Raw genomic sequence first — 72,089 nt, 5'->3', positions numbered from 1 at the left:
ATCTTTAGGGCTGGCTCAATTTAGATCCTGATAGTCAACACACATCCGAACCTTTCCATCTTTCTTGGGAACTGGCACAATGTTAGCAACCCATTGAGGGTATTTGGCCACAGCAAGAAAACCTGCATCAAATTGCTTCTTGACCTCCTCTCTAATCTTCAATGACATCTCAGGCTTCATTCTCCTTAATTTCTGCTTAACTGGGAAACACTCTGGTTTTAGTGGCAATTTATGCTCGACTATGTCAACATCTAGACCTGGCATATCTTGATAAGACCATGCAAAGACATCATTATAATCATGCAAGAGTTTAATCAACTTGTCGTGCTCTTGTTTTTTCATGAGGGTGCCTATTTTGATTTCTCTCTTATCATCCTCAGTCCCTAAATTGATTGTCTCAGTGGGTTCATCATGAGGTTGGATCTCTTTCACTTCTTGATCAACCAATCTTAGAAATTCTGAGGGTAAATCAACATCACTATCATCTTCGACAGCTTGATTAATGGGACAATCAAAATTAGTGGATGGGATATTAGCACTGTTACTTTCAGACATGTCACTTTCGAATCTGCATTGTGCGAGAGTTGAGACAAAAAGAAAATAAACGACAAGATTCAACTGATAAAGAAAAAGACACGAAAGATTACTGAGAATTCAAATCGCATTTCATTTAAATATACTTAAAAGGAAACATGTGTCCTAATTTACAAAAAGAAATCATATATCAGCGTTTTCAAAAAGTAATGATATCCTAAAGCTTTGAAACCAAACAATAGGATTAACTTCAAGGATTACTTTGAATAGCTATTAAAAATCACAGGTAACTCAATGATCTCCCAATTGCCAACTTCTGTGTTTGGCGGGCAAATACGGACTAGGTCCACAACCTCTTCTTCAGGTGTATCCACATCAGCAGCAGCAGCCACTGAGTCTTGAAACTCAAATCCAGCACTATAGAAGCTTTTTAGAAAATCACAAATGGGGACCCCTTCAGTCTTAGGCTCTCTACCTTCCAACCTGGCTAATCTTCTTTCTTTCTTTTCCTCCATGACTCTTCTCTTATCAGCTTTAGTGGGCATGTATCCCAACCCAAATCTATCCTTATTCTCATGGAGCTATAACCAGTTTGTTGCTTTTGATATGACTTGCCCTAACATGTATCCATACTGACAACCTCCATCGAACATGACTTTAGCAGTCATTATGGATGTATTAGACAATCGAGGCTTTAAGATTGGAGCTCCCTGTCCAACATAAGTAGCATTTGCAATCTCTAAAGCCTGAAAAGAGGTCTCTAGAGCTTCTTCAGCAGCTTCAATATAAGGAGTGGACGAAGGCTTACTCACCAACACATCTTCTTCACCAGAGACAATCACCAACTTATTATCAATGATAAACTTCAGTTTCTGATGCAATGTGTATGGTACAACTCCTGCAGAATGAATCCAAGGCCTCCTCAAAAGACAGCTGTAAGCTGGCGCGATGTCCATTACTTGAAACAAAATCTGAAAAGTGCAAGGACTGATTTGGATTGGGATTTCAATTTCTCCAATGACCTCTCTTCTTGTTCCATCAAAAGCTCTTACTATCATGGCACTGGGTTTCATATGCGACCCATCATAAGGTAATTTTGACAATGTTGCTTTTGGCATCACATTCAGAGAAGACCCATTGTCAATAAGCACTCTAGCAATAATGTGATCTCGACATTTCACAGAAATATGCAGTGCTTTATTGTGCCTCATTCCTTCGGCAGGTACTTCATCATCAGCGAAGGTGAGATAATTGTTTGAAACAATATTACCAACAATGCCTCCAAACTTGTCGGTAGTGATATCATGGCTGACATGAGCCTCATTCAACACTTTCAAAAGAGTCCTCCTATGTGGCTCAGAGTTCAACAGCAGCGATAAAAGAGATATCCGTGCTGGAGTTCTATTTAATTGTTCCACAACTTGATATTCACTTTGCCGAATAAATTTCAAAAACTCACAAGCTTCTTCATCTGACACCGTTTTCTTTATTTCAGGCTTTTTCTCTTCGTCAGCGTCTTCAAACTCGCCCACTTTGGCTTTCCCTTTTGAGGATCTCTCTATCTCTTTTGTTCGCTCCTTTCTCAGCTCCTCAGGTGTGTAAATACGACCGCTACGGGTCATCCCACCAACACCAGCAATGTTTGAGACGGCGACAGTATCAGAATTGACACCTTGTGTTTGGTTTTCCTTAAAATTGCCAACGTAAACCCCTGCATCATACTTCCATGGTACTGCTTTGTTGTCCTTGTAAGTGAATGGAGCTGGTACTTGTATAGTGATGGGTCTAGGTCCGTTGGTAGTTGGGGTATTCATACATTTGGTGTAATGAATGACCAAAGGTTTCGGGAAAGCTGAGGATTGCCCATCGACAGTCAAAACTTCATTTTTCTCTTTAGGGTGTCCAATTTGGACCAGATGCTTGTCCATCAAGGTTTGTAGAACATGCTTGAATTCTTCACAATCTTCAATGGAGTGGTCTGCATCAGGGTGCAAATCACATATATTTCCTTCATGTACAAAACCCTTGATCAAGTCAGTCTTGCACAGCTCAGCAAAAATAATCTTAAGAGGAGTGGTAACCTTTTCAACTTTCCTCTTTAAAACATATGTAGACTCTTCCTCAACGGCATTTACCGATGATCCTCCATGCCTGGGTAGGGGATTACTCCTAATGTTAGGATTATCCTCCTTGAAATTTAGCCATTTGGCATTAATTAAGTCTTGCACTTTGAACTTTAATGCCCTACAATTCTCTGTTGAATGACCAATGCCACCAGCATGATACGCGCACTTAGCGTTTGGGTCATACTCTCTTGGATAGGGCGGTTCTACAGGTTTCATTGGGCAGGGTACAACTAATGAACTTTGGAATGGGCGAGGTAGTAACTCAGTGTAGGACATGGGGATTGGGTCGAATTGAACTTGCTTCCTTTCCTGATTGTTTTGGGGTCTTATTTGGTTGGGATTTGGGTTTTGGTTCCAATGCTGGGGTGGTCTCATGGGTGGTGCTATGGGAAAAGTAGGCGGAGCAGGTTGGTAGGGTCGCGGCTGATAAGATTGGAGACTTGGATTCTGTGAAACAACATTGACATATGGGTAAGACATTTGAGGGATAGGAAATGTGGGTTGGAATTGAAAAGGTGCAGGGTTAGGTCTAATGAAAGGAACTTCTCTTGGGTGAAAGGCTATAGCATTAGTCTCTCCCTCCTTCTTTCTTCCTGGACCATTTGTAAATTTCTTCAAACTGGAGGGTCCGCCCGAATTGTGAAATATCTTACCACTCCTCATTCCTCCTTCCACTCTTTCTCCGATAATCACAATATCAGAGAAGTTTGACGAAACACTTCCAATCATTCTATCATAGAAAGGTGATTGAACAGTATCAATAAACATAGCCACCATTTCTTTTTCAGACAAAGGGGGCTCCACTTGAGCTGCAACTTCTCTCCATCTCTGGGCATATTCTTTAAAAGTCTCATCCTCCTTCTTTAACATATTCTGCAGTTGTAATCTATCAGGAGCCATATCAATGTTGTACTTATATTGCTTTAGGAAAGCATCAGCCAAGTCTTTCCAACTACGAATACGAGTACGCTCAAGATGCATATACCAACTCAAAGCTCCTCCAATTAAACTGTCTTGAAAAAAAATGAATTAGCAGCTTATCATCATAGGCATGTGATGTCATCTTTCTACAGTACATGATCAGATGACTCTTTGGGCATGTTGTTCCTTTGTACTTATCAAAATCAGGCACTTTGAATTTTGGAGGAACTATCACATCTGGGACTAAACAAAGATCTGCAGCTTCCCCAATGCCATAGCTGCTCCCCTCGATAGCTCTCAATCTTTCTTCCAATATTTGTAATTTTTCTCTGGATTGGAAGTGCTTCTCTGAGTAATTGGGCTGGGGTTCTTCTAAGGTCTTATGGGAATGGAATAGTGATATGACTGGGTTTCCATTAAGGCTAGGATTAGTGATTTGTGGTTGGTGGTGGATTGGTTGGTTTGGGGTAGGTATAATGTGGGGTATATGAGCTTCTTGGGGATGGGTATTTTGAGGGTAAGCATATGATGGGATGGATGTTTGGGTTGGTTGGATTTGTGGATTTGAAGGTTGTGCAGGATTGGGTTGATTTAATGGTTGGCCAGTGTTTTGTAGGTTCTCAGCTATTGGTGGCGTATAACCTTGGGGAAGGCCATATGGGGGAAATTGGACATCTTGTTGATTAAAAGCTTGTTGTGGAGGCCTTTCTACATGCAAGGTCAAAGGCACCATTGTTTCATGAGGAGGAAAATTTTGGGACGGTCCTTGTGTAGGGGTAAAACCTGGTGGATAGGTAGGAGTGGGTTGTGCTGGAGGTGCTTGAATAGGGGTCCCCTCTGTGGTTCTTCTCTCTAAAGACTTCAATGCCTCTAGGATTTGTGCCATTTGTTCTTTCAACTGATTAACATCGTTCCTCAGTTCTTCATTGTGCTCCTCTAACTCATCCATGATCCTTGCTTGAGCGCGAGTTCTATAAGGATGTTTTAGAAAACGTTTCCCCGTTATATTTGTTTAATTTTTTGAAATAGTTTGTGAGTGATGCAATAAAAAAATGATGCAGTCAAAAAGAAGTTAACACAATGAAGAACATGTTTAAAGAGAAAATTGAAAACTTGAAGAATCATCACAGTTGTTGAACATCTTTAAGTTTTTCTTTTAAACAAGAATTAATGTGGGATCATCACCAAAATATAAAATTTTCTTAATTCAAGTGTATCATCTCATTGCTACTTGATCCCACATTAATTTTCATTTTTCTTAGATATTCAAAAACTTTGTGATCCTCAACCTATGAATAAAAAGAAAATGATGAGAAATTATTTCAAATTTTGTATTTGTTTCATTAACATAGGATCCTAGTAGTCATAAGGATTAATATTGATTCTAAACAGATAAATGTCCATATAAGAATCAACATTAATCCTAAATGAATCAATAATCTACTAGGATCTTTATTAATGAAACAAATATGTGATGACTATGATAATGCGAGAACAATATGAATCACCACCCCTTTTTTTTTAGTTTTTTCTCTTGATAAATGTGAATTGATACTTATAAGGGCAATGCTTCATATGACAATGCAATTATGTAAGAAATTATGCAAATTGTCATCCTTAACCTTATTTCAAAACTGATTTTAAATTTATTACAAGTGTCACAAGGATGGCAATAAGCATGATATTCAAATAAATGATATGCAATGATAAATGAAATGATGATGATGTAAGAAAAAATTAATTAAGAGAATCATGTGAATTACTAGTCCTTATATTATTCCAAAAAAAATCTTCTCCTTTTTTATTTAAAAACTTTAAGGCACTAATAATTCACATAATTTCTAAAAGAATAAATAAGGAAAGAATACCCCCTTTTGTGTCCTATTTCAGGTCACCTAAAGGGTCTAACTTAAAGATCTACAACTTTCTTTTATGTGTAAAAACTCACAAAAGGTGGCTTGTAATCCTAAAAGGTCACTAGAGCTAAGATCCAATCCTTGATGTTGACCACAACAGTAGGGAGTCTACTAGATGCGGGACATCAAGAAAAGGTCAAACTCTAGCTAGGGTTTTCATGATAGCCAAATAGGACGTGCATCCAAAATGACACCGCTACATAACCCCTCTAATCCTAAGCATACTCAGACCCGGGTATAGGGCCCCGCTCAAAGTGTGTGATAAATGTGTAAGTGGTAGTGTGTGAGGGAGCATACAAACCTTATCAACTCAACAAAAATAAAAAGCTGCAAAAATTAAACAACACAAGAATATACAAATTATCAATAGTCATCTACCCTAGGATTAATAACAATATCAATATGAGCATACAATGAGATTACGCAATTCATACACGAAATACATGCACGAATAAAAGAAACACTACAATTGACTCAAATAAATAAATAAAAAAGGGATTAAATAAATAGAAACAAAATAAGACAAATTCGCACGATCAATTATCAAAGGCTTGACTCTCTAAAAGATTTTCCCAGTGGAGTCGCTATCTGTCGCAACCGGGCGATCGCAACGGTACGACGGATGACAAACTTGTTCCAAAATATCAGAGGAGTCGCCACCAAAGTTTATTTTTAAGAAAAACCTTGGAAAAACTTAAATATAATACGATCTTTGAAACCAAAAAATGAGTTCGGGAGTCATTTACGTGTAGGGAAGGTATTAGCACCCTACAACGTCCGTTTAAAAAACGGTTACCTAAAATTAATTGTACAAAATTATTCTAATTTTGAAAAATATTTATTTAACCCCTAAACATTAATTATTTTATTTTAGAAGAAGAAATATTATTTATTGAAATATTATTCGGGTTATTTTAAAAATTATTTTGACTTGACGGGTACGGTTCCCGCTCCTACGTATCCCCGGATGCAATGGGGAACTCAAAGCCACGTAGTTCTATCTAAAAATTATGAAATTAGTTGATTATAATTAAGTTTAGTAAAATAAAAATTTATTTTAGAATTAAAATCATTTTTCGTAAAAATTATAATGTTTAGGATACAAGATAATGCAGTTATACATGTACCCTACGAGAAAACAATACAGAAAGTGAAGGAAGATCACACAACTATACTGCAAATCATTAAGAAATATTTTATTCGTAAATGGAGTATTTGAATTTTAATTTTGATTATGATTAATACTGAAAAAAATTTAAGATAACGTAAGCTATACATAAACTTCTTATAATTTATTAGACTATCGAAGGCAATGTAAATTACACATCGATATTATAAAAATTTATAAAATGAATAAATTATAGTAATTTAATTTATCAAAATTTGAAACATGACTTAAGAAAATAAAAAAAATAATTTTATTTGAATTGATTAAAGAAGATACCCATTTAATAAAAAAACATTAAAAATTTTATTTGATAGATTTATATTATATAAAACCTAAGGTAACGTTGGTACACATAGATTTTGACAATTTATAACGCATAAAGGTAGAGTCGCTACACATTAGCATTATAAATTATTTCTTAATAAAATAATTTAGATTTAAATTAGTTGATTGATTTGTAAATTAGTATTTAGAAGAGAAATACATCTTGTATTATTATTAAAGTGATTAACTAATTAATTAATGACAATATGTGATAAGTTAATATTGCATAAAGTCTTGGTAACGTAGGTACACATAGACTTTATCAATTTATAATACATGACGATAGAGAAGCTATACGTTAGTATTATAAATTGATACAATTATATTATTATTTATTAATTAATTATAAAAAAATAAGTAATTTAGTATTCACAATATAAAATAAAATAATCATAAATATAAAATTAAATTGCATTAATATGATACAAATATACAATAAATAAAATAAAAGATAACGATCCTAAAAAAGAAGATATAAATAATGAAATATAAAAAAGAAAATAATTTAAAAAAAATTAACTCAGATATGATATTGTAAAGTAAACGGTATCAAGAGATTTTAAATAAATAAAATAAAATAAAATAGTTTAAACAAAGTTAACATAAAAAAAATAAAATAAATAATAAAAACTCATTCATTAAATAAATTAATAATTATCATAATAACAAATAATAATGATGGTGAATAAATAAATAAAACTAAAACAATAAATTATATGTTGAACTAAATAATGATAAAAATAAAATAAATAAATAAAATTCGGACAAAAAAATAATAAAAAAATAAAAAAAGGATAAAATGGTCTCAAATTTTAAATTTTCAGATTTGAGAGGGAAGGACTTTAGGGTTAAGGGTGTGCTTTTCTCCAAGAAAAACAAAAAAAGGTTATGAAAGGGTGGAGGTGAGGTTAATGGAGGTCATGGTTTTGAGTGGTAAAGGTTATTGAGAGCAAAAGGAAGAGGAATGAGATAAGGTAGAGAAAGAGTTTTTTTTTTTATGGTGAGTTTTGTGTTTGTGGATGATGATAGATGGAGGAATGGGTGGAGAGGTGGTGAGACATGAATATTTGAAATGGTGGTTTAAAATATTTTTTTATCATTTGAGATTGATTTGATATAGGAAATGTTTATTCAAAATATAAATATGTATGAAGAAGAAAAATGTGTAAAATGTATGATGAAGCTTACTTGATGTTCTTGAAAATTTTTGCTTGCCTCTTGTTCTTCCTCCTTTCCACTAACCTTTCTTTCTCTCTATTTTCTCTTTTTCTCTCCCCGTTTTAGAATGTCTCCTCTCAAAAAAATTTAGCCTCCTCTCATGTCTCCCCCTACTCCAAGGTCCTTTTTTTCTTTTATTGTTAGGGTTTTCACAAAAGGCCCAAAATTCTGAATTTTTCCTTTTTTATGTATAAAGTAACATTGGTTCAAGAATTTAATTATTTGTCATATTCTATTTTCCTTTTAACAATTAATTTTGAAATTTTCCTATTTTATTAAGACAAATTTTTGTTTTTGTTTTTTTTTTTATTTTTTTTTTTAAACCTTTTGATTCCATTCTTCTTTTTTAATATTAAAATTCAGATTTTTTATTTTTTCATTTTTATTTTTATTTTAAAAAAAATTAAATCAAAATTTTAGTATTCACACAATTAACATTTTTTTTCTACTTATAAATTAACTTTAGTATGAATATTATTTTTAAAAAAGTAATTATAAATATTTTTTTAAAATTATTCAAAGATGAAACATAAATTTTATATTCATTGCAACTGAATATAAAATAAATATATACAAATTTATTTAATGAAATTTTAAAAATAAAATGAATTTAAATATATGATGTAGACATATATTAAATAAAATTTTAAAGATTAGTCCATAAATTTTATTCTCATTTATAAGCCCCAATGGTTGCATGAATCTATAGTTAAATCACGCATATTTTTTTCCTTTTTCTTTTCTTACAAATTTTATTTTTTTTTAACAAATTTAATACACTATCTTTTTTATATATATTTTTCTCTTTCTTTTACGAAAATATAAAAGATTTCTTCTCTCTCTTCTTTCGTATGACTCCTTTTTTGCTACTAGGCTCTTCTCCTTCCTACATTTTCTCACCCGTCTTATAGTTCCAAAACTCATTGACAATTTTTAAACAGGAAGATTCCCCAAAACTTACTACTTACAATTTTTCAAGCGTGAGAACGAAATAACACACACATGGAGCTCAAACAAGCATTGCTCATGGTTGTCCTTAAAAATACTATATTTATGTAATTTTTACCCTTAAACACCATATTAAAATTAATTATCCAAAAAAAAAAAACTTATAATAACCTATTTATTTTTTATTTAATATACATACTAAAATATTTGTACATAAATAGTAAAATCCTATTTTGGTAATTTCACATTTTAAAAACAATTGTTATTTGTTATACATACTAAAATAATTTCACATTTTACAAGCAATTTTAAAAAAGTTTGACAAGCAATTTTGATTAAAAGCATTTAAATATTATTTTCTCCAAATCACTTTTTTAATATTTTCTAGCCAAATAAAAATCACATTATTTTAAACTTATTTTTACTTAAAATTAACTCTACATAGTTACGTTAATTTTAAATTAGTTTTGAAAATATTTGTCCATTTACACGCTTCATTCATTCACTTTGAGATGAGAATATTTTCGTAAGGGTAAAAATGAATATTTTGCTCTCTTTCCATACTCAAATTTTACGGCAATGAGGGAGGGTTTCTTTAACTTGTGAGACTCACTGAAGTATACGTTAACTTTCCCTCATAAATTTCCAACTAAATAATATGAAAGTGCACTAAAATAATTAAATTTCATTTTTTTTCTTTTTTTTTTCTTTCCATTTTAGCTAAAACAACGTGTAAAGAAAAAGGATAGTTCTCTCCCATAGTTATGTAAGTAAAGGAACAAAAAATGAGAAGTAAAAGAAAAAATAAATCAATAAACTAGTTAAAAAATATTAAAAATTCGAGTATCTAGTATATATGAGCAAAAGAGATATCATATTAAAAAAAAAATAGACGAAGTTAAAATTTTATAAATGAAAAGACTATAAGACCAAAGATGATTTTCAATACATATTTTTAATAAAAAAATTATTATCGAAAATTCTTTTAGGATATTGTTAATAAGACTAAAAAATATAAATAAATAAGATAAAATATAAACATATAATATAAACATTTAAAAAAAGTATATTCAAATAACATAACTCTATTGGTTTTGAAACTCGTAATTCCTCTTTATTGGGTTATAGTACATAACACCTGCATCTAATCGGTATCAACTTTGCAGAAGGGAGCAAGTCAACCTTTTTGCTTATGTGGGGAGTATTGTAGACTTGCTTCTTTAGGTGACACACACCCAAGTACTATTGTTCAGAGTCCAGACTATCCCAAATAGATAATTTATAATTTGTAATTATACAAAGAGTTCATCTCTTTTGAATACCATTTTTAAGAATGTAATTTTGTTAATTTTGCAGAATTATAAATGCATATATATATACACGAATAATAATTGATTTTTTTTTACTATTTTTTTATATAATTTTTTTCAAAATTCAAAAAATATAATTTTTTTACAAAATTATAGAAATATAGAATTTATTGGCAATTTTTTATGTAGTACAAAAATTCCGAGATAAAAAAATAAAAAAGTGATAAAATTTCAAAAGTCATCAATGGTGATTTTTAAAAAAAATATTAAAAAAATTAAAAAAAATCAAAAGTTATTAATGACAATTTTATAAAAAAAATTACATATTTAAAAAGTACATTAAAAATCACTATTGACAGTTTTTGATAAAAAATCATCAATAATAATTTTTTAAAAGAATTATATTCTCGTAATTTTGTAAAAAATTTCATATTTTTTTAATTTTAAAAAACTCATACATAAAAAGAGTTTCCAATTTTTTTAAATATTTTTTTTTTTTTGCAATCGAACTCTTTAATGAGAATATTACAGCATTAGTATATTAAAAGATGAGAATAGATCTTGATTTTTCAACTCATTTACAAGCTATATGTTACTTGATCTTACACCTTTATTCACCATATTTACCGATCGACTTTAACCTAATAAACATTTATAATATTAATATATATATATATATATATATATATAATTTTTATTGTTTTTTTTCTATTATATATATATATATATATAATTTTTCAAAACCATAATATACTCTTTATGTCATTTTATATTTTTTAAAGCAATTATTTGTATAATAAAATAATATAAATATTCTTTGAAGATGACTTTTAAGAGTAGTTATGTGTTAATTATTCTCATAAATTAAAATTTTAAAGAACTTTAACAACTTTAAATTTACAAACTCACTTAAGGGTAGAAATTGTTCATAACAGTTGCATAAATCTTTTTCTTCTTATCTTCCTGTACTAATAATGTTAACTCATTCTATAATTATAGGAACTTTTTTTACACTTCTCTCTTTTCTTTTCTTTTTTTCTATTAACAATGAAACCTTTTATTATTTTGATCTATTTTTTTCTTATTTACCAATATTTTATCCGTTTAGATATAGAATGTTTAATTAACATAACATACAAACTTTAGTTTTAATAAGATAAATAAATAATTTTAGTTTGTGATAAAATACTCAAATGAAGAAATTTAGAATTTCACACATACAAACTTAAGTTTAAATATAACAATAAATTAATTTTGATTTACAATAAAAAACTTGTAAGGAAAAAGAAATTTCAAATTTCATATTGATTATTCATATTTTGAAACCATTGCTCTCTAAATATCATTTAGAGAGCAGTTTGTAATACCTTAATTTAATTTTTAAATATAAATAAATTTCACAAAATAGGAATAATAATAATTTTTCATTCAAATAGTTTCCAATTTATAGTTCAACAAAGTATTTCAAAATAAGGATGGATTACAATTTGAATCAAATAATCTCTACAAAACTTAATTAATACATTTCAGTTTCAAATAAATATTCTAAGTCTTATAACAGTATCATCTATCCCTTCATTGAACTCGGTATTAATCATCTTAGTCACCTGAAAAATAAATACAAGGGTGATTACTCTACACTATCACACACATGTAAACAAGCATAAAGTCTCACCTCGCCCAATCCACACATTTTCTATCATATTTTAAATCATGCATCAACAAGTACCAGACATTAATTCCATCATTTCATTCTTAATCACAAACAGGTACGCTCACTGCACCATCAAATAATCATCACACAACACCCACGTGCACTCACTGTGACACTATGATCATAGATTCCTGATGCCCTCAACCTCAGGGACTTACTCAGTTCACACCATGGATGGTCGCCGGATAGCTCCTGCTCCACGGATACGACGTGTGTGGTGTTGAGCCCCCATGCAAAGGTGTTAGTCAGAGGCTGAGTCAGGAGGAGAGTGTGTGGCCTGTGGTGCATCCACGCTCCTTGTTGATGTTACCACCACCCTCTCTTCTCCAAGGTATTTTTACCGCTCCCATCTTCTACACCCAAGTGTATCGTTGAACCATTCATAGTTTTTCAACATATTCAAACACAATCAACAACACAATTGACATGCCATTTCTACACATATTCAACGATTTCATATTGTTCATCAGCAACAAATGGCATGCAATCACAAACAATTATCTAAATTTTCAATCACATCCCAATATTCACTTTTACACATGACATGTATGCCACATTCAATCAAATTACACTCAAACATCCAATTTTCATCACCATTTCATCACATGCAATAGTCAACACGTAACACACTACATTTTACACAACCTTTCTACCATAATCTCACTACAATCAAATCAATTCTATTAAGACACATATATTTCCAACCATTCGCATTATAACACATAATAAAATAACGGATTCAAATACAATGAGATAGGATAGAGTCTCCCTTACTTTGAAATGAAGACCCACAGCACAAATCTACGATGAAAGTGCTCTCAACACGAACTTTGGTCCTAAATATAGGAAAAATTCTATGAGAAACCAAGAAATCAAAGAAAGGGGATGAAACCCAAAAATTCTAACTCATAAACTGATAGGGAATAAATCCTTGATTTGAGGTCAAGGGAACATCTTAGAATTTTAGGGAGAGAAAAGACAAAACTTTTGTATTCATGCATTTTTCATTCATCATTTTGGAATATATAACAGAAATTACACACACCAATTTAAATCTTTGATATAATCAACTTCCAAATATTCTTTCTAATAGAACCTATAGAATAAGGCCACGTACTACCTTCTAGACTTTCTCCATAACTAACCCAATTTATCCCACAAAATACCCACCCATCCAAGTGTGTGGAGGGTTTGACAATCCTTTTGGGCTTTCCTTCAACTAAGGTTTGGACTTCTTTTCCCTTGGGACGTTACTTGGCTACACTAGTATCTTCGGTAGCTGGAATAATAATTGGGCCTATGTTGCTATCATTGCCTTCTGGTGGAAAAACCACCTTATCCTCAAGGTGATACAGAGAGTTGATGTCTTCCCAGGACTCCCATGTGGTGTCTTTAGGTGCTAAACCAGGCCATTGAACTAAGACTAACTTGGTAGGAGGAGCAATAGAGACATCCAACTTGGTGTCTAAGATGGCTAAAGGCTCCATCAAAGGATCATTACAATGAACCAAAGGGGGTAATTTAGCTGCAGTTGTAGGTGCAGGGCCTGGATGTAACTTTAAAATCGAACAGTAAAACATTGGATGGATCTTAGAGGAAGGTGGTAGAGCCAAATGATATGCTACAGGGCCTATGCGCTCTGTAATGCAATAAGGTCCATAAAATCGTTTGGACAACTTGTGATAGGAACCTTCACAAGCTGAACTCTGACAGTACGGACGAAGACGTACATATACCCAATCCCCCATGTTGTAATGCACATCCCTATGTTTAAGATCAGCAATATTTTTCATTTGAATCTGAACTTTCAGTAATTTCTTTCAAAGTGCAGCCACCATATCCTGTCAAGAAACTAATAAAGAGTCAACGACCTCTATAGTAGAAGTACCAGCCAAATAATATGGAATAGTTGGTGGTGGTTTGCCATAAGTAACTGCAAAAGGAGTAACCCCTGTTATAGAATGAATTGAGGTATTGTAAGATCACTCAGCTAGGGATAGGTATTTACCCCTACTCACTAGGAGCAAGGTGCACAAAAGATCGTAAATACTACTCCAAAACCCTGTCTAAGACTTTCGTCTGACCATCAGTTTCAAGGTGAAAAGAAGTGCGCATCCTAAGTTTTGTTCCATAACTTTTGAATAATTCACGCCAAAACTTATTGATAAATATGGGATCCCTATTAGATACCAAACTGCGAGGGAAACCATGGTGTTTACAAACCAAGTCCATGAATAAATGTGCAACCTTATAAGCAAAAAAATTAGAAGGCAACATACCAAAATGAACACCTTTGGAAAAATAGTCAACTACCACCAAAATAACATAGTTTCCATGGAATAATGGTAAGCCAGTGATGAAATCGAGATACAAATTCACCCAAGGTTTGATAGGGACTGATAAAGGTTGTAATAGCCCAACAGACTTCTTAGTCTCATACTTAGTTTGTAAACAAACGGAACACTGAGATACCAAACGTTGAACATCCGAGCGCATGCCTTCCCAAAAAAATTCTCTTGTAAGCGTGCCAGAGTTTTGGAAGCTCCCATATGACCACTGAGGGGAGTAACATGATACTCTTCTAATAACAATGAAATGAAGGATTGTCAGACTTGATTCAAATTTTTACTTTGAACAACAACAATTGATTGTAGATTGTAAAATTAGCATGATCCTTAGGATATGCCTTCACGGATTGAAATAGGTTCTGAAAGGCTTGACTCGCATGCAAAGCCTTCTGTAGTTGCTCCAAAAAAACAAAACGAGGCATTATTAACACAAACAATTGGTTTTGCTCATCCTCAGGATGCCTAGATAACACATCAGCCACAATATTGGAACTTCCACTCTTATATTGAATGGTATAGTCAAATCCTAACAACTTAGATAAGTAAATTTGTTGTTCAGGTGTTTGAATCACTTGAGACATCAATTCTTTTAAACTCTGGTGGTCAGTGAGAAAAATAAAAGAATGTCCAAAGAGATATTGTCTCCATTTGTTCACAGCAACAGTAATCGCATGTAACTCTCGAACATATGTAGAAGAATTAAGTAATTTAGGACAGAAAGGCTTACTGTAAAAAGCAATTGGGTGTCCCTTTTGCATTAATACCGCTCCTATTGCAATACCAGAAGCGTCAGTTTACAGAATGAAGGGTAAAGAGAAATTAGGCATGACCAATACGGAAGCTTCAGTCATGACACGTTTGAGCCTATCAAAAGCTAATTGGGCATCAAGAGACCAAAAGAAACAACCTTTGCCTAATAACACTGTCAAAGGGGAAGTTATAGTAGTGTAACCTTTGATAAACCAACGATAGAAACCAGTCAATCCCAAAAAAACCCCATAAGTCTCATACTATAGAAGGGTTTGACCAATCCACCATAGCCTGTATTTTAGTTTGATCAGGAGCAATTCCATTTTTCGATATTATGTGCCCTAAATATTCCAATTAGCGCTGAGCAAAGAGACATTTAGAACCTTACAAATGAAATTGACCATCCACTAATTTGCAGAAAATTTGCTCCAAATGCACTAAATGAGCGTCCAATGATTTACTATAAATAAGTATATCCTCAAAGAAAACGATAACAAAATGGCGAAGATATGACTATAGTAAGGAGTTCATGGTGGCCTAAAAGGTGGATGGTGCATTACAAAGCCCAGAGGGCATGACCTTATACTCAAAGTGGCCTTGATGAGTACAAAACGTTGTCTTAGGAATATCAACGTCTGCCATCCGAATTTGATGGTACCCCTGTCACATATCTAAATTTGAAAACCAAGAAGAGTCACCCAACTCATCTAACAACTTGTCAATGGTAGGAATAGGGAAACGATCTTTGATGGTAATGGAATTTAGCGCCCTAAAATCAACGCAAAAACGCTAGCTACTATTTTTTTTTTCACCAATAGAACAGGCAAGGAGAATAGACTTTGGCTGAATTGGATTTCGCACGCTTTCAACATTGCTTCCTCCATGATTAAATTATGAGTGCTCCCTCCATCAATGAGTATAGTGATGGTACGATTAGAAATTTGGCCTTTCATGTGCAAAGCCTCCTAAACCCTAAATCCAGCCAACGCATTAAAACTTATTTGGGCCTCGGAGCAATTTTGAGCTGGGTCATCAGAAGGAGCTAGCTCCGATTCTAGAAAATGTTCTTCTAAACCAATGTCATCATCGTTGGTTTCAGCTACCAACAGAAAGAAGCGTGCCTTGCATTTGTGACCTGGATGAAATTTCTCATCACAGTTATAGCACAAGCCTTTTTCGCGACGTGCGAGCATCTCCTCATGTGTCAATTTCTTGTAAGTAGTGCGTGGGGGACCCGTCAAGAGCATAACAGAGGGTTTAGTCAGTGTGGGTAATAAGGACACTGTCATTGTCAAAGAAGGAGGAGTTTGACGGGTACAAAAATAACAATGATGATTCGCAATCTTATCCATATGTAACTTAGCTAACACCGTCGCTTGGGTAACATCGTTTGGTTGCATTGCCAGGACCTCATGGCGAATTTCCAGGGTGAGACCAGAAACAAAACAACTTAATAAAAATGGAGCAGGGAGACCAACTACATGATTAGCAAGACGTTCAAACTCATGAAAATAGTTCTAAACCGTACCTTTCTACTGAAGTTTGAGAAGGGCACCACGAGGATCTTCATAGTACTAAGGAGCAAAATGCATTTCCAAAGCTTGGAGAAAACCATACCAAGAAGTAATCAAACCAGTACAATGCATCCATTGGTACCAACTGAGAGCCGGGCCCTCCATGTAAAAAGAAACAACCTTAAGTCAATCTTCCTCCAACGTGCCGTAAAAGTCAAAAAACTGAGATATTTTGAAGATCTAACCAATGGCATCCTGACCGTCAAAACGGGGGACCTCAATTTTTATTTGAGGGCAGGAGCTCGAAGCAGAACCAAAATGTAGAGGTTTGCGATCCAGGGATGGGTCATCGTGAATTGAAGATTTGGCCAGATGTGTGAGAATGACCTCCATTTTTTTATTAAGCAATTCATTGTTGGCAGAAAATTTAAGTATCGCATCTTCTAGGCAATTAAACGAACTTTTAGAAGAGTCAGCCATAAACAACTCACGATGAAAGTACCAAAATGATAGGGAATAACTCCCTGATTTGAGGTCAAGGGGATCTCCTAGAATTTTAGGGAGAGAAAAGACAACTTTTTCATGCATGTCCTTTTCATTCTTCATTTTGGAATATATAACAGAAATTACACACACCAATTCAAATCTCTGACATAATCAAGTGCCAAATATTCTTTTTAACAGAACTTATAGAATAAGGCCATGTACTACCTTTTAGACTCTGTCCATAACTAACCTAATTTATCCCACAATATACCCATCCAAGTGTGTGGAGGGCTTAACAATCCTTTTGGGCTTTCTTTCAACTAAGGTCTGGACTTCTTTTCCCTTGGGACATTCCTTGGCTACAATAGTGTCTTCGGTAGCCAGAATAACAATTGGGCCTGTGTTGCTATCACAAACTTACCTCCAAACTCTCTAAATTCTATTTCACCCTTCAATCTAGCTTCTAAATGGCTTTGGAGAAAATTTAATCGATAAAAATGGGTTTAGAATCAAGGGAAACAGAGAGAGATTTTGAAGGAAAAGGTAAAAAATGGATTTTCTAAATCCTAAACCCCTTAAATAACCTTCTGGTCGTGAGACTCTTGCTACAGCAAGCCATATCTCGCTACAACGAAAATCTCAGAGGAAACTGCACTCTGGTTTCTACAAAATCTCGCTACAGCGAGACTACAATCCAAAATGCACCCCTCTCTATTGCCTTCTTGCTATAGTGAAAGAACTCTCACTACAGCGAGAATGCAACTGTTGCACCCCTTTCGCCCAAGACACTCTTGCTACAGCGAGAATACCTTTGCAGTTCACACTTAGCCTATTTTCCTCAATCAATCCAAACCAACTACAAATGGAACATGTCCAACCTTAATCCAAAATTAATATTCACATTTGTACTCACATATTTATCCATATATACTCACACACATGTATTCACACTATCATCCAATATACATCATCATTACATAACTCAAACACACACATGTAGCAATCCACATACACTCACATAAATAAATCAATATATTATTATTACAAAATCTGGGGCATTACACGGTTAACTTCACTTCAACTACATCTACTTTGAATAATAATGACCACTCTCTGATGTTTGTTATGTTGTAGTGACCATATAATAACATGAGATTTAGTTTAAAAAAAAACATGTAATCTATTTAAGCCATTTTTATAAAATTAAACTCATTAGTTAATAAAAACTGAAACTCAAAATTCTAATATTATTATAATTAAGTTAATATGAAATTTTTTAACTTTAAATGATAAAATTTATTTTCATCTAAAAAAATATTTTTTTTATCTATTGTTCTTATTAATTATTTTATAAATTTTGTCTTATAAAAATTAAAAATAAACTAAAACTTAAATTAAATTTAGAAAAAGAAATTATTATATATTTTTATTTTGAAACTAAACCAGCACTTAGTTCTATAGAACTGGCCATTTGAATTCTCAATTTTTTGACTTCACAAATTGTGGGATGAGCCGAAATGAGAAATAGGCATAACACAAGCAAAATATGTACAACTCTTGGGTGTTAGGAAATGCCTTAAATTTTACAATTTGTTTTTAGTTTTTTATTTCTTAAATTTCAGTCATTATGATTTTAATAGAATGTAATGGAAAATTATGAGTTATTATATATATTACTTTTAAAAGTTGGAAAAACACATTTATATGTAGGTAGTAGTGTATACATATTAGAATGGAAAGAAATATTTCAATCTACTCATGATCTACTAAATCATATTATATTATTTAATTTTTTTTTCTATTATTCCTTTTTGTTTCTATCATAACAAGTAATATCAAAGCTAAGGTTCATTTAGGTGACCGACTCAATACCAGTATAAGAAAGTGTTGATGGATCCATATGAGGAGATCATTATATCAAAAGTTTTTCTAACAATGTGAATGTTAAGTTGTTTATTAATAAGAGTTAATGGTGGTATAAAGTTGCTAGGAACATTGGCAGTAATAGTTCTTGATAAGAATTAACTCAATTGGTAACAATTATTATAGTGTTCTTATGTCACCGTAACTATTTATATGTTTGACAGGTAACGATGTGAAAAATAATATGCAGGTTAAAGAATTAAAAATGAGAGTTTTTGATTTTTAAGTAGATGAAACATGGCTTACAGATAATGATGTCAAAAATGATAGCAATCTAAAGAACTAAATATCGAAGAATCTCTAGTTCTAAGACAAATATAATGCAAGTTTGATAGTTAATGACATTAATAAAAGCATGAAAATTTAATGATTAAAAATAAAGTCTTAATTTTATTATAGATGATACATGTATGATAGTTAGTAAATAGAGAAATATAAAAAATATTAACAAGATAAAATGTTTTTAGTATAAAGAGAGTTGTTCTTGATTGTTAATGATTTGAAAAATTTTAAAGTCAATGAAAGAATTTGTCAATTTCTTATAATAGAGAAAGTTAAGAATTATTATAATGAATTATGAGATATTATGAACATAGGTTTTGAAAGCTTGAAAAAACACAATTTTCAAATAGAATGCAGCAGTGTATACCTATATTACATGAAATAGAAATCTTTCAATTTACTCTGCCTAGATTACGTTGACTTAACTATGTAATTGTTTTTGTGTGTTTTTTCTTCTTTCAATTACTCCTTTTCGTTTTGGTCATATCAAGATCAATATAAGAAATATGAACAAAAAGTAAGAAAAAGAAAAAGAAAAAAAATTATATATATATAATAATTTTTATCGAAGCTACGCTGGATCTAAGGAACTTGGATGATCTGGTTGGGGCCGAGGGTGGCCTGAGACGCATGCAATGGTCGCAGAATGATAAAGCATAACATGAGGTGCGGCAGTACAATGCAGCATAGGGACAGGATTGGTGGCACAGACCAGAGTGGCTCGACGGAGTTAAGGGCCATAGTTCGTTTTTGTCTACTTTCTTGTTTCGTCCCCGAAAATGACAGCTGCTTGTGCATACTACCGAGATATGTCAGATTCATTGTCGGATGTTTTCTACAGCCTAATTCATTGCCTCTCCTTTTTTTTTTTTAATAAAATATAACTATTAATATTTTCAATTTATATTATAAAAATTACAAATTTATTTTTTAAACATATTAAGTATTATTTCTTTATGTTTTATTCATTTTAAATTTTTTATTGACAAGATATTTGTTTATTTGCTCATATTAAAGAAGAAAAATATTAATAACACTTTTTAATATACTTTTATTAAAAGAAAAATAATGTAACAACAAAACATTATCTATAATTATCAATTATACAAGTCACCTATGATTTTTTTAATGTAATTATACGAGGGCTTTTTTTAGTCTACAAAATTAATATCTTTTGAAATTAATCTTTTAAAATTTTTAATCAAAATTTAATTTTTAACATTTTGAAAATATTTAACATTATTCATTATTGTTTATTAAGTGATGAACTAATAACAAATTTCAACTCATAATTTTCCCATTATTATTATTTTTAATATTTTATTATGTGAAAGTTAATATTTATAAAAAATTATTTTAAAAAATATTTATATTATTTTAAAAAATTAATAATCAATCCAAAAAGTCTCTCAATATCTTAAATTATAAAAAATAAAAAATTATTTTTTAAACATGTTAAGTTTTTTTAAAAATTTATATTGACAAAATATTTGTTTATTTGCTCGTATTAATGAAAAAAATATTAATAACACTTTTTAATATATTTCAAATATTAATTAAAATTTGTTAAAAAAAATATAAAATAATGTAACAACGTAAAATTACCTACAATTCTCGATTACACAAATCACCTACGATTTTTTAATGTAATTATACAAGCCATGATGTTAAAGTAATGTAAATAAGGAACGAGTATCAACCAAAATTTTAATATATAAAAATAATTATTAATGTAAATTGTCGTAAATATTATTTAAATTTTATTTATATTTTTATAATTTTTAATCAATTTAAATTAATAACTAAAATTATACTAAAAAATACGTTAAAAGAGTATGTTCTTAGCGCTCTTTAATAAATAAATATATTTAATTATTTAAAAACTGAAGACATTTTTATAAAAAAATTAATTACATAAAAAACGAAAGCAATAAATATATTATTTTTGTAAAAAATTTCATTTTTAAATATTTAAACTCAACTTTTAAAATTAGAGTTAATAAAATTGTTTAATAATTTATAAGTCATTAATTTGGTTATTTAAAACTATAAGTATTTTTAAAATATTATATAAATTTATAATATAAAACTTTTTTTATTGATATTAATGAATAAATTATTTATTTCTTATAAAAATAACTTAAAATTTTTCAATAAGTAAGTCTTTTTATAAGGAAAATAATTTTTTCTTTTATTTGTACAAATATTTCTAATTATTAAATAAAAATATTAAATATATTTTTTACTTTTAAATAATAAATATATACGTTGTTTATTTTAATTGAAAATATATTAGGAAAAATTACGTTAAAGAGTATGTTTTTAATTTTTTAATAAGTAAATATATTTAGTCATTTAAGAAACTAAAAGTGATATTTTTATTTAAAATATATTTATTATATAAAAATATATAAAGTATAATAAATATATTATTTTGTCATTGAAATTTTTCTATTTTTAAATATCTTAACTCATAAAAATTGAGATTAAGAAAATTATTTAATAGTATATAAGATACCAATTTAATTTTTTAATATTATAAATATTTTTAAAATATAGTATAATTTTATAATATAAAATAATTTTTATTAGTATTAATGAATAATTATTTATTTTTTATAAAAATTATTCAAAGATTTTAAATGAGTAAAAGCTTTCTTAAAAGTTAATTTTAAATCGTCTAATCTTTATTTATACAAATATTTCTAATTATTAAATAAAAAATATTTTTTTATAATTTTAAAATAATAAATATATATATATATATACTTTTTATTTAATACTTACTTTATACAATAATAAAAAATTATTAAAAGAATATGTATGATGATCTAACAAAGTTAATTTTTGAAAAATTATTTTATTTTAACTATGATATTTAAATAAATATAAATGATATAATGATTAGAATATTATTATGAAGGTAGTATCATTATTATTGTTGCTGTAGTAATAAATTTTTAATATATTATTTTAAAATTATATATTTATTATTTTATTTAATCATTTAAAAACATTGACGTAAGTATAATTTTGGATTAATTATCTTATTTAAAAGTATAATTTATGAAATATTTTAAATACTTTAATATAAAATAGATTTTTAAATAAACTTTTAGATTCAAGTTAAAATTTTATAGAGGTCAAATTAAATCTTAAAAATAAGGTTTATATTAGATAAAAAGGGTCACTAATAGTCTTTTAAAAACACTCGCGACTAATTCAATTTGTTAGAGAATAGAGAATCATGTCTTCACTGACTCCTCTTCATTTGTATGCGATTTTGCGAAAATTTTCTTAATCATTCATTCATCTTTTTTCCTTTGGTGACAAAACATCAACATCAATATATTTTGAATAATAATAATAATAATCTACAGAGTACAGATAAATATCATTATCGTATATGATCATCTACATAGAATGTATAAATAATTGCATTAGTTATTCTATTTCTATTTTATTATTTTCCTTGCCACTTGTATTCCCTCGTTTTTTCTATGAAGCACTATAATAATACTAATTTTTTATGTGAAGGATCTGGCAGTAACAAGTATTTAAGAGGGACTTAAGATTGTTATTTCTGGCAATTTAGAAAGAAAAGAACAAACGTTTAGGACAAGCACACACGTATGTCTTCGTATATAATTTAAAACATTTCAAAACCCATTTGTTTAGTGTAATGCCATTCCATTCTAAATTATAAGCAATGGCTTCCAACTAACCCAAAGTGCAGCTTCTCCCCTCTCTCTACCTTATCGCTCTGCCTGCACCGTTGATTACATCCCCATATCTTATAATGTTTTTTAAAATTATATTAAAATAGTAAGTTTTCATTAAAAGTTACGGAATTTAATATAATTTAATGCATTGATAGTTTAAAATGTTAAAAGTTTTTATGAATATTTACCAAATAGGTTAGAGAAAATGGTTTTTCTTTTCATTATATTTATATTATATTGTGAAATTTCTTTTATTCATTATATTTTCCTATTGGTTATTGAAATGGTTCATGGTTGTCTTAGTAAGACGACAATATGATGGCTTTACAGGTTGGCAAACGACCCAGCATCCATACGCTTTTTCTTCCTTTCTTCGTGCATTATTTCTAATGCTCCTACTCCAGCTAGCAACCAAAAACTAATATCCAAGCAAATTCATATTAACATTATGTTTTCTTTTTCAAAAATATATCCATTCTGACATCCCAAATTATCAAATTACCATCATATTGCTCCGTCAATTTATTTATTGAGACTGCAAAAGTAAATTATATAAAAAATTATAAAATTTAATTTAATGCATTGGTATTATTAAATGTTATAATTTTTAATAAAAAAATTTATATATAATTTTTTATTTTGTATAGTATTACACGTATAAAAAAATTGCAATAAAAAGTATGATTAAAGATTATGTTTAAAATATATTATGAATTATGAAATGCATTAATAATAGTTTTTTACAAAAATAATTTTATTTACTTTTTAAATAATATTCTTAAAACACCCTTTAATATTTGCCGAAAACAAAACCATCACTCTTGTGGTCTTCAATTTGAGAATTGATAGAAGAGGGTTATGCTTTTTTTTTGGTGCATTGGACAAGAGAAAGGAACAGAGGAGAGAGATAGAAGAGTGTTGAGAAAATATTGTGAATGTATGAAGTTTATAGCAAAAGATGGGATAATATTAAATATTTATTTTGGTCAAGGGAATAAATACTAAAGATGCTAAATCTTTAGTGTGTGTTTTTTCCACTAATGCCAGTTTATTCAAGAAAAGGAAAATTCAGACCTGTGCTACACGTTGCTGTAACGCGGCTACGCCGCTGCCAATGTTCATGATTTATCACTATTGCCACATTGCACAATGTCTATATATTCAAGAATTAACTATATATATATATATATATATATATATATGAATTCTACCTATACTGTTGAAAGAAAATTGAAACAACGTTAATTTAATTTGATAAATAGTAGTTTTATTTATTAATTATGACTAATTTTTATATAAGAATATTAAATTTTTGTTATTGGAATGTGTATGTTGGTAACCCAAATTCTGTTAAAAAATTAAAAATACCAAAATAGAAAAAAGGAAACAAAAATAGTGGTTGGTTGCATTACAATTCATAATATTCCAAACCCAACTGTATCCTCTCTCTTTCATTGTCCTTCTCGCATTCCAATCTCTCTCCGAGATTCTCGCTTTTCCTGTTAACCTCTCCAGAATGGATTAATTATTAATTAATTAACAAAATTATTTTTCTGAATTTTCTTTGAAATTGAATTAAATAATACTATTGTTTAATTAATTAATAATTTCCAAAACCCGGTGAACGTGAAGCCTCGAACTCATTACATTATTACAGTGATTTGCATTTGTTGGTACGTGTCAGCACTTGATAAGTCCCTTCACACACCTTATTAGACTCTCTCTGACCTTCCTCGAACACATAACCATAAAACACAGCGACCAAAATGGCCGGCGAACTCGCCGGAGACCACACGCCGGAGCTTCTGTGCCTGGTTCACGACATCGCCGGAATGTGCGCCGGCTCCTCCTCCGGCACGGTCATTGCTGCCGACGCTATGTTCAGGAAGGACTGCACCGATCTGGTTCGCCGGATCTCACTTCTTACCCACTTGTTCGAGGAGATTAAGGAACTCAACAACGTTAACGAGTCCGCTTCTTCTTCTTCAGCTTCAGCTTCTGCTGCTTCATGGTCCTCTGATCTGGTTCTCGCTCTTCACTCTGCTCGACGCTTGCTTTCCGTCGCTAGAAACTTCCGTTCCAATTGCTCTTCTGTGAGTTTCTCGATCCAACGCTCCTTCTCGCGCTTTCAAGCGACGACGTCATTTTGTTGTGTTTTTTTTTTTTTTTATGTGGTTTAGATCTGAAGTTCACTCAGCTGAATTTGTCAAATTTGGGTTTCTCGTTTCCTTTTATTTCTTTTTATGATTGTGCTTGATGAAATTTCACTGCATTCCTCTTCTCTTTCGTTGAACCGAAACGGTATCGTACAATGCCTCTGTTTATTTTTTATTTATTTTTTCTCTTTTTGAATGGGTCTAGAATAGTTAGCGTTGATCAAGCCCATTATAAAGTTCCAAACTTGCCATCCAATTTTATGTTCGGTTCCGTTGTTACGTATGAGAGTTAGATATTTCAGGAAATTATATAATTATGATGGGATTCGAATCTTTGCTTAGATATGTTGTGCAGATGGGTGTGATGCGCGCAATTGAACGACCATGTATTGCAATCTTTCGGTGGAGGAAGTAAAATATGTCCCATTATTTTGTTTCATTGGCTGGAACTGTTCTTCTGTTTGGCATTTTGTGTAGTGTTTTTGTGACTGTCTTGGTAAATGTTTGCGTCATTACAATGTATTCTTCAAATAGAGATGATTTTGCGCTTCTTAAATCATTTAACTTGTAAGCTCACGACTGTTGAATTTCTGTGGGCATGTATACCTGTAAAAGGACCTCTGTGTACATCTCTGAAATTTGATGTATCTTGATTTAAGGATGGAGCTGCCAAGACCATTGTGTTCCAATTTCAGTGTGTGACGTGGAAATTGGAAAAACTGTTAAGCAACTTACCGTATGACAATTTAGACATCTCGGAGGAAGTCAAAGAACAGGTAGAATTTGGATAAATGTCGTGTTTTATTTTTCATGTTATTACTTTATCTACAATTTCCTTGAGCGAATTTACTGATATTATCTGCTTGTCTAGGTGGATTTGGTGAGAGCGCAGTTGAGACGAGCCACAGATAAATATGGGTTTATGATTTCAAAAATGCCATCTTATGAATTATCCCAGCCACTGGCTCAAGAAATTAGTCAGGTTTTTGGCAAATCTGTGAATGGATTACACAAACAACACAGTTGTCCTGAAAATTTATCAGAACTGGACAGCATTCCTAAAATTAATGGTGAGAAAAGTTGCAGCTCATATGGAGTAGGATCTCGCTTGGAAAGAGCAAGGAGCATCCCTGCTTCTTCCGAAGTTTCCTTATCGAATGCAACTGATCCTGAAAGTCAAGAGGTTTCTGAGACAAAGAGTGAAGCTAAAAGGCCTGAAGCGATTGTGATTCCTGAAGATTTTCTTTGCCCTATATCCTTGGAACTAATGAGAGATCCTGTTATTGTGGCCACCGGTCAGGTAAGTTTATCTCAGATGTTGCATCGAACAAAGGAAATATTCCTACAAAATTTTCAGCTCATATAAATTGTGCTTCTATTATAATGCAGACATACGAGAGATCTTACATACAGAGATGGATAGATTGTGGAAATACAACATGTCCAAAAACTCAGCAGAAGCTCCAACATTTGACCCTTACACCAAATTATGTTTTAAGGAGCCTTATATCTCAGTGGTGTATAGAGCATAACATTGAGCAGCCCACAGGACTAACTAACGGGAAAATAAAAAAGAGTGATGGATCTTTCAGAGATGTTACAGGTGACATAGCAGCAATTGAAGCTCTGGTCCGGAAGCTCTCCAGCCGGTCAATTGAGGAGCGCAGAGCCGCTGTTACTGAAATTCGATCACTATCCAAAAGAAGTACTGACAATAGGATACTAATTGCCGAAGCTGGAGCGATTCCAGTTCTAGTCAATCTTTTAACATCAGAAGATGTGTTGACGCAAGACAACGCAGTTACTTCAATTCTCAACCTTTCTATATATGAAAATAACAAGGGTCTTATAATGCTTGCTGGTGCCATTCCATCTATTGTTCAAGTCCTTCGAGCTGGAACCATGGAAGCTAGGGAAAATGCAGCAGCAACCCTCTTTAGCTTGTCACTTGCAGATGAGAACAAGATAATAATTGGTGCTTCAGGAGCTATACCTGCTTTAGTAGAATTGCTCCAAAATGGGAGCCCTAGAGGGAAGAAGGATGCAGCAACAGCATTGTTCAATTTATGCATTTATCAAGGAAACAAGGGCAGAGCCATTAGGGCAGGGATCATCACAGCATTGTTGAAGATGCTTACAGATTCAAGCAAATCAATGGTTGATGAAGCCCTAACAATAATGTCAGTTCTTGCCAGCCACCAAGAGGCTAAAATTGCTATCGTAAAGGCAAGCACTATACCAGTTTTAATAGATCTTTTGAGGACGGGATTGCCTCGCAACAAAGAAAATGCAGCTGCCATTTTACTTGCCTTGTGCAAGAGGGACGCCGACAATCTTGCTTGTATAAGTAGACTTGGTGCTGTCATACCTCTTTCTGAACTTGCACGGAGTGGCACAGAGAGGGCTAAACGGAAGGCTACCTCATTATTGGAGCACCTGCGCAAGCTACAGCAACTTTGAATGGTAGTTCTGCAAAGAACTTTTAAATTTATTATCTTTCCCTCTGATTATTTGACAGAGTTTTTCCATACCTTGGTTTGCAAACTGATCATATGAGGGTGAAATAAGAAAGTCATCCCCATTGTTTCAGCTTATTCTTTTCTTGGTTTGTTCTTTTTTAACCCCTGTATGAGCGTGTAAAGAAATCAATTGATATATTGTTTCCTTATGAAATTCTTACGGAAGTTTCTGTCTTCCTCTACAATTTGTTTGCCGGGATGACAAGTGTATGATGAGCTTGTAGCCCTTCTGCTATCTTCAATAACCAAAACTAAGTTGTGCCAGAATTAAGGCCAATTTTGAATCTCTAATAAATGTATTCAGCTTTGACATCAATTTTACCCAGAAAAAAATTGTTTCATTTTCCCCCCTCAAATTAAATCATTTGAAATGTAAGTTGGAAAGAAAAGAGAAGAAAGTTGATATGAAGAAAATATAATCATTCAGATAATGGGTCCATGCAATACATTTTTGTGGAATTAGGCAATCTGTTGGATCAAATCTATAAGAACACGGTTCGGTTACCAATTTCCAACATTCCTAATAGCAATTGAAAGTGCCTAAATCCTATCCGAAGTACCATATTATACTCTTAACAATCTGCAGTTGTAAAAGCTGGTTTCTATATGCCACCACATGCATAGTGTGATGTTTAGTCTATCCATGTATGACCTGCAAGCATTGACAGTTTGGTCTACGGGCAATCAGCAATCAGACCAGCTAGTAATGAGCGATTCAGATCACAATTCTAGTCATGGTATCAAGATAGGGTGGCTGAGGCTCCCTCCTGCCTCAAGAGTTAATTCTGCTACAATCTTCAGTAAGGGACAAGGCATCGTTAGCACTTTAGGGATTACCTGGGGCATCACTGTTACAGGAAAAGTTTTAGATCTATCAAATGCCATAATGACAGATCTGAAACGTTAACTGTGTTAGACTCCATTCCTACTTGCAGAATTCTTTTATGACTCGTTTTCCATTCTTGGGTTCGTGCCATGTTTACATTGCTCCTTTTGAGTGTGCCATCATTGAGTTAACTGGACCACTGAAATTAAAGAAGCAATTTGTCTTCTTTTTAAGTGTTGGGCACTTAGATTTAGGCTCAATACCAGATCTGGCCTAGAACATCTGGTGAATTCGCTTCAAATAGAAGTCATTTTTGAATGAAACTGGATCTGCTGCATGAAGGAGACACAACCCTGAAAGATATTCAGACTATATGTTCACACTATTCAAGAACAGGTTGTCTTGAACTCGGAGAACAAGCCATTAAGTTGCATTGCACAATTCTACCTGTTTCCTTGACGGATCTTCCCATAGGAAGGTGTCACCATATTTTGGCATGGAGAAGATCTATCCATTCATAGATGTTACTCATGATTAGTGCTTCTTGTTTTCACCTTGTTCAATAAAGGTTTAATGCACCAGCACATGTTTTGTTTCGCCTCTCATGATCCATCTAGTCCGGGCATGCGGTAATAACACCACACGTCTCTCAGTTTAATGGCAACAAAGTTCTTTTTAATATTTTGTTAATTTGTTAAATACCTTCAAAATTAAAATATATGTTTTAAAAGTAATGATAATTAAATACCTTTTAGTTAAAAAAAAAATTTCAAAGATATATTATTTAAATATAAAAATAAAAATGACAATTTCAGGAAAAAAATTTAAAAACTGCGTCACATCGTATTTTCAACTTAAACATAGGGAAAATTTTAAAATATGGTTTTTCTATAAATTTTGCCAAAAAGTTAAAAAGAAGCCAAGCTTACTTTTTAAAGATAAATTAAACGTGTTTTATATAAATAGAATTAATTTTTAAATAAAAAGTATATATTGAAACATATATTTTGTTAATAAAAAATAAAGTATTAAATTTCCAACGATGAATAAGAAATGATGAAATAAGAGAAAAAATAATTCTGCCCAAACTTTAGTGTGTTTTCATTGGTTCAAACAGGAAAGTTCTGTAACTACAAGCACTTCTAGAAGGGAGTGTTGCAGTTGCAGCAGTTTCAAGCTGAGTATGGCTTGGATATATCCATTGAATCTAAGATGAGGAACTGAAAGCAAAAAGGTGAGAGAAAGCAAGAAACAAACATGAAAGTAGATAAGATAGAGAAAAGGCATGATTGGCCTATGGCAGAGAAGAAACAGAAGAAAAACCAAGTACAGATGGAGAGATGATTCTCCCAAAAAAAATACAAAGGGAAGGAGAAAGTAAAGCAGAAAAAAGTAAATTTAATTTAATTTATACAAAAATAAAATTTAATTTTACTTAAACAAAAATGAAAATGTTGTCTTATTTTATTTTGCATAAACTGAACACTATCTGGATCTTATTTTTGCGGCCTACTATTCACAATATACAAGTTCCGAGGAATCCAACCGGCAACAACACCAACTTAAAAATCAATTTAAGAAAAAAAGTTTTATATTTCTTCTAAAATTTAAATAGCAGCTAATAGAAATAAGAGAATAGTATTTATATAAAAAATAGTAATTATAATTTTTATATTTTCATTATTTCTTGTACATTTAAAAAAAACATATATAAAATTATATTTTATAATAGTTATAAAATAAAATTTATTTTACCAAACAAAACTGTATTTAATTATTTCCAGAATAAAAAATCAATTCATAGGTAGATTTAAGGAAAAATAATTGATTCATAGAGGAAAACCAGCTAGCAACATCATGGTTATCAGTTAAAGGGGAGGGATGATATTATTAATTAGCATTGCAACCTCATTAGAAATATAAGGATTATTTTCACTCTAATCTCAATTGTTTTCAGTTACAAAATAGGCTACTGGAAGGTTAATTTTAGAATCTGGAATAGAATGAATAACCAGTTCAACCAGACATTTAATAACAGGAATTAAGAAATCACTCCACAATTTGGTTCGTAAATCATTTCTAATAATCCAAAAAATACTTGTTTTTTAAGCGAAGCAACATATTATCCAAAAAATTAATCATTTGCCAAGGTAATTTAATCATATAAGTTAGGTTAACTTAATGAATGTTTCTAAATCCTAACCCCCAAGCTTTAGGTTGGCATATGATTCTTCAGATATAAGATGGCATTTTCTATTAATTTGGATAGAATTCCATATAAAATTTCTACATATATTGATAATTTCATCACACACACTTAGATAAATATAAGTTGAGATTATAAAATATAATTAGAAATACTCGTAATGCTGCCATCTAGTATAAAAATAAATTAAGATTTTCTTTTATTAATATGCTGTCCAAAAAATGAACAGAATAATTGCATCACAGAATGTATCATGTTAGATTAAATGGCCTCATCAACCAAAATTTTATTGTCAACATAGAAAATGTGGGAAATGTAAGGCTTTTTTTTTTTTTTTTTTTTTTTTATCAAAACAGAAATGAATCCATTCTATTAGACTAACCTTATATGAATATCATAGGTCAATCTTTTTAAGTGGAGAACAAAAATATAAGAAGAAAAAAGATTTCCATGTCTAATACTTTCAACAAGTGAATTTTTTTTAAAAGTTTATTATTCTATTTTATTTGAAAAGATGAGAAAGTAATACAATTACAAGCACTTTTAGACTAAACATAGTCAAATCTAATTTTATCGACTAAACTCTTACTTTAGTTATCGAGAGAGTTTGAATCTAACATTTTACTCCCTAAGATATTTAAAATGTTATATTAGTCTTTAACTTCCTCGTTTGTCATTCATTTTAGTTTCTGTGTTTAGACTCTATTAAAAAATAATAACAGAAGACTGAATTGTTACGTTAAGTGCCACGTTAGAAGCTCAGTTAGCAAAAATGATGTCATTTTAAAAAGTTAATGTGTCACCTTTAATTGTCAAATGATGTCATTCTGATTAAAGCTTTTTTTTCCCTTTCAACACCTCCTTAATATGTGGTAACACCCTACTTAGTCACTGGCTGAGATTTAGTTAGAGACTCTTTTTCCTTTCTTACAACCTCAAAAGTATCAATCAACTGTTGAACAATTTCTTGATCTAAAATATGGAATGACTCACCGATTCCAACCACAACAATAGTGCACACAAAATCACTGAGTTTTTCACCTTGCAAGGACTCTCAAGTTGCAATAAGTGCATCTTTGATCAAATCTTCCCATGAAGAGCTCATGAATTTCTCAAACTTGTGTTCTAAATATGTCTTTGTAGCTTGTGAGTGAGAGCCAACTACAAAAGCCTGATATTTAAAATAGTTTCCACTCGAATAGTTATAATAGAGGTGAGCTCTAGATTCATTTAATCTAGCTACCAAGAGACCATTCAGAATTGCATCACAAATACTGATGAGAAAGAGATATTTTACGTTCTAATAAATTCAGTAGACACTTTCTTTCTTTATTATATAATTCTACAAATACAAACACAAGATTTGTCTACCATACCCCACCGATCCAACTTTTGACAACAAAATCATAAGCATGATTCTATAACATAAACATTAGCCCAAACCTCAACTTTGTCTCACATGTACAATTAGGATTCGTTGTCTTTAAAATATTAAACACTTAGGGTTCATCATCCCAAAATACAAAATAACTCAATGAATTAAAAAAAAAAATTTTCTAAATTCTTCATATGTTGACCTTTTTTCTACTGTAACAAACTTCAATATCTAAATATTCTATTGTCAAACACAACTATGAATACGAATTTAGGGCAAGATTCTGTGTGCATTTAGGGTTCCTCTTCAAGACAAATGAACAAATGAAAAAATATGTAATTAAATTTGGACCAAAAAGGCTTCAATCAGAATGACACTATTTGACAATTAAATGTGTCACATTAGCTTCTCAAAATGACGTCGTTTCTACTAACTAAACTTTTAATGATACATTTAATGTGACAATTCAGCTTTTGTTACTGTTTCTTGACGGAATCTCAGTAAAAACTAAAATGAATGACGGAGAAAGAAATTGAGAATTAATATAACATTTTAAATATTTCAGGAACTAAAATATTAAACTTAAATTCTCTCAAGAACTAAAATAAAAATTTAATCTAATTTTATCCAAAGTTTTCTTAATAAAATTCTATTTTATTTTATCATACGTGGATGTCTAATTTTTTAACTTTTAACAATTTAAAAGAATAAACTAAGTAAAATTATTATATTATCTGTTTCTTAACTTACAGGCACAAAATTGTATTAATTTTAGAAGTCATTAATTTTGTTTACTAAAATTTTTGCAATAATTTTATTTATAACATTGTAAAGAGATATACGTTTGAATTGATGAATATACTAATGGAAAAAAAATTCTCTTCTAATCTCAAAAATTATAAGTACATGTTACTTTAATATTTAATTTTATAAATTCGTACTTGAATTTTTATGTTTTATGAAAAGATTATTTATTTTAGTTTTTTTCTTTTTTTTTATCAACATTTTATATTAAAAAATAAAAATTTATAAAAATAAGAGATTAATCAATACAGTACTTACAATTTCAGAAACTGAGTTTCTAAAATGTATAACTTACTCATCTTACAAGAAACGATAAATGTATAATTACTATATCAAATGAATAAAGCAGAACAAACGAAATTGAACTGAACTAAATAGCTTGTAACGAAGCAGTTAGGTCCTTAACATACACTAACCTCTTCTTCCTCCTCTATGGTTGATGCCTTTATCATTTTTCCACTTCAGAGACTCATTTGCGAGGGCCAGGATAGCCTGCAGCTGCAGATTCGTTAGCAACGCTGCACCACACCCAAAATTTGCTTCTCTTCACAATGCCCCATTCAACCTACCTCATTCAATCTTCTCCTCACTTTTGCATCAATTCTCCAAAACTCCTATCCATGTCAAGTCCATTCACGCACAGATTGTTAAGAATTGTGTTTCAACCGAAAACTTTCTGGCTGCAAAACTCATCAGGGTCTACTCTGATTTGGGTTTTCTTAGCCTTGCCCGTAAGGTGTTTGATCAATGTTCTCACTTGGAAACCACTGTTTGCAATGCCATGATGGCTGGTTTACTGAGAAACCAGCAACACTTGGAGGTTCCCAAGTTGTTTAAAATGATGGTGGGGTCTTGTGATGTTGAAATTGATACTTACACATGTATGTTTGCGCTCAAGGCTTGCACTTGCTTGTTGGATAAGGAGATTGGTATGGAAGTTGTTGGGACAGCTGTTGGGAGGGGATTCCATTTGCATCCCTATGTTGGCAGTTCGGTGATTAATTTTTTGGTGAAATGTGGTAATCTTGATGATGCGCAAAGGGTCTTTGATGGGATGCATGAAAGGGACGTTGTCTGCTGGAATTCAATCATTGGGGGTTATGTGCAGGAGTGCCTCTTCAAGGAGGCAATTCAAATGTTCTTTGAGATGATTGGTTGTGGGATAAGGCCGAGTTGTGTGACATTGGCAAGCTTCCTCAAAACGTGTGGAGAAAGTGGGTTTAAAAAGCTTGGAACTTGTGCTCATGGATTTGTCCTTGCATTAGGCATGGGCAATGATGTGTTTGTGCTCACTTCATTAGTTGATATGTATAGTAATTTGGGTGACACTGACAATGCTTCTTTGGTTTTTGATAGCATGTGCAGTAGAAGTTTGATTTCATGGAATGCTATGATTTCAGGATATGTTCAAAATGGTATGATACTTGAAGCCTTTGCTCTTTTTCAAAGACTAGTCCAAAATGGTTCTGGTTTTGATTCTGGAACCTTGGTGAGCCTAATTCGGGGATGTTCTCAAACATCTGACTTGGAAAATGGAAAAATCCTCCATGCTTGTGTCATTAGAAAAGGGCTTGAATCAAATCTAGTTTTGTCCACTGCAATTGTTGACATGTATTCTAAATGTGGTGCCACAAAGCAAGCAACTATTGTTTTTGGAAGAATGGAAAAAAAAAATGTAATTACATGGACAGCTATGCTTGTGGGTTTATCCCAAAATGGCTATGCTGAGGATGCCCTGAAATTATTTTGTCAAATGCAAGAAGAAAATGTGGCTGCCAATTCTGTCACTCTTGTTAGTCTTGTGCACTGTTGTGCTCACCTAGGATCTCTCAAGAAAGGAAGGAGTGTCCATGCTCATTTGATCCGACATGGTTATGCATTTGACGCAGTTAATATGTCAGCCTTGATTGACATGTATGCCAAGTGTGGTAAAATTCACTCTGCTGAGAAGTTATTCAATAATGGATTCCATCTAAAAGATGTTATACTCTGTAACTCCATGATTACAGGTTATGGAATGCACGGTCATGGACATCGTGCTCTTGGTGTCTATGATAGAATGATAGGGGAAAGACTCAAGCCAAATCAAACAACATTTGTTTCTCTGCTAACAGCATGCAGTCACTCAGGCCTTGTTGAAGAGGGTAAGACTTTGTTCCACTGTATGGAAAAGGATCATAACATTAAGCCTATGGACAAACACTATGCTTGTCTTGTGGATCTCCTTAGTCGAGCAGGCCGTCTTGAAGAAGCAGATGCATTGGTTAAACAAATGCCGTTTCCACCTAGCACAGATGTGCTTGAAGCTTTGCTCAGTGGTTGCAAAACCCATAAAAATATTAACATGGGGATACAAATTGCAGATAGATTAATTTCCTTAGATTACTTGAACTCTGGAATTTATGTCATGTTATCAAATATATATGCTGAAGCAAGAAGGTGGGAGTCAGTGAACTACATACGAGGCCTCATGAGGATGCGGGGCCTGAAGAAAACACCTGGTTATAGTTTGATTGTAGTTGGTAACAATTTATACACATTTTTTGCCAGTGATGATTCACACCCTCGTTGGGCAGATATTTATCAATTGTTAGAAAATTTGAGGCTTGAGGTGGAGGCTTCTGGTTATGTTCCTGATACTAGTAGTGTTCTTCGTGATGTAGATGAGGCAATGAAGGTTAAGTTGCTCTGGGGTCATAGTGAGAGACTAGCTATTGCATTTGGTCTTTTAAGCACCCCATATGGAAGCTTGATTAGGATCACCAAGAATCTTCGTGTATGTGTTGACTGTCATTCTGTTACCAAGTACATATCAAAAATAGTTCAGAGAGAAATTATTGTGAGAGATGCTAATCGTTTCCATCACTTTGTTGATGGCAAGTGCTCATGTAATGATTATTGGTAATGAGGACGTGCTGAGAAGCTATGCACAAGTAGCAAAAGCTAACTTATTGAGGACATCAATGGACGTGGCTAAAGTCACATGATTGGTACCCATGTATTAATTTGGTATATTGATGATACGCTCACGGAAGAAAAATATGTAATTTTTCATAAAATATTAATAAACAATAAAATTTTGTTAAAAGTTATAACTTTTAATGTTATGACGTGATTTTTTATGTATTAAAATTCTAGAATTTTTGTAAAATTTTATTATATAAATTTGCATTATGCATTGTTAGACAAATGTTAAAAAATCATTTAATTATTTCATTGTTGAACTTAACCAACCAGTCAACTGTGTAAGTGCGGGTTTCTTGTAATTCAACTCTTAAAAAAATGTCATTATTGTGTTAGGCATCTCTTTAAAAAATTCCATAGTATGGTGGTTGTATGAAGTAACATGGGAGTTGGTGAACTTTACAATCGTTTCAATAAGTAAATCCCGACAAAGAACACACTCTGAGTATATTAGACCTAGCATGAGATTGGTTAAATTGCTTAGCTCTCCTCCTTTAATACTTAATTGAATACTAAATTTTTTTAATGATTTAAAGTTTACAGAAAAAAAAAAAAATTTTTTTCTTGAATAAGTAAATTTTATGGGACATTATACAATTAAGATTTGTTTGAAAAATACGGTAAGATAAGAAATGATTGGACATAAAAGTTGATAAAAATAAGATAGTACAAGAGAATGATAGACTTTTATCCTATTTTGTATTTAATCTATATTAGGATAATAAAGTATATAATATTACGTAATCTTGTTTCATATTTGAGATAAATAAAAAATAGTAGAACAAGATATAAATTAAATTTAAATGATAATATTAATATAATATTTAAAAAAATAATTTAACTTCTATACTTTTCAATACACATACATACATATTAAAAAAATTGTGTACACAACAATACTAAAATTTTGATATTAAATTATAATATTTTTCACAATTTTTTATAATTAATTGTTTTTGTAATAAATTATAATAAAAAAAACTATAAAAGTTTTAAATTATATTTATAAATTATAATTTAAATTTATTTTTTTATTGAAGATAATTTCGTATAATATTTTTTATAAAAAAGTATTTAAATTAGTATTTTAAGTAATTAAATAGGATAACTCAGTAGATAAAATTTAAACTATAAAAATATCATAAGATAACTAAATAAGATTAGGTATCATATCTTATTGCTCAACAAACACTTAAAAATAAATAAAAGAGAATAAGTTGTCCTATTAGACACCTCTTATTCACCTCTAAATAAACTCTTAATTGATGATAAAGCCATCTAAAAGAACTAACTCAAATTGGCTCATAACAAGTTAAATTCAATTGTAAGTCAACCTAGTCTAGTTCACCTTTAAAATGAATTAGAAAAATGTTAACCTAGCTCAACCCACCAACTCGATAGGTTGGCTCATGGTTGACATACCAATTTAAATTTAAAAAATATAATATAATATAAATTCCAAAAACTAGAATAAAATTATAAAATTAATAACACAAACATTGAAATAAAGATTAAAAAATAAAATACCATAATAGACTAGTTTGATATCTTAGCATTTTAGAATTATTAGATTAATGTGAAATAATAAAATAAAAAATTAAATTAAAGCTCAAAAGTTTATTCAATTCACCACAAATTAATCTATATAATTGATGAATTGGATAAGCATGATAAAAAAAAAAAAAGATTAGTAATTAATCCTTTAACTCTAAGTTTTGTTTTAGTTTGATTTTTTAACTTTTCTTTTTATCATTTTAATCTCTTAATTAACAAAAATATTTTGAATAAATTCTTTTAAACTCTAGTGAGAACATGACATATTTTAAAAAACTTTTTAATTGAGTTTTTTTGTTCTCTTTCCTCTTCTTCCTTTTCTTCATCTTCTTACTCTTCATTTATTCCTTCACAACTCATTTCTTCTTTCTCCTTAAGTTCTTTTTCCTCCTTCTCCACTCCCTAAATGAGTTTTATTAACCTATAAGATCTCAATCTATTCCCACACTATTGTAAGATGATGGCATCAATGCCACATTTTTTCACAGGTGCATCATTTTTTTTTGACAAATCACAAACATTTAATGAATCTTGGATTTGAATTTTGGCGAATTTAAGTGGAGAAAGACATAGCAAGAACAAAATGAAAATTCTAGCAAATTCTAACGATGGAAAACTGCTTTCGTTGTACTAAAAACTAATATGAGAAACATAGTGAAATGAAGAGAGTCAAATCTTAACTCGGTTAAACAATTTATGTCACTCCTAATTATTAATATATATTCATCTTAATCTTATGTTTTCTTACAACCAAATAGAAAATAATTAAATACACAATAATACTAATAAATTAATCATTGTTTTTAACTTTTTTATGTGCAGCCTAGTATAGGGATCCTATGTGCACTTTATGTATAAAATAGAGGAAGAAGAAGATAAAGAAGGAAGAGGAAATGGATCATGAAGAAAAGGAAGAAGGAAAAAGAGGAGAAAAAGAAACAATTAAAAATTTGTCAAAATGTATTGAGTTTTTATTGGAATTCATAAAACAGAATAAGATTAACAGTAATTTTTCAACGAATTTAACATTTTTTCAAAGACTTGTTTATGATATTTTTGTAAGTTAAGAAAATAAAATTAAAAAAATAAACCAAAAATTAATGGACCAATCTATTAATTTAATTTGTCTAGATTAAAAATAACATGAATATTTTATAGTTCAACTTTTTTACAACTCAATTCATCCAAAATTTATTGTGGGCAGAGTTCGCTGTGCCATATTTTAACAGCTCGAATTGATATCGTATGATTCCGCTAATTTACGAAGTTTCAATCGAGTATTCTACTTCAATTGCAGCAATGTTAAGCATTACACCTTTGGGTTTATAATTTTGATACAATTTAACTCCACAATAAATATAAAAATAAATTGTAAATTTCCATTCCTGTCCTTGTTAATTTAACTTTACATATAATCACATCTACTTTAATCTTTTGTGTAATTTTTTTTATAAATAATCGTGTCCAAGCTCCGGTGTAAAACAACATCTGAAACTGAAGTTAAAAATTTTAAAAGAATATTTTTTCTTGTAAAGTTAAGAAAAGAGATCTTGTAACTTACTATTTTCGGGATGAAAATGAGTTTACTGAAAAATATAATGATATAACATTGCCGCATTCAGTTTATGAGCCGGTGCTCATACTAATAAGTGGTTCTTTTTCTTTTTCTTTTTTATCAACTAATAAGTGCTTTTTAGACAATCATGTTTAAGAAAATTAAAAGTAAAAATGTTTATACAAAATATTGTAATAATTTTTTTAATACAACTCAACAATGAATTTTAATATAATTCAACAATAATTTTAATAAAAACTTTTTAGTTGTTTTTATTAATTAGTGAGCATCTATAATGATGAAAGTCACCTTCTCTATCTCCTACAAAAAGAGAATAAAAATGAATTTTTAAGACTAAAGATGCATCGCTTTTGCATGCAACGGATTCATGGGCGTAGATAAGGAGGCGGTCTTATTCATGTTCTTACAACATTGAATCATTGATTATGAATTAGAGAATAACGATAAACCCAAGGACTAAGCAACCAGTCACAATTTGATGGTGATTGCTGAAGAGCTTCTGGATGTTTGGATTTGATCAACAGCATCGTACCCAAACATTGGCTTCGAGATGCTTGGATTTGATCAACATTACCGTACCTAAACAACATACGAAAGATGGTTCCTAAGTAATTAAAATGAACAATTAACCATTATTTGGTCCAATATCATTTTTGAAGGGAACTCTTCCAATTTGATGAGCTGAATATCTGTGTGGACTCTAATTTTGGCCTTTAGTATATATTCATATTATTTTATTGAGTTATTTATTTGCAAGTATTCCCACCTTTATTCACTTTGACAAAGTAACCATAGGCCAAAGAAATTCCGTAGTTAATTTATTCAAAGTTGGATATAAATTACTATGCATTGAAGCGTTTTTTATTTATGGCGTAGTGAGAATATTAAAACGTTTAATTTGATGAAATATATATCACTCATCAACCATACTCGTAAAAGGAATCCCTCAATGATGAAATTATGTGCTTGTCCCACATGGGCAAACGAACTAAAGTCAAAAAAAATCTCACATTCACATGCGAAAATTGCCATGCCTTTGAAATTTCATGAATCCTTGAATCCACGCCGCGATTACCGTTTATCAAGTCTTTGAGGATATTGGAAAACCAAACACTTAATCTTTAAAATAATCCAAAGTCCACTTCGTGGGAGCGTTTTAAAATTTTGGCAACTGGGGCCTCGTGTTGAAGACTGAAGCATGGTTGTTGAAAATTTTGAGCTCAGCATTTACAAGGTCGCATGGCCCTTTAAGGGACAAATAGAGTCGTTAATTATATTTTTTTTTTTTATGTTCTTACGAAAGCAAAAGGCTACGTAGTTTAGCGTTTTATGTTTTGGCACATTCGTCAAAAATTTGTCTTGTTTCCAAAATATGCCTTCTTTATTGACCAAGGACCCCAAAATCAGGAACAACTATAAAACCGCGTCTCTGTCTTGCACCCTCCATTTCACCTCTAAGCACTAGCCCCTTTGGTTGTTTGTGAGGATACCCGGAACGAAAAATTATTTCATTTTATCATCCCTTAAAAGGCTATATAATTTCTACGTTAGTGCCTCAATTAACCTCACCAAAGACAAATATTTTTCAATTGGGATACTAATGGGTAACACTTTTGGTGCAAAGAAGACCACAAAGGTCATGAAAATTGATGGTGAAACATTCAAATTGAAGACCCCAGTGAAAGCTGGTGATGTGCTTAAGGATCACCCAGGTCTTGTTTTGCTTGAATCAGAGGCAGTTAAGCACTATGGGGTAAGAGCAAAGCCTTTGGAAGCACATAAGGAGTTGCAACCAAAGAGGCTTTATTTTCTTGTGGAGCTTCCCAAAGAGACAAAACCAAGAAGGGTTCGTTCTGGCATTAACATGAGTGCAAAAGATCGCCTAGAGAGCCTTGTGCTTACTAGAAGGTCTGCTTCTGATCTTTCTATCATGAAACAAAGCAACATGGGTGATGGTGAACAAAGCAATAATAATAAGGAGAATGGTGGGGTGAGGTTGAAAATGAGGCTTCCAAAGTCAGAGGTTGAGAAGTTGATGCAAGGAAGCAAAGACGAGGCTGAAGCAGCTGAGAGGATCATGCGGCTCTATATGGCCAATGGAAGCAGAGAAAGTGAAAGTGATGTTAAAGAAAATGGTGAAAATACTATGGTGTTGGACCAACAAATACATTACAAGGGTGGCAGAGACAGAGTTAAGGAGATTACAAAGGTACGTGTGGTTTGTTTTCTAGTTATAAAGTGCACACGCAACTTTCATGGCATGGTCATGGTTTCTTTAAATTAACCTGAGATTAATGTTAACTGGTCCTTTTTTTTTAATGTTAATGGTTAGAATCCATCTTGGATTTATTCAAACTCACCCTTTTGAACCAATATAAATAACTATTGAAATTTTTATAACAGAGTTCGTTGCATTAAACAATTATGACATGACATATAAAGAGATGAAATTTTAAAATTTTCTGTGATTATATATATTGCCATGCTTTTTACTTTTATGTTAGTACAACTGCATAGTTACGGAAATATAAGAAGAGGAGACATTTAGTTTATTTATTTATTGGTCCTAAATGTGAGTGTTTAAGTGATTCAATGGCCAAATGTCAACTTTATGTTTATCCCTTTTCGGAGACCCAAGAAGTAATCAAATTGTTATTATTTTGTCTTCGTAAAATACTTATTGGGTAAATGACGTTCCAAATTTTTAGAGATGAAATGTTTGAGCTGAATAGTTTTTTTCAATGATGTTAAAGTTTTAAGAAAGAATTATATCTAAAAGTTTGCCTCTAAAACTTTTTTAATTGATAACTTCGCCGATATAAAAACAAACAAAAAATTAGATAAACAAAGGAACACGAATGACCAAGGAGGATCTCAAGCAAGCCCAATCAATTCTATTGTTAATACTAGCTTACAACAACCAAAAGATTTTAGACATTTTTTTTTCAAATCAAGATTTGAAGACATTAAACATAGCATATTCATCATGCGATCCTGTGACATTACCGGTTTGCATATTCATCATATGATATTACGTGATCCTGCCGACCGAACAAGAGAATTGAGATCTAAAATATTAAATGCTTTGTTCATTTCAATTTTTTTATTCTGCACAAGATATTGTTGCACGCTGTATGCATTATCAGTATTGAATTAATTAGTGTGACAGTTATTATTACTTAATAAGTATAAAATATGAATATTGGTTATGCCTGAATAACTATTTTTAAACAATATTGTATCTCAATCTTGTTTGTAGCGACTAAATAGTGTTGAATTCAAAAATCTTGCAGAAAAGGGTGAGTTTTATGCCAATCAGCGAAGGAGGTACTCAAGTAGCTGTGGCTTCATAAACATTCATGATCACATTAACCATGTAGCCGAACATTGAATACACAGGGATGCTGTTTCTCCGGGGAATATCACACTAATTGAAGGAGCTTTTATTACATTTGATTAAATAAGAGTCATGTTTTTTATACAATACTTAGGGTCTCAGCTGGTTACAATTTTATAGGTGTTTGTATGTTAGTTTCATAGAACGGAATAGTCATTATTAAAATTAATTGTTCTTTGTGAAGACACCTATTGTGACTTGTGACTAAGCAATCCTGTGTTGTATAAACAGCATTACTACTTAAATGATTATGTGTACATACATATTTTGGGTGTGTCTGTGACCTCATATAGAAAAGATCGACACTTTGAATGAATGACTTGATATTAACTTATCAATTTTCTCTTGTGCTTCTCCCAGTTAATTCTTTACTATATATAGTTTTAAAGTTCAAATTAGAATTAGTAGCATAAAATTAAGAACATGGTCAATTGCTAGCAGATGATTCCTATCAGAAGTCAACGATTAAGGAATTAATTCATCCTTTCAAGCTTTTGATCTTAAGTATTTTAATTTAATAATATTTAAAAAATGTATGTGTTGACGCGATGTTTATATGTAATAATATTTAAAAAAATTATTAAAATAAAATTCTAATGTTTATTAGTCAAAAATATTAACAGCACTTATAAAATAACTAATAAGTTTTCTCTAGTTAATTGTGTACAACATACATGCAATCCACTGTTACTGGGTATTCCTTGGAGACTCATTGATCTATTTGAAATAAGCACTAATGTTGCTAATTGCTACTCAAGTTACGTAGCTAACAACCATTTTTGAAGTTCTTGAAAGTTTGTTAATTCTAGATTCGTTTTTTTGACAATTATCAACTTAGCTTCTAATCCTTTGTTCCATGAAAGGTGTTCACGTAAAATTTTCACATCACTTGTATCAAATCAGTCCTAATTATAGTGCCCAAAAGTTTATTATGCAAGATTAACTCAAAGTTCTACTTAGTTGTTGAATTAGCTTAGTTTTTATTTGTCTTGAGTTTGTTATGCTATTGAATTAATAGTCTATTCAAAGTTGTACTAATAATATATAGTTGTTTTGTACAGAGAATCGATACAATTATTTTTTTTTCTCGCTCTATAACACATTATTTAAAATTTTCAAAGTAACAATTATTGGTTGTAATGAAAGTCAATTGTAACTACATGCAAACCTAATCAACAATGTAGAAGCATTAATATCACAAGGATAAATACTAAAATATTACAAAAATATCCTAAATTATAAAATTCAAAGAATTATTACATATGAGAATGTATGTGAGTAAAGGATGATAATAATCTAGCATCACCCTCGAAGTTGGACAATAATACACAACAAAACTGTGAAACCCATATCAACATGAATGTGTAAATCCCACAAGAAAATTTTTAATATTTTTATTGTTAAAAAATTGAATCCAATTGATATCGAGCAAGTCACTTAAATGTACCAACAAGAGTTAGGGCCAATTTGCTAAAATACGCATCATTAGCAATGAATAGATTGGCCCGGAAACCAAGTTTTCTGGTTCAACAAGCTAAGCCATTCCTAGTCAAATAAATTATATGGCAGAAGGGTAAAATAAATTAAATCTTTAATCTTTAAAAGGTTTTACTAAAATAAATTAAATATCCTGAATATTTTATACTTCTTTTTACATTTTAAAAAAACAAAGAAACATACTTCTTTTATTTCTTGTAAATGAACTACTCCATTTGATTTTATTCTTTTTATTTTGGATGCAGAAACTTTGGGGTGAAGGGATTCCAATCCAAGGCCAAAGCAAGTCCTGAAGCTAAGTAGTAGTAGTAGTCATAATAGAATATCCATGATTTAGAACTCAAGTTTTGTGAGCATCTTATGTAAATGATTAAGCGAGCCAACTTCCTTGACTACTTTGTAGTTTATTGTTATTGAAAAACTTATTACTGTTGACTAACTTCAAAATTGAAGCTTTTTTTTTCTTTTAATTGAAGGTTGACTATGCACTATTACTTTCAAATTATTTTATTTATTTAACTATTTTCATGCTATGCTTGGCTTTTCAAGTTGCTTTGGTGTGTTCTACTTTTGTAGGCTGCATTTTCGTAGGCCAACGTTTCAGTATGTGGAACCATACGTATTGGGATCTTCTTCGTATGAAATTATTTTGTATCTTTATTGACAATTGGCTTTCTGATCATGCTATCCAAAGCTTTTTTTTTTTTTTTTTACTAATATCTTATTTTCCTCCTAAAAATAAAAACAAAAAAGTGAAAAAGTGAAGTCCAAAATGTACGAGTTCATGTGCAAGTCAATTGAGTAAGCTCTTAAAACGTGGCTTGCACATGTAAAAAAGTTGAAGGCAAGTATCAAGTAAATTTACTCATAGTTTCCCAGGGAAGCATGTGCAAAAAAGTGCACAACCATTGAATTCTCGGAAACGCACAAGCTTCCGTAAGCAAGAGGAATGCTATATCATTCAAAGAACGCGCCATCTTAGGCCCAATCAAAAGGTAGGCTAATAATCATTCCTCAACTTCAAAACACACACCCCTTTGTTAAATGTGGAATTCAATTTTGTTTGGAAAAATAATTATATTTTATATATTTCTTGAAATGGCCTTTACAAAAAAGTGTGGAATGGTCAGTTATTTCAAAACATATTGGAGTATTTTTCAAAAATTATACCACCTGAAACGAGCACGTCGTGGAAATATTCAATTATTTTAAATTTGAAGATTCTAATATAAATTTTGAACATATTTTATAATATATTTTTATTGTTCAGTAAATTTTGAGTCCTATGAAATAGAAAATGAACCCAAATTATTTATAGCTGGATTCGTAAAATTCATCCAGCAATAAAAAGTGAAAATAGTAAATGTTATATTTTTCTTCAAATTAAAAAAAAAGTTTCATTCATTTTCTACGTATCTCCAAATTTGCAGCGTGTTTTAACTGTAATATACACTCACGTGTGACAATTAACAAGGGGGCAAAATATTATGACATGGATAGATTCACTTACAGCTCAATCAATTGGAAAAACAAATGTTTATTAAATAAGTTTCATCCTAAATACTTTTAATATTATTCTTCAATTAAAATTAAAATTTTACGTCCATGTGTGTCAACCTGTAATACTAGTGTAGTAACTTTTAATGCATGCAAATTATCAAAATAAAACTCTAATTCTGTTAAAAAAAAAAATAGCATTTAAACTTTGTCCATTTGCCTTCCATATTTTACACAAATTCAATATTCTAACAAAGAAACGTATGAAGATTTCAAACAGTTTTAACACTGTCAATTGACGCATTACCATTTTGAGTTGAAGGCAAGGTGATCTAAGGCAAAGAAAATAAGTTAGCAGTAATCATGAGTATTAATTTATCAAATTATTGTAATATTCTCATTAATAACAATGTATTAAAAAAAAGAGAGTATAGTACAGGTAGGTGTATCCAAAACATCCGAGAAGTATCCAATATGGATACATGACTAACATGTACATTTGACCACTGCCTCCGCCCATGTATGTGTTGTTGAGAAAAGAATATATACGTATACAATTTTTCATGATGACCACTGCTCAGGTAATGTGAGAAAATAGGTAGTCATAGCTTTCCTAAACCTTTTCTTGTATTGTTTAGGAGAAACTATTGTAGGGGCAGCATTCTTTGGACCCCCAAGTATCCCAGAAGCCTTCACCCATGTTTCCAAATGCTTGTCCCATGTGTACTGTCTCATGAAATCAATGATGCCCAAAACCAGTTCCTTGCGTTCATCATCCACTCCAACCAACAATGAATAGTCCATAACATCAACAGACTGAACCACAATAGGAGAGAGTAAGTAGCAACTTTACAAAAGATACAATTTATATCCTTAAGTATCTATCAAGGAAAATGCCAACACACTATTTTAACACACTTCATGCCATTGATCTATTTTTCAAAAATCAAAGCAACATTTAAAAAGTAATCAATTTATGAGACTGCTTTGACTGTAAAAAATGGACCAATCACAAGAAGTATATTGAAAAGTGTGTTACTAACATTACTCACTATCAAATATGAAGTAAAACCATGAAATGGGATGTTAAAACGTGTCAGATTTGTCATGCAATGATTTGGAAGCCAAAGATGCAACATCTTTAAAGGTGAGTTTAGAAAAGAAAATAATGCTTACCGCCAAAAAGGATGTGTCATTCCACACGGCTCTTTCGAGTCTTCTCTTAGCCCTACTCCCAAGAAATATGGGTTTTGTTCTCAATGCTTCTAACAAATTCATGTCTAGCATAACTTTGTTTGTCCCGGTTGTATCTGGATTATACCTTGATCTTTCTGAGCCCTTGAGATCATATACCCTCGATATTTTTCTCTTGTAAAAGAGATTCTCCATTACCATCACATCTATTTTTGTTTCCTTGCCACCTTTTGGGTATTTGACAGTGACCTGCCACCAATACAAGAAATATTATGAACATAAAATTTACAGTTATACACCGGTATGGCACTTGGACGCAATGTCAAAGAATGAGCTCTCACCTGATAAATACCAAGAATTTTGGCAAGGCAAGTTGGGCCTCCTGAACTAAGGGCATCCATCAGGTATTTGAAATACTGAGGTGCAAATTCTTCAAAGGAATCCAACTCTGTCTTAGTCACTTGTTTAATAATAAACCTTTCATCTAATGACTTGGCAAAATATACATTACTTTTGCCTCCTTGTGCACTCCATCTCCGACAACGGCTCAAGGATCGCATGAAATCAACCTCATTAGGGCAGCACTTTTTCCTAAGTGATTCAAACTGCTTCGCAAAATAGCAAGTGACAGAGAAATTCACTTTACCTCCAGCACCCAATGAATCATCCCCAAAAGAAATTTGTAAGTGTAAAGATTTTTTGGGGTCCCTGAGAAGAGAACCAACAGAAGATGGTGCATCTTCAGACCCATAACTGCCAAAATTGATGTAGTCCAACTCCATAGTACCCCATGCAGAATAGCTGGAAGTAGCTAAATCTTCTTTGGTTTTATCACAAGCAATCCAGCTACTATCATGCAGATCTGACTTACCAGAAACCCAATCTTCATACTCCTTGGAACTAAGGGCATAGGATATTATGCTAGAGTAATCATTGTCATAAACAGCAATAACTCTATCACCATGATATCTTTGGGGAAGCAGCAACCGAGCACCTTCAGCTATGTGAGAAATGGAGGAAACAAAAGATGGCGGGGAGCTTAGAATCAAATTTAGTTTCTGTGCCTCCCACGGCAACATTTGAAAGTAAGTTTGCAGTACATTAGAGACAGGGTCTCTAACCATATTCCTGTAATCTCCAGAAGCATGAAAAGATCTAAGTGTTGATAAATGTAAAGATGAAGGCAAGACTTTTTTTATTCTTTCCTGAACCCTTAATGCTGAATCAAAAGAATGAACTCGCATTGGTTGTGACAACCTTCTAAAAGAAGGGTTATCATGATTAGAACGCCAAACACTTCCAGATGGGACAGCATTTGCTTGAAATGTATGAAGTGGTTCAACTTTCAATGGAGGTTGATCAGTTCCAGTCCATGCAGAATCTATTTTCTCAGAAAGATTGGACTCATTTGGTGGGAGACACTCAGATAATGTTTTGTTGGCAATAAGTTCCCCATCTGAATATACTTCCTCTCCATCAAGATAATATGTAAATGACTCGGAAGCACTAGGTTCAAGTGTGTCATCCATCTCTCCAAGTATTTGACTGTCATGAGACTCATGCAATTTTGAAAGCTGAGAATTATTTTGCTCAAGCCCATTGTCAAAATTCTGATCCTTGTGGAATGTGTCAAGTCTAAATTCTTTAACATCAGGACATACTTCATTGTCTTGTTTAAAACTAAAACTTCTTTTAATGAGAGACTCCAATGAGTATAGCCGGTGATCCCAAACGTGTGACCCAATAAGAAGAGAACGCCGCACACGATTTAGTTCCAGAATGTCTAACGTTATCTTCCCTGGTTGTGGGGTCAATGGGGCTGATTGTAGCAAACCCTACACATATACATGCATAAGAAAAGGGTAAAAAAAATAGAACGTTAGAAACAGATATACACATCAGCAAAATGTCAAAATAAGCAAACACTTGCACTCCATGAGGTTCTATAGATCAAGTACCCCAATACAACAATGACACATTGACACCAGATATGAATTAGCTTACACACATGATAATCAGCTCTTTCTCTTTGAAGCATATCTTTCAGATCCATTATGTGGTTATGAATGTCACAGGCATCAGACAGCTCATTTCCAGCAACAGGAGACACAATCTTTGTTTCCAACCTTTTCAACACATTTGATATCTCCAAATACAAGGTTTCCACTTTACTTAAAAGCTGTTCAGAAAAGAGGGGAAGGTGAAGGAAGTTAAATTTTGATACTAAGGAGTAGATAAACTAAAAATATTGTACAGCAATACTTTTTAAGTGAAGCAAATATTAACAGTAGTTTTCAATATCACCTCTCCTGCCTCCTTTATAATCCACTCCTCTTGGACGTGACCAAATTCCAGCACAGATGGGGGTAGATGGACAGAAAGAATATCAATAGGGGAATACCGGAAGAATGCAACCATGCTCCCAAACCTGTTACATCAGGTTGTTTATCACCTTTCAAGTATTGATAACCAACCTAATTTACATTTACATAGATAAACAAAATAATCAATCAGTGGTTCCCTGTCTGGATGATTTACCCATAAAAACGGAGGCAATCCCTCTGCAAAGAATGTCCACAGGTTGCAACTCGGTTTGCTGTTGCATGGTTTGAAAAGCTAAGTTCCAAGAACTTTCCAAAAGATAAACCCCAGGCGGCATCCGACATAACAACTCTCCGAGTTGCTGGTGGAACTCCATCCACATGAGGGCACCTCAGACACCTGTGCCACATCCAAATCTTGCCATCTCTTTCTCCTGGCAACTTCACAGACGGAAGGCGCCTAACATTGATTGTGAGATTTCCTTGCTGGTGAGTAAAACAAAGGACATGAGCCTCTGCTGGCTCTTTACAAGATTGACAGCAAGATGTCTGTGAAAAAAAGGAGTAATTCTCACTATTTCACTTCAGAGTCAACGCTACCACCAAAAACACAGTAAAATAAACACGACTTACCTGATCAAACAGATCATCACGAAGATATCTCCCAAGAGGCTTATCAAAAGAGCCATAGAATTTTATGCGCAGCAACCTAGTACGCTCACATACAGTTCCTTTCGATACACAATGACTGGAAAAGTACACCAATATGCTTTGATGACCATCAGTGGCAGAGAAGTAATCACCAGAAAGCTCATCGTCATTAGTTCTGTCTTTTGTTGAGTCAGCCACTTCACCACACTCCCTCTCCTCTTGAACTATGGTCTGTTGCAATTCTGATTGCAAAAGGTCGCTTGAACTTAATATAGTATCCCCCTTAGATTCATTGTACTGGGGCAAATATTCTGATTTTACAGTCAAATTAGAAGTTAAATGATTATAGTATGAATCAGAAAGTGCACTCCCATCCCTATAATTTGCCATGGTGCCAGTACATGAATGAGAACTAAGGTCATCAAGATGCTCTGATGCTGATCCTAAATTTTCAAGCTTCAAATCAAGACCAACAGAGTCTTTCAATCTAGAAGCATCCTCAGCTTCTGGTTGGCACGTGGCTGATGAAATAGAAATGGTGTTAGACATCATAGGAATGTCTGTGTCAACAGTTGCACTCTCAGGCATGTCAGTCAAGTGTTTTACTATCATTTTAGGTAGGGTAGCACCCTCATCAGCAAGGAATGACGTCTCAAGAGATAAGTGATAGGCTGCAAAAACAGCATATTGCACAACATGCTTAATTTTCTTTAGTTCTGCACGGCATGTGCCCCTCAGTAAGACCTATATTAATAATCAAAAGCAGAAACAGACTCAATTGCACATCCATAGCTTACACAAAAAAGAAGAATGAAACAAAAAGAACAAAGGGATATTAAAAAAAATGGAATACCGTGCAACCCAAACGCCGTGGACAACCTTCAAAAAACATTAATGTTTTGGATGGCTTTTTATTGAATTGATTAGCAGTCTCATGATCCTCCACCAATCTGTCTAACCGGAACAATTCACAATGCCCTAATCGTGCTTTAGATAAATTATCCACCGATGGAGTGACAAGAGCACCGGTGCAGCGAGCTATACGGTCCAGCAAAGGCCTTTTAACATTCAACACCAAGGAGATTTCCTTTGCCAGCAAATATTCCTGAGCACATGAAGCTACACTTTTTTCTACCAGCAAAACATTTGGTCGAAGAGCCTCAATTTTTGAAATGATCATCTTCAGATGATCATTTTCCTGCCAGCATTAGCAAATCAGAAACTCTTTTCAAGGGAAAAAAAAACTTAAACTGAAGACACACAACCCATAGGCGAATCATTATGGCACCTGCTGCAACAATGTATCAAAAGAAGCCAGTTGATTTGGAACTTTCTGATATTCCAGTGCTCCTCCTAAAAGAAGTAGCCGAGGCTTTTTATATTGAGAGGTCATGCGCTTATGCTTAATATTTTTTGTACAAACCACTCCTTTGATAACAGCACTGCACAACAAAAATCCATAATTTAAAGGTAAATCACACAGAAATGCCTAGGAACATGGCAGTGATCCACAAGGTATATAGGCAAATTTTGGAATACACATATTACCTTTCACTTGGGCTTCCAGATGCTATGCATTTGACCTTTACATAATCACCAGGATCCATACTGCCACCTTTGCTGGTATCTGGTCTCACAAAGTTAGCAGCCTGCCATGCTACTGTTGCAACTATGTCAAGCCAATCCTCAGAATCATTTTCCTTACCAATTGTAATACCCTCTCCCTCTAAAAGCTGTGAAACAAGAGCTCTAAAATGCCCTTGTATGACAGCTTTTAAAGGTTCCTTGTTTCCCTCATTATGTTTTTCCTTTCCAGGAAACATATTAGATAGACTGCTACTGGATGAGAACATGGCACCTGAGTCACCAATATCATCATCCTCATCATCGTATGTAAAAAAATTGCCTTCTGCATCATCATTTTCATCATCAGGCGGTGGGGGGAACCAAATAAGACCATTGTTTTCAAAATCCAATGGCCTCTGTGAATTATCATTCTGGTTCCGGAAAATAGACAAGTCATCAGAAAAATAACCAGTAGTATATGCATCCTCAGTCCCTTGTTCAGGCTTTCTTAAAACAGCCATACTTTGTTGACCAAAGGGACCATCATTCTGAGGGACGAGACTTTTCTCCTGCCCCTTTTGTACAGGAAGCCCAACCCTACTAGAAGTAAAACCAATCCTAGAAGGGCTCTCTGAAGGACTTGACCCCACAGAATTATAGTTGTAAGTGTCATGTCTAGCACTAACCCTACTTGAATCTATATCTGAATAATTATCACAATATGTACGTGATGGGCTGAGAAAGTGCTTCCCAGAATCCTCTGTCCCTTCTTCGTCACTCCTACATTTATACACAACATATATCAAGCACAAGGAAGTTTTGGAGAAGGGGGATTACATGAATTATGCAAGTAACTTTAAGTTTCAAATAATTAAAAAATATCATTTGTTCACAAATTCAAGAATGGGAAGACACATATAAGAGATCATGTATTCAGAATAAAAATGGGAAGACACATATATGAGATCACGTATTCAGAAATAAAAATGCCAATGAAAATATACATTTTCAGTTGTCATACATCAGAGAACACCATTATGATAAGATATGACATGCAATAATTTCTTAATCAACTTCCAAATAAAAAATAAATAAAACAAAACCATTAAACTTCATGCGATAATGATTAAAACAAGATTACCTAAAGGTTGATGGATGAGTAGATAAAAGAGAAGGGTGAGAACCAGATGAGGTCATACTCCTGTTGACAACTGAACAAGGATAATATCCATAATCTTGGTTGTGAAAATAGCGCTCAAATTGATTTCCCTGATTCAATTCAATATTCAGTGGAGAACTGGTTCTTTCACTTTCAACACTAAAACATGGGGAAGGTGGCTCAGGACTTTGTCTTGGACTCTCTTGTGGAGAGACAGAAGGGTGCACTTTCTCACTACACTTCCTCTGACCCTCAATCATCATCCTATTGGCATCTGAACAGAACTTGCAGGAACGAACGGTTTCCCTGAATCCAGGATTGTTATTGTGTTCATGATTTGTGAGATCACAACCTCGGATACATTTCCCACACAACCAACGGCCACAGCCTTTGCAATTGTACTTGTCCTGTTGACCCATCTCATTGAAATCTCTATTACACTCACAACACATTTTGCAGCCACTATTGAGCATATCAAAATTTTCAGACAAACACAAATCACTTCCTCCCCAAGAAACCCAAGACCTAAACTTTTCTATTAGATCTAGTACTGAACTATCAGGTATTCCCATATAAGATGTAATGACCCAACAGAGAACTCCAAAACAAAAAACGCTCTACGCTTCCCTCTCTTAACTTCGGTATAGGAATTTTCTTTCACAAACCCAAAAGCAAAAGTAAAAATCTATCCTTTGGCACCAGAATACTGATCACTAAAATTGTCTAAAAATAAAAAATCAAGTGAAGAGTATTGGTAAAACCCACGATAAAATTGGGGGGGTTGGGGGGGGGGTGTGACTGGGATTGTTTAAATCAAATTAAAATTTATTTCCATTTTTTTCGTTTTCTCTTTTTTTTCCTCTTTTACTTTTTGGCGAATGCAAATCCTCCAGGGAATCAAATAATATCAAAGGAGGAGGCGACAACTATAGCGACGAAAATCTAGGATTCACCAATCAAACACTATTTACACCGAAAATCCTACCCAAATAAAATCTAAACCCACGGAACAATGTTTCAAATATCACAAACAAAGAACGAGAATCTTTCTCCAAAACCCACCAAGAAAAGCACGAAACTTTGAAATGCTAATGACCCCACAAAACTAACCGATCCCCAAATCATCAAGAATGCACTGAGGAACCGATTCAAGCATTACCTCAACACGTAAAACCACAAAAGAAACAAGACCCTTAATAGAAAACGAGTGTATATTGATGTTTAGAACTAAAAGGTGAAGTCTTTGAATCCCTCAAGAAGAAGAACAAGAAAAGAAAAACTGTGAAAGAAGGAAGAAACTTTAAATAATGGGAAGAATTAGAATCAAAAGCAGAAAGAGAAGAAGTACGGAGAAGGTTCCCTTTCTACCGGAATAGGCTCGCATCTCAAACAACAACGCCACTTCCTTCATACCCATTTCTCTCTCTCTCACCCCTCACTCCTTTCCTTTCTTTTCTTTTCCTTTCCTTTCTTTTCTTTTCCTTTCACCCTCTCTTCTCTCACCACCTTATTATAATATTATTTTATGTTTATAATAATAAATGTTATTGATTATTGTTTTGTTGAATTTTCGAAAAGAGCACGCAATATATTTATTATTTTTTATAAAAAATAATAATAAGGGATGATTCCTTCTCAGATGTTAATAAACATATAACAGTATAATTTTGTATTTTAATAAACTCTCCCTTCCTATTGGTCCTCCATCAGCATGCTTAGCTAGGGTTTAATTAATTAGTATAATACCTTTATCTTCAATCGTACTATTGTTAGTTAATTAATTGGTTTGTTTTTTCTTTATGTTTGTTAAACTTTGCCTGTTTTGATCCATCTGCAAGTTTTCCTGTTCATTGGTCAGCGTCATGCTTAGACCATAGGTTGAACCTTTTTATCACTTTTTTATAGTTATAATAATAAATATATATTAAAAAGTTTTTATATATTTTTATGCCATATATGAAATTACTATAGAAAAATATGAAATTCTTATAACATTTTTTTATAGGCAATGTAATAAAAAGCAGCTTAAAAGCCATCATTTATTTGACACTAATGCAAAACTCGTAAATACTATGTTCACATGCGGTGTGCGCTCGTAATCCGTTTACATTGAAAACTTCGGGTTTGATTGCAATAAAATGAAATAATATTTTTTTAAAACGTGTGTCTTAAAGGGTACAACAAAATTTAGATGTAATATTTGAAGGTTTGTTAATATTATTTATTAACTAAAATTTGAGTTTTGTCAACAATAACAGTGTCTAAACAACGTGTAAGTTTTATTTGAAACAGTATATAAAAAAAAATTTGAGAGTTTAATTTTACTATGTTATTAATGTAAATTTTTTCTTATTGTTAATTAATTAGAATATATTATAATATAATTTTAATATTAATTATCATAAAAATTAATAACTTTTAGTGATATAGTAATCTATGATTAAATGACAGTGTAAAATTTAACATTATTTGTATATTTTAATTAAATTATTTTTCTAATATACATTTAGGATCTATATTAAGAAGTAAAAAATATTAAAAATAAAAATATTTATTATTTTAAAATCATAAAATTATTTAATATATTATTTTATAATAATTTAATTCATTTAATGAGGTATACTTATTATTTATTATCATGTTTGCCTATGTACACATTATAAAATAGTAAAAATTGTAGACTGTAAGTTTTTATTTAAATTGTATAATATTATTAAATTCAATTGATAACCTTAAATATAATTTATAATAAAATAAATAACTTTACAAAATTTTATTATTTGATTTAAATAAATACAATTTATAAATGTTAATGAATTTAATTTTTAATTTTAGAAAAATATTACTATAGTTCTTAATTTTTTTAAAAATTTTATTTTTATTATCATGTTATATGTGGACAAAATTAGAATAAATGTCATTTTATAAAATTATAGTTTAAAAGAAAAATTTTATAAAGTCACGCATATTGATAATATTTCTTCATAATATACAAAATTAAAATAAATATTCGCCTTTATTTTAATATCCAATCGTGTTTTAGTTATGTAAAATTTTATTAATAATTAAATGTTATTCTAAAATATTTTAGTACCTGGTGTCTTCCAATGCCATGATCAATCACCACTGTCAAAAAGAGATTGTGTAAGTTTCTTACAACGTGATATATGAGCTAAAATCTAATAACTATTAAAAAGGGTTTTCTATTTTTTTTAATTATAACAATTTTTTAAAAAAAATTGTAAACTACATCATTCAAAATAATATAATTAAATAATTTTATGAGTAAAAATATAATATAAGTATTTTAATAATAACAAATATTTATTGTATTAAATTGCACTTAAAAATATAAAGATTTAAAATTGAAAATTTTTATTAAGATTAAGACATGTCACTTTTATTGATATGGTATAATAAATTTTTCTCTTTTAATATTTCAGTTTATTTATACTTTATAACATAAATATTCTTATTGTTCAATATTAGTGAAGATCAATGTAAATTTCATATTATTAATTAATTAGAATATATTGTAATTAGAATATATTCTTCACACGATCATTATATTTAAATTAAAATTTTATATTTTAATTGTAAATAAATATTTTAAAGATACTTCTACAAGTTTTATTGTTATTATTTACTAATTTAAATGCATTGCTGTTTTTTTAAAATAAAATTAACACTTTTATTAAATACATAGGTTTTATGATTTTATCTGAAATTTTATTTTACATTATGGAGACACAAAATTGATGCTAGATATTTAAAATTAATGTTCTAAAGAGACTTATATAATGCTAAGAATCGACAAAATAAATTAAAGTATAATATGTATCTATGTTTAAAGAAAAATATTTAAAAAAAATTAAAATGTATAGGCTAAGCTTCTTAGAAAAGAAACAAGTTCGGTTTATTAGTATTTTTAATCAGCATCACTTCGTCATTTATTACGCAAATTCGGAACAGACGTGATTAGGAATTTTTCTCAAATGGGCAACAAAATTTGATTTTGGTATCATAAAATAAATTGAATTTATGAGGGTGGATTCTCTAATAAAATATAAATATTTTGGTTTGAAGAACGGTTTATTTTTCTTGAATTCGAATCATCAACACGCTCATTGTAAACATAGTTGCTAAGCATGCACCCTCAACAAAAATGGAATTTTTATTTTTATTTTTTATTCTTAAAGTTAATGGCTGGAATGAATTTTAAAATATCAAATTAAAATAAAAAATATATAGTAAATAATCAAATAAGCCATTTAAACAAGGTTACATAAGTTTTTTTCGTTAGTTACAATTTGAAATAAAATTTATTTGTATATTTCTAATGTTTGAGCGACTTATTATCATAAAACTGACTAAATGAATGTTCAGTATAAATAGTTGTGCGTGTCATATCTTCAAAATAACAAATAATGATATTCGCAAACAAAAAAAAAAAAAAAACAAATAATGAGAAAGTTCTGTACATACATTTAATATTAAGCATTTATGTTAATTTCTTTAAAATAAGTAACAATTCTTTTCTAAAATTATATATGGTGCAACAACTCGGAATATTTCATTTAATAATAATAATAAATTTTATTTTAAATATACTGATAATATAAAAATTAAGTGTCATCTAATTATTATTATTATTATTATTATTATTATTATTATTATTATTATTATTATTATTATTATTATTATTATATTAATAAAATTTATTAAATTTTTTAATAATTAATTTAAAATTCATATCTATTATGTATTTTAATTTTTTTATAATATAAAATTTGTTATACCGGCCATCAAATTAAACTTATTATAAATTTTATTTAAGATTCAAATTTTTAAAATAATATTTTCCTTTTTTAAAAATATATATTCTTATACTTTGAAGTTTAAATTTTTTTAATAATAAATATTTACTAAATTATCTATTTCTATTTATAGTTAATTCATTTCAATATAAGTTAATTTAAATTTTTATTTTTAAGAATTGTATAATGCTTTTATGTACTTTCTTATATATTTATAATTCGATATTTTATATTATTTTTACTTTGTTACAATCATTATTTTTGTATTTTTATTTTCAATCATTGCAACATTTTATGATTGTTTATTATATAAGTCATATATGTTTGGCGCATATTATTTTCTATGATTTAATTCTTATCTATATATACGTGTGTAAAATATATATATATATATATATTAGTTATTATATAATTAATATATAAAAAATATTTATATATGTATTTATTAATTATATTTATTTTATATACATATATTAATCAATAACAAATTTTATTTATGTATTTATTGATCATATTTAGTTAATTAATAAAAACAGTATTTAGGTACAAGAATTAATAATAATTACACTAACTTTTAACTCTTGCGTGTAAATAATTAGAAAATAAAGAAGTTTATTTTATATATAAATTCTAAATTTATGAATCTACTATGAAAAATGCTTTAAATTTAGGTATTTGAATGACTAATTTAATGCAATATTAAGTTTAGAAGTGAAATTATACAGTTTATTATGAAAATTAAATTAGATTTAAGAGAGAAAAGATTACACAAGTTATATTAAAGAAAATTTATATTTTAAATTTTATCTTATCCTAACCTAAAAATTTAGCAATACATGTATAATAAATAAATAGCCATTGTGAAATCTTCCATTAGAGCTTTCACCTTTATAGCTTCAACTTTTATGTTTATGTTGTTTTCAACTCTAATTCAGATGATGGAAAAGGGATAGAACAAGAAAAAATAAAAAATTAAGAGCATGTTTGATTTTTATTTTTAAAATAGTTTTTAGTTTTAAAAATTAATTCTAATTGTTTTAAAAATTAAAGTACCCTAAAATTTGAAAAGTGCTACAAATAATTAAAAAATATACCAAAAATGTAAAAAATAAATAAATGCAAAATCCTACCACTTCAGCTATTTATAAACTTTTAGTAGCTCCATATAGCCATTGTTTTAAGATGCGCAAGTTTTTGTTACTTCAAATACTAAGAAATGAGGATATTGCAAAATCAATGTCCCAACTGTGCATAAACCTTTGTCTTCATGAAAGCAAAAGGTGAGAATAATCCACTTCTACTGTTTTGTCTTGCTACTTAAACGATTAATTCATATTATTTTTTACTCTTTTCTACCAGTTCCGAATGAAATTCGCAACTACAAAATATACAAGAGTTTTCATTAATAATGCTTTTTTTTCAATTTATCTTTTATGCAAAATTTAGCTTTTTTTTTTAGAGATTTTATAAACTTTTTACGTCCAATATTTTTATTTGTCTGCATATTTCTCATTGATCAGTTTTATAATACAAGTATTTTTTTTAATACTATTTTATATCATACAATATCAATTATATAAAATATTATATGATAAAATTAATATGAAAAGTTAATTTAAAATAAAAACTTATTTGTGACACATTTTTGTTAGTTTGTGTTGTTTAATGTTTGAGTCCTTTGAAGTTAACTATTGTAGTTTAATATATTTTGTTTGTGGTAATTTATGTTAATTTTTATTGTTGTGTTTGGAACACTTTTAAGCTTAATTTTTGTGAATCAATATTATTAGACAAAATTAGTCTTTTCGTTCTTTAATTTTAAAGTAAAATTGGTCTTTGTCCTTTAACTTTATTTAATTTATTTTTGTTCTCAAACTTCTTCTTTTTTTCATGTTAGTTTTTTTCATTAATTTTGTTATATGACCTAATAGAAATATTCTAGATAGTGCTGAGATGGCCTCAACATTGTTAACTAATCATACTTGGACTTTTTATTTTAAAAATACAACTTTCTCACTTCTCCTTTCTCTTTCCACATCCTCTTTTTTCCTTTTTTGCAGTTTTTTCTCTTCTTTCTCGTAGCTCTGTCATCCCTTCGTCCAATTCACCAGCTTTGTTTTCCCCTCTCGCAACTTCCGTTTCCCTTCCCACAAGTGAAGTGTTATCAGCAACACAAATAAACACCGAAATAACGAAAGATTCATATTTCATAAAAAATTAAAGAATTATACATAAAAAGTAATGAAATTTAGAGTTTCATGCAAATTTAAAACAACTTAATAAGTAATAGAGTGAAAAGTTGCAAGTTTTAAATACGGAGAGAGAGAAAGGGAGTAGAATTGATGTATTATGTAAACCAAATTTATAATTGATAATTGGACATGGGTTGATATTTTGCTAATTTATTTTGTAAACCAAATAATTGAATGGATTTTTGGAATAAAATTTTGGGAATAATTTTTAATTGAGTTAGGGGAAAGGAGGGAGACAAAGCTACAAGTGCAAGATGAGCATTTTTCCTAGGATGATGGGTAGACCATTTTCTATACCCAAAATGATAATTAGGAGGCTAAACTTGAGAATTTTTTGAGGTGAAATGACAACTAAGAAACCCAACAAAATTGTCTATTATGATGTAGGAATTCCTCTGTTTAGGACAATTTTCTACAATGCTAATAAAGAAACTAGAACAGTAGCAAGCTTGTTTATGACATATGGATTCTTCCATTGAGGCATTCTCGTCATGAACAACGTTGATAGTAAGGGATCTACAAATAAGATGACTACCTAGAAACAAGAGAATATCTCTTCTATAAAAAATTTCATCTGCGAACTAGCTGAAAAAAGTTTTCTTTTAGCAGAGAAACTAATTTATTAAGATTAAAGCTTGCAACAATGTCATGACTTACAATATTAAATAAAACAAAATATATGTCTCTTTATTTCTCATTCTCATCCAATCCGAATTTGGCTTCGCAACCATTTCCCTCGAACCCTTCCACTGTCTTCGTGTTGTCCATAACCCTCACGAACTTGTCATGGAGGAGCACTCTGCCCCTTTCACCATATTAAAGTCACTGATTTAGGTGAGGAGTGTTATCGAGAATTGAGCTTGAGAGAGGGATGCTCAGGTGGGATAACTTCTCCACATGTATTGATGGCTTTTTAATTCAAATATTCAAGTAGGATTAGTTATTAGTGTTAAGACAATCTCAGTGCCACTTAGAATATCTCTGTTAAGTTATATAAAAATGAAAAAAATAAAGTTTAAGGACAAAAATGAATTAAAAAAAAAGTTAGATGACAAAATTAAATTTTACTTTAAAGTTAAAGAATAAAAAAATAATTTTACTTTACTATTAATAATTGCATATATAGTTGATTATAATATTTATGATATTACATATGAAATTCTAGGCTGCTGCTGTCCTATTAACCTATTTAGATGTAAGCTTATTGACTTATTTAGGTTGTCAGGTTTAAGAGCAATTCAAATATATTATTAATGAATGGAATCTAATTTACCCTCTTAGATGTTGAACCTATAACCTGAACAAACACAGAGATTTCTCTCATTCTAGAATTTTCAAATTAACCTGCCTTATTGCTTACTTTTTCGCTCATAGTAATGAAGCCGTGTAAGTTGAATTGCTCAACCTAACTAACGTGTAATTAAGTATAAAATCGATGAACCAATATTCAATTGAATTGACTTCAATAAACCTCGAGAATATTATTAAAATCATTTACATTCATCAATATATATCCAATATTTATTAAAGGTGGAGATTTAAGAGTAAAATTTATTTAAATTTTTTCTGATTGATAATTTTTTATGATTATTGAATTTTTTTAATTCAATCATTAAGTGAAAAGCTTTATTTAAATATATTAAGTTTATAAAGTTTTATGCAATTTAAGAATTATTTAAAAATTTACCAGTCAATTTTTATTTTGATAAATACTATACTTTTCAAAATATAAATAAATATTCACCGTAAATAATACATTTATCAAATTTTAATTCATCTAAAATTTTATGCATAATTATAAAAGTATAGTAACATAATTTAATAGATAGACTTGTGAAAAATGTTCATAAACAGTAAATTTCAAATTTTAAGCTATCCAACTCAATTCAAACCTCTCATTTTTCTATTTTTCTTCTCTTTACCATTTTTTTTTTAATAATATAACTAGAGATGACAATGGGTAGGGTATGGGTAGGGTACTACAGTACCCATCCCCATACCCGCGTTTTAAAAAAATACCCATACCCACCCCCATACCCGCGTGGGTATGAACATTAATCCCCGTACCCGTACCCTCTGGGTACCCGCATACCCGTCTTATACCCATTACCCGCGCTTGTTTGAGAAAAAAATATTTATAAAGAAAAATATGTTTATATAATTTCACATAAGTAGCATAATAATACAAAAATTCAATATGTAGTTGTCAAACAAGGTACAAATATAGATAAAAAACAAATATTCAAAGATCATAAATGTTAAATGTATCTTAATATAATAATTTTCTAAACTAAAATTCTTAGAAACAATAAGCAAAACTAAACACACAAGTTATTTATCAGTGATAATCTTATCTTGTGTGAGATTTGATTGATTGGTAATGTCAGAACGACAACGAAATAGATCTGTACAATGGTTGTCCCTTCGTGTGGGATCACTTAGTAACCTCTTGTGACGACATTAACAACTAACTCTAATGAATAACATTTCATAGTTATTAAGTTTTAGTGAGACAGACATTAAGAATGAGAATAGAGTTAGAGTAGAGAAGTTCAATACTAACAATAGAAAGTTGATACATAAAATATTTTTTTTAACTTTTGAATTTAAAATTGTAAGAAAAATAATAGATTTAATTAAAATAATATCATATAATTAATATATATATATATATATATATTAATACTAGTATTTTTTAACTCATATATTATACGAAAGTATTTTATCAAAAATATAAATTTCTAAAAAATTATTTTACTGAATTAAATATTTATAATGTATATAAATTTAAAAAAAAAGAATTTGAATAAAAGATAAATAGTTACAATAAAATTTTATAATAAAGAAATATACGTGTATATTAAAAAAATTATACTTTTTTATCTTAAAAAAATTAACATAAAAATTAACAATAATTTTTTATATTTATATCTTTTCAAAAACTTCTTTGAATGTGAATAAATAGTAAGAATAATATTATTTAAATTCAATAGATTATAGTTGTGCTTGTAATACATATGTTGCATAGAAAAATATTATTTTAAATTAAAATATTAAATTTTTTTTTAAATATTATTAATAAATAATAAGTTTACAGTAATAGTAAGTGATTGTAAAATTTATAAAATATTTATAAAATATTTATTATTTATCATTCACTTTATGATTTAAACATCAATATGATTTTATTAACAAAAATATTTGTGTAAAAAATATTTTATGTGTGTCATATATAAATAATATTTTAAAAAAAAGTCAATCTCATATTAACTATGTAATAATTAAATTGTGTTAGCCTAATTAAATGATATAAAATAGTAAATAAATTTTTCTATTAAAAATATAAACCAAAATAAATTTTTTTGTTTACTTTATTATTAAATATATTTTTATATTAATCTTATATAACTTCACATAAGTAATATAATAATACAAAAATTCAATTCATAATTGTAGAATAAAGTTCAAGCATATATATATATATATATATATATATATATATATATATATATGGGGGTATGGGGCGGGGTGGGTACTTAGATACCCATACCCGCACCCATCCCCATTAAAATTTGCGGGTTTTTACCCACACCCATACCCGTACCCGTATAGCGGGTAAATACCCTACCCATTGTGGGTAAATTTTGCGGGTGCCCATCAGGTACTTTACCCATTGCCATCCCTAAATATAACCCCAAACTGACTCAAATTTTTTATATTGGTTTAATTCAACTTAAATGCAAAAATTTTCAAGCAAATTAAATATTAGATTAAGTATTTAAATAATATAATTAAACAAATTATGATTTTACGACTAGTTCTTTACATAAACTAAATATAGAAATAAATCAAGAAAGCATGTAAGATACGAAAAAAAATGTACATGATTATATTAATAATAAATTACAAAAATAAATATCTTTTACATGTAAATTATTTTAAAAAGATATTGAGAGTAACCTTACGCACCTTAAATCAATCCATATAAAATATATAGTTTGTCATTCTAAACTATTTTAAAGTCTAATAAAATTTAAATTAAGACTTTAATTTCGTCATCAGCTTAGTGTTTTCTACCCCTAACTTTTATCCAAAATAATGTGACAACAAAATAGCATATATACTGGTCCGCATATACAACAAAATAGCTTATATCAAACTTTGCAGCAATAATAATTCGTTTTTATAATAATCTTGGCATACTTGATGCGATATTATGGTCGTACTATTATTATTATTGGCCTATAAATTAACTTTTCCCTGTTTCTAAAAAACATGATAAAAAAATAGTAAATTTTTATTAGAGATTATAATAATTTAAGTTATTAATGCATTAAATTCAATAATATCGTATAATTTTTAATAAAATTTATATTTTTAGATTCTTCTTATATTTTTTTTTTCATACATATTTTATTGCATATTTTTAGACATATATTTAAAAAATATTTTTAATAATTTCATAATTTTTAAATAAATCCATAAAATGATAGATAGTATAATCTTAATAAATTTAATTAAATGTTTGATTTTTATAAAAGTTGTATAAATTATACTCTATAAAATATTTTGCTATGATATAATTTTTATATTTTTATGAACTACTATTTAGTCTCTATAATTGATATGCTCTATTAAAGACTGATACTTGAGATCATCTGATGAACCAAATTAGTTAGATAACTAAAAATAATAATTTATAAAAATTAGAAATTACATTTTAACAATTTTTTTATGAAGACTAAATTTAAATATACAACTTTTTGAGGGATCAAATACTTAATTAACTTAATTTAATATATTAATTTTTATAAATATTATATATCTCTTTAAATTTAAAACTATAATATTTTCTCTATTTTAGCTCTTTCTTTAAAACTTAATTCTCAAATTTAGTCTAAAATAATTTTTTGTTAATTTTTTTAAGAAAATAAAAGCTTTATTATTATTACTTTTATTTTTTTACATTATAATATTTAATATTACATATTAGTAGAGGAAAGTGAAGAAGAGATTTTACTTTTAATTTTCATCTTATTTAATTAAAAATTTTAAATAAAATAGAAAATAAGAATGGCTAGTCTCCCTTTTAAAATTAAAAAATTTAAAAGAGAGAAAATTCATTTATAATTTTTAAATTATCTTTTTATTCGTCTCTTGTATTAATAATGTTCAGAAAAGTAATAATATATTAATTATATTTTTTAATTCTTATTTATATAAAATAAATAATAGACTCTCCCTTTTTCATTTCCCTTTTAAATTAAACAACAGTGTTAGATATTTGTATATTAAAAAAAAAGTGATGATAATAAACAGTAATGGTATGGTGGTGAACAACTAGCGGTGAGAAAAATCAATGATCGCAAAAGAGGTGATGGTAGTGGTAAGTAATAACACTCAATGTGATAATAATAATAATAATAAAAGATATAATTAAAAAATGTTACATATTAAAAAATATTTTTAATTGCACTATAATTTCACATAATTACGCTTTAAAACTGTAACTCTAATTCTAAATTAACTTTCAAACATTATAATAATAATTCTAAACTCCAATTGTATTTATAAGCCTAGTTTAATTGTATACCTGATTTCGTGCACTTAGTCCCTCAGGGAGACTTGTTTAGGTAATAACATTTGTTATTTATAGATATAATATATTGTGTTTTGAAATTATAATTAGATTAAAATCAATCCATTCTTGTCACTCACTTGTAGCTAATATGAAAATTTTCAGAGGGTTATGTAATTACTGGTTTTCTTGATAAAATATTATATTATAAAAGAATAAATTATTATTGATAAATATTGTCATCATATAAAATAAATTTTCTTGTAATGAAAGAAAGGCAAAGATCTCAATTTCTTTCGTATCACCTGGAATTGTTCTCCCATACAGGTAGGCTTGATCTCTTGATCGTTATCGAACTTGGATAATTAACACATTTATTTCCTTAAGCTGATCTTGAAAGTCTCTAATATAAATACACAAAATATATATTATCTTTTTAAGTTCAGTTGGCAACTTACGCAAAATACAAAAGCAACTTGCAATTCTCTAATATCCAATAAATCAACTTGTATATATGTTTATTTGTAATAGTATAGTATATTGGGGAATTGAATAGCTTGTACGCATTACTGCGTCTATTGACTATCTTTTAATTACAGCTGCTATAAAGAAATGTGTTTATATTAACTATGAGAAATGTAATAATTTTGCGAAATAAAAAGAGATGGAGGATGCAATAGGAGGGTTTGGTAGCATTAGCTTGGAAAGTGTTTGGTGGGCAGACAACATCTGCAGTGCTGAGTTGTGCGGAAAGATACAATGGCTTTTCTTTCAAAATTAAGTAAGTGTACTTTGTTGGGCTTTTCTTTGGTAGACCATAATTCTCCCAATACACTCATTTTCTTCGTGCGAGCAAATTTGGAATTTTCAATCGCATTTTTAACTTTTAATTTCAAACGTTTTGTTTAATCACAAGTTGCAATGAATAAGTTTGCTTCCTTTCCTTGTGCTTTATCCGCGAGTTACATCATTGCTACGCACAAATAGTCACTGAATGATAAGAAAGAAGAGGGAGAGAAACCGTCCTTAAGCTATTAAGCGGACAAAATTGCTGCTTCTAAATAGATAATGAGTCATCTCCATGTGGGGTGGTATCATACTTTGTGACTTATTTTTGGTTGGTAGAGAGGATTCCATCTCACCTTTCTTTACGTTCTGTAAATAAATCTACCTCTACTATTTTTTGTTCTAATTATAAATAATAAAGACTTATTTTCAAATATATATAAATTACTCAATTTTTATATTTTTAATTTATTATAAAGTTATGTCAATTATGCACTCGCTTATTTTTTATGTAATTTTTAATATGATAAGTTAATAACTTATTATCGACATTTATTTATTAACACTTTAACTGCCCTCGTACTTGTGTTATAAATTTTTTGCTAAATATAAAGTCAATTATAGTAACGAGGAAATTGTATAAAGCTATTAGTTTCAATTTTAGTACTACCATCGAATAAAAAACACAAAAGAATAAAGTCAAACAAACCCATGAGGATAGGCACACAACTTTCTTTTCAAGCTTCTAACCTTTCGCAGCCTTAACTTGACTTCTTTTCTTTCAAATAAACTATGTTCTCCCAAATGCTCTTCGGATCACATTTTTTTATATATAATTAAATTTACCTATGAATATATAAAGTTGTATAAAATAATTGAATTTAGTTCTGATAAATTGAATGATACATTTCTTTTGAGAAACATGTTACAAAAATTTATAAACAAATTTTAGTCCCAATTCACACCTTTTATTATTATTATTATTATTATTATTTAGAATTTTCCTTCTTTCAGTTATCCTATTGAGTACTTACTAATAAGAAAGAGATATAATAGAAGTAAGTCAGGAGTGATGCTTGCTATCATGTCATGATCATCATCCACTTCAGGATGAAGTTAGTATCTAAGCATAAAGATTAGCATTAGGATCATAGGAGGGGCTATTTAGTATCTTTTGGCTATGTTATGACAAGAAACATAGCCAATAAGTCGCTTCTTGTGCATGAATGTCTCCATACATTGGTCGGCTTGACCATATTCCCAATTACTTGAGGACAAACACCCCCCCACTAGTCCTCAAATTGTGTTATGTCGCACTCAAAACTTTTCTCACTAATCACTCGATCGGTAAATATCTCAATCATACATGCTGCTAATGCTAATACCCATACATTGTTCATTCATTTGATTAGGCCTTGCATTGCCTTTATCGTTGAAATTTGGAGATTATTATGACAACTGAAAAGGCAATTAATTTAAAAAAATGTTAATTTTCAAATTTGAAAGCTGAGTTTAAACAATTCATGGCAGTAAATTCTTATTAAAAAAATAATATTCATTATATTTTATATCTTTTTGTAATAAACAACTTTTTTAATAGAAAATGTTACCTTTTTTAAGGGCTGATTCACTTGGATAGATTAATAGTTCCTTTGCTTTTTGGTACAAAGTTTGGTAGCTCCTTGATCATAGTTTTACTGCTTCTGGGCTATTTCAACAACTGTTCTAAACGGTAGTTTTTATTCATCTGAGGGGACACTGGTGCCGTGTAATTCTAGGCCATATACTCGTCTTTATTCCTAAGTTTCTCTTCTGTTGTATCTTTCTGAGTGTCTGGTGAGCGCATTATTTAGATTCCAAGTTTCCACCTTCAAAGCTCCAAACTTATACTCTAGGATTCTATGCAAGTGACCACTTACCTTTACATGAACAGGTGCCCATACCCTACAATAAATAAATGCTTATATATGTTAACACTCCAGAGTTCTTGTTCGGTGTGTTAATTTTGTGAAGAAGAGAGTTATGATACCTGTTCGACCCTTTGTCCTCATTTATATGGAGGATATCAATGCAGACAAGAGGTGGTTACGGTAGATTATGGTGCCCATTTTGGTATGTCTCGTTGAATCACTTTACGGACCAACCATATGGCCATGCTCATTTAATAGAATTTCAGTTCTATTTAGCTCATCAATCAAAAATAACAATAGCTCATGCAAATTTCTGTTACAAGCAAGGGCATAAGCCACTCTCCATTATATAAAAATTAATAAGTGCTTTACCCACCACTCATCTCCTAGAGTAAATACTTATATCCCTTAGATTCTTCATCACTAAGTTATGAAAACGAAATTTTGGGTTAAAGGGAAGCCGGCAAGCCACGCCACCTCGAAACAACACTATCCCAATGGTGCAAATTTTCATCCTTCTGATTTCACTAGTGTTGTCATAACCAAAATTGAAAACTTTTGCTTGCCACTTTAGGTGAACTTGGCTCAATCATAAACTATAGAAAAAATTATTTATTTTGAAAAACCTCTTATCAATTAATAAATAAACAGTTACTTTTTATATAAGTTGAATTAAGCATGCTTTCAATCTTTCACCGACTCAATGAGTAGATGGAATCAGGTGACAGTTTCTTTAAAGGTGGGCGTGGAAAGCTCTGAAAGTGAGCTCAGATGAGTCCTTTTCTAAGGATAAAGAGTAGTTAAAATTTATTAAAAACATGTAGTCTTCCTTTTTTATTTTTAAATTAATATTCTTTATATTTTTAATTTTTAATAAATTTTAATCAATAATAAAAAGTGTATTCATAGTATTTTTTTAACAATAATTCTATGATCACAGATAAAACTATAATCACACAGATTCGAAAGTTTAGAAAAGCAAATTATCCAGAAAAGAACGCAGTGTTTGAAGATATTAATTAAAGGCACTTCAAGATAGAGCCGTAATGGAAATCAAAATGGAATGGAATCAAGAGTTAGGCAGAAGAACATGACTTTTTATAATAATAATAATATCGTCATCATACAGACAAGTTCGACAATTTCGTCAAACAGAGTTGTGTGCACGTTTTCGATCTTTGCTTCACTAAAAATAATTTTTGTTTTCTAAAAATTCGTGAATTTTTAATTTTAAAATAAAATGATTTAAGTGCACGCTAAATTATTTTAAAACTATTGATGTTATCATAATTATTTTTGAAATAAAATTTCAAATAAAATTGATTTATAAAAAAATGGAATGTGCGTCCTTGCTCTGTTCGATGATTTGGAGCCTTCCCTGTCTGTTCTTTGATCAAACCATCTTGGATTAAGAAAAATATTTACAATATTATTTCATGAAAAAAATAAAATAAATGATATGATAAAGAAAAATAAAAATTTATAAAAATGTGTTGTAATTTTTTTTTAAAATAAATTATTCTAAATAAAAATGTGTATTCAATCACGTTTGTTAGAAAAGGTTGTTCTCAAACACTTACAAGTTAGGATTTTATTAAGCTTCTTTTAACTTATTTTAATACAGTTTCTAGTCTAATTTACTAAAATAAGTTGTTTATCATTTGTTTTAATAAATTTTATATTTAAATTTATAACATAAGTTATTATTTTCAAAAAGTATTAAATGAATATTTCAATAAACTGCGTATCAAAATGTTTCCTCAATCATATTTCTATTTTAATAACTAAGATATATTAAAATTATTTAAATTAACTAAGATACATTTAGACAAACAAAAAAATATTTTAGGCATGATAAAATAATCTAATACTAATTTACAAACTTGATTGTGAATAAAACCATATTTGGTGCCAAAGACAAATATATCTTGTAACAATTAAACTTTAGCTTAATTGTATTTTTTTCTCTTTATACCTTAATATAGGTATAATTTTGATCTCTTTAATTTTAATTACTTAAATTTAATTCTTTTAATTTTTTAAATATTTAAACTAAATCTTCCACCCTAAAATTTTATTTAATAATTAATAAAAATGTAATAGAAGAATGACATATTATTGATTTAAATATACAGAATATTAAAAAAATTGAAAAATATTTATAAAACATAATAAAAACCATTTTTATTAAATTATTATATATAAAATTTTTAAAAATTGCATAAACTAATGATATATATTTTGTATTTTCATGACATATTGTTGTAAAAAATACTGACATATCATTGATTTATGAAAATTTATAAAATAAAATTAAAAATACTTTTTTATATTTTATGTTTTTATTTAAATATTTATAGAAATATCATATTTTCATTATATTTTTATTAATTATTAAATAAAACGTTGAACTACAGAACTTAAGTTAAGCATTTAAAAAATCAAGCTAATTAAAATTAAATACACTAAATTTTGTATCAAAATGAAAATAATTCTTAAAATTTTAATTATTTGTCAACCAACATTTTATGCTTATGCGGGGGTATGTTTCGGTGTTTTTTTTGCTTTATCTAATAAAAACGCAACTTTAAAAGCCCAAGATGATTCGGTGCTTTTACACGTTTGTATTATTTTCATTATTATTTGTATCGATTTTTTTAATGATATTAATATCATAATAAAGTTTAATATAAAATTCTTACCTTAATGCAAAAAATATAATTTTCTATTTTACTTAAACTTACTTTTAAACAAATTTAATTTTGGTGACTTGATTTTAATTAGACATTTATTTATTTATTTTATCAAAATTGAGCCCACCTAAAGTCACGGTTACTGTAAAATCAAATCTTATATACTATTAGATTTAGGATTTATGTTAGTTTATGTTATCGTGTAAATTAAAAAAATATTTTATATTCTCTTATTGTGTAATAATTATTATAATTAATTTATATTAAATATATATAATAGATAATAAAAATTAATAATTTATTTTAAAAAATATAAATATTTTTTAATTTTTAAGATATAATACCTCTAAAATATCAGAACTATCAATTTAAAGTAAGTATAATACCTTTTAAAATTTACAGATAGTATAATAAGCACTAATAATTTATTAATTTTATAAATAAAAAATCATATTTTAACAAAAACATTCTTAACTCATTAGTGTGTTTTTTAAAATAAAATAAAATCTAAACCTATTATCTTATTTTAAAATTTATTGACTTTTAAAAAAAAATAAAAATCTATGCAATTATTTAAAGGTATCCATCCTGTTTTATTTAAAATTTTCAGTTGAAAGTAAAAATTTGAATAAATATCTAACTAAAGGTAATATAGTATATATAAAATAATATTTTTAGTGTATAAATGACATTACTCTTTTTAAGTTAAGCAAAAGAACAGATAGACGAGACAAATAATTGGTTAACGATGCTATATTTGAAGGAACAGAAAACGTTGCCCGTTTAAGTTGAAGTCCTATTCTTAGTAATCTAGCTCGTCCTTTTCCATGCATAGAACACATTAGGGAGGGATTATGAAACCATTTATACAAAGTTTGTAATAATCACTCTAAAAATGCGGGCATTATGCTACAAAGAGGAGAGAAAATAAAATGAAAGAAATAAACCCAAACTTCTCTTTGCCTAAGTCCTAGATTTCGAGAATCACATGTATCTGCTATTTTTTCTTGTCATTATTATAATTACTTTTGTGCGCATGTGGTATTTAATAAGGCCGCATTAAATTCCCATTCAATGCATGGAAACCAACGCAAAAGGTATTCTTTTGAGAAAAATATAGTTCTTAGTATTTTTCATATTTTTTTTTGATAGTTTGTGATGATATTAAATGTTTAGGATGTATCTTAGTTCAAGTAAACAATAAAAATTTTTGATCTACAATATGCTTGAGTTTAAAGATGAAGGAAAATAAAATATTTCTGCTGGGATTATCTTGGTGACGTGGAATGAAAAACTCGACCATGGGGCATCATACACATTGATTGGCATGAATGAAAGTCATTGTTATTAAGCATGTGAACATGAAAGAAAGCCAAGTCACACTTTTTGTAGAATGATTATTTTGGTCCATGTAGATCGGAGCTTCCTCTTCTCCATCCAGCCAACTAAGGGTCAAACTGCAATTCATCTAATTAAATGTAAATGAACTTTGTCAAATTTACGACAAATCGATGTTATCGTGTAAATGCCTCTTTTCTCGTTTCTCAATTTTTAAGACTTTCTTAAATTCTATATAAAAAATAAGAA

General features: G+C 29.9%; 4 protein-coding genes and 1 pseudogene across 4 annotated transcripts; 3 read left to right on the top strand and 2 right to left on the bottom strand.

Moving 5' to 3' along the window:
• LOC113859833 overlaps positions 1-4,530 on the bottom strand; it is a 7,408-nt pseudogene extending 2,878 nt beyond the window's left edge.
• Positions 4,531-24,893: 20,363 nt separating this feature from the next.
• On the top strand, positions 24,894-28,053 carry LOC113858172 (U-box domain-containing protein 11-like). Its single transcript, XM_027490680.1, has 4 exons — positions 24,894-25,297; positions 26,020-26,136; positions 26,232-26,660; positions 26,750-28,053. The coding sequence occupies exons 1-4, from the start codon at positions 24,971-24,973 to the stop codon at positions 27,818-27,820; spliced, it is 1,944 nt and encodes a 647-aa protein (XP_027346481.1). The 5' UTR covers positions 24,894-24,970; the 3' UTR covers positions 27,821-28,053.
• A 5,395-nt stretch (positions 28,054-33,448) lies between these two features.
• LOC113858897 (pentatricopeptide repeat-containing protein At3g12770-like) lies at positions 33,449-36,269 on the top strand. The gene has a single exon (XM_027491691.1). It carries the CDS (start codon positions 33,530-33,532, stop codon positions 35,993-35,995), a length of 2,466 nt encoding a protein of 821 aa, XP_027347492.1. The 5' UTR covers positions 33,449-33,529; the 3' UTR covers positions 35,996-36,269.
• Positions 36,270-40,588: 4,319 nt separating this feature from the next.
• On the top strand, positions 40,589-42,916 carry LOC113859116 (uncharacterized protein At1g66480-like). Its single transcript, XM_027491932.1, has 2 exons — positions 40,589-41,393; positions 42,478-42,916. The coding sequence occupies exons 1-2, from the start codon at positions 40,785-40,787 to the stop codon at positions 42,535-42,537; spliced, it is 669 nt and encodes a 222-aa protein (XP_027347733.1). The 5' UTR covers positions 40,589-40,784; the 3' UTR covers positions 42,538-42,916.
• A 3,013-nt stretch (positions 42,917-45,929) lies between these two features.
• Positions 45,930-53,956, bottom strand: LOC113857731 (putative 1-phosphatidylinositol-3-phosphate 5-kinase FAB1C). The gene is made up of 11 exons (XM_027489893.1): positions 52,449-53,956; positions 51,290-52,087; positions 51,030-51,183; positions 50,595-50,939; positions 49,724-50,485; positions 49,308-49,639; positions 49,074-49,197; positions 48,778-48,948; positions 47,111-48,604; positions 46,752-47,018; positions 45,930-46,391 (listed from the first exon to the last, which is right to left on the bottom strand). Exons 1-11 carry the CDS (start codon positions 53,036-53,038, stop codon positions 46,137-46,139), a joined length of 5,292 nt encoding a protein of 1,763 aa, XP_027345694.1. The 5' UTR covers positions 53,039-53,956; the 3' UTR covers positions 45,930-46,136.
• Between the last annotated feature and the right edge of the window lie 18,133 nt (positions 53,957-72,089).

The sequence above is a fragment of the Abrus precatorius genome, unplaced genomic scaffold, assembly GCF_003935025.1.
Source record: "Abrus precatorius isolate BTA unplaced genomic scaffold, Abrus_2018 Scaffold2, whole genome shotgun sequence".
Lineage (NCBI taxonomy): Eukaryota > Viridiplantae > Streptophyta > Magnoliopsida > Fabales > Fabaceae > Abrus > Abrus precatorius.
This window is presented reverse-complemented; position numbering and strand designations above follow the sequence as displayed.

Bases quoted from the DNA above. Each gene is read 5' to 3' on its own strand.
- LOC113859116 (XM_027491932.1), top strand. From the start codon at position 40,785: ATGGGTAACACTTTTGGTGCAAAGAAGACCACAAAGGTCATGAAAATT. The intron at 41,394-42,477 runs GTACGTGTGGTT...AAAATCTTGCAG, and splicing joins GAGTTAAGGAGATTACAAAG to AAAAGGGTGAGTTTTATGCC.
- LOC113858172 (XM_027490680.1), top strand. From the start codon at position 24,971: ATGGCCGGCGAACTCGCCGGAGACCACACGCCGGAGCTTCTGTGCCTG. The intron at 25,298-26,019 runs GTGAGTTTCTCG...TCTTGATTTAAG, and splicing joins TCCGTTCCAATTGCTCTTCT to GATGGAGCTGCCAAGACCAT. The intron at 26,137-26,231 runs GTAGAATTTGGA...CTGCTTGTCTAG, and splicing joins CGGAGGAAGTCAAAGAACAG to GTGGATTTGGTGAGAGCGCA.
- LOC113858897 (XM_027491691.1), top strand. From the start codon at position 33,530: ATGCCTTTATCATTTTTCCACTTCAGAGACTCATTTGCGAGGGCCAGG.
- LOC113857731 (XM_027489893.1), bottom strand. From the start codon at position 53,038: ATGGGAATACCTGATAGTTCAGTACTAGATCTAATAGAAAAGTTTAGG. The intron at 48,605-48,777 runs GTGTGTAAGCTA...GTATATGTGTAG, and splicing joins GAGAAAGAGCTGATTATCAT to GGTTTGCTACAATCAGCCCC. The intron at 46,392-46,751 runs GTAAGCATTATT...ATTGTGGTTCAG, and splicing joins ATGACACATCCTTTTTGGCG to TCTGTTGATGTTATGGACTA.